At 40.9% G+C, this 72,089-nt stretch overlaps 2 protein-coding genes and 1 pseudogene across 2 annotated transcripts; all 3 read left to right on the forward strand.

Annotated features, from left to right (window-relative positions):
- The first annotated feature begins 6,624 nt into the window (after positions 1-6,624).
- Positions 6,625-13,605, forward strand: LOC148509653 (nicotinamide N-methyltransferase-like). Its single transcript, XM_088442931.1, has 4 exons — positions 6,625-6,772; positions 7,172-7,379; positions 8,687-9,101; positions 13,426-13,605. The coding sequence occupies exons 1-4, from the start codon at positions 6,625-6,627 to the stop codon at positions 13,603-13,605; spliced, it is 951 nt and encodes a 316-aa protein (XP_088299057.1).
- Positions 13,606-14,246: 641 nt separating this feature from the next.
- On the forward strand, positions 14,247-28,305 carry LOC148509654 (uncharacterized; annotated as a pseudogene).
- Positions 28,306-29,411: 1,106 nt separating this feature from the next.
- LOC148509655 (nicotinamide N-methyltransferase-like) lies at positions 29,412-50,118 on the forward strand. Its single transcript, XM_088442932.1, has 5 exons — positions 29,412-29,470; positions 32,795-32,934; positions 35,761-35,968; positions 36,362-36,618; positions 49,937-50,118. The coding sequence occupies exons 1-5, from the start codon at positions 29,412-29,414 to the stop codon at positions 50,116-50,118; spliced, it is 846 nt and encodes a 281-aa protein (XP_088299058.1).
- The last annotated feature ends 21,971 nt before the right edge of the window (positions 50,119-72,089 follow it).

The following is a 72,089-nucleotide window of genomic DNA, read 5'->3' on the forward strand; positions in this document are numbered from 1 at the left end:
GTTATGAAATCACTATTCTGTGGTGCTAAATTGTAGGGCACCGTCACTTTTGAATATTCAGTACAGGCACATTCATAGCGGCACACTAGTTGTCCTAGCAGACGGGGGATGGTGTCTTTTGGCAATGGTGACAATTTGTAGCATTTTTCAGGACACTAGGGCAGAGCTGACTGCTTACAGTAAATGGATTAACAAAGCTTCCTTTATTATGGTAATGTGAGGCTCTTGGCTTGCTCTGGGGGAAGGGACCTGATGCACTGTGTATGACTCTGGGCCCACTGGGCATGCGCCAGAAATCCCATCGCAACCCTCCTACTGGGCATGCGCCCGCCAGAGATGGAAATGCAACAGAATACAATACTGTACTGACTGCAGTAATACAGCCAACTGCGCATGCTCAGTGATAGCATAGTGCTACATGGCGTATGGCTTGGCGCCACAGATCCCATTGTAACCCCCTCCATTTCAAATCCATTGCAGCCACCGTAGCGCCAACCGTGTAATACAGAGTGCTCTCTCTCCTACAGATCCCACTACTACCGTACTTAGTGTGCAAGGTTGGAGCAGCATCACCAATGTCATCAGTTTGGGATGCAACGCTGTTTTGAACACAGAGCGCTCTCTCACAGACGGAAAGCACTCTCAGACACAGTCCAAGGGACGTAGCCATAGTGCGCGAGGCTGAGACCGCATATGCGTTGTCACATGTTTGCGTTTTGCGGTTTCTGGGCGCACAGTTTGTGATGCAGAGGCCTGTCTCACATTCTAGCCAGTAGTTTCACTAACAGTTCCTGCAGTTATGAAATCACTATTCTGTGGTGCTAAATTGTAGGGCACCGTCACTTTTGAATATTCAGTACAGGCACATTCATAGCGGCACACTAGTTGTCCTAGCAGACGGGGGATGGTGTCTTTTGGCAATGGTGACAATTCGTAGCATTTTTCAGGACACTAGGGCAGAGCTGACTGCTTACAGTAAATGGATTAACAAAGCTTCCTTTATTATGGTAATGTGAGGCTCTTGGCTTGCTTTGGGGGAAGGGACCTGATGCACTGTGTATGACTCTGGGCCCACTGGGCTTGCGCCAGAAATCCCATCGCAACCCTCCTACTGGGCATGCGCCCGCCAGAGATGGAAATGCAACAGAATAATACTGTACCGACTGCAGTAATACAGCCAACTGCGCATGCTCAGTGATAGCATAGCGCTACATGGCGTATGGCTTGGTGCCACAGATCCCATTGTAACCCCCTCCATTTCTAAACCATAGCAGCCACCGTAGCGCCAACCGTGTAATACAGAGAGCTCTCTCTCCTACAGATCCCACTACTACCGTACTTAGTGTGCAAGGTTGGAGCAGCATCACCAATGTCATCAGTTTGGGATGCAATGCTGTTTTGAACACAGAGCGCTCTCTCACAGACGGAAAGCACTCTCAGACACAGTCCAAGGGACGCAGCCATAGTGCGCGAGGCTGAGACCGCATATGCGTTGTCGCATGTTTGTGTTTTGCGGTTTCTGGGCGCACAGTTTGTGATGCAGAGGCCTGTCTCACATTCTAGCCAGTAGTTTCACTAACAGTTCCTGCAGTTATGAAATCACTATTCTGTGGTGCTTAATTGTAGGGCACCGTCACTTTTGAATATTCAGTACAGGCACATTCATAGTGGCACACTAGTTGTCCTAGCAGACGGGGGATGGTGTCTTTTGGCAATGGTGACAATTCGTAGCATTTTTCAGGATACTAGGGCAGAGCTGACTGCTTACTGTAAATGGATTAACAAAGCTTCCTTTATTATGGTAATGTGAGGCTCTTGGCTTGCTTTGGGGGAAGGGACCTGATGCACTGTGTATGACTCTGGGCCCACTGGGCATGTGCCAGAAATCCCATCGCAACCCTCCTACTGGGCATGCGCCCGCCAGAGATGGAAATGCAACAGAATACAATACTGTACCGACTGCAGTAATACAGCCAACTGCGCATGCTCAGTGATAGCATAGCGCTACATGGCGTATGGCTTGGCGCCACAGATCCCATTGTAACCCCCTCCATTTCTAATCCATCGCAGCCACCGTAGCGCCAACCGTGTAATACAGAGAGCTCTCTCTCCTACAGATCCCACTACTACCGTACTTAGTGTGCAAAGTTGGAGCAGCATCACCAATGTCATCAGTTTGGGATGTAACGCTATTTTGCGCATCAAACGCACAGTCAGCTTTGAACACAGAGCGCTCTCTCACAGACGGAAAGCACTCTCAGACACAGTCCAAGGGACGTAGCCATAGTGCGCGAGGCTGAGACCGCATATGCGTTGTCGCAATTTTGCGTTTTGCGGTTTCTGGGCGCACCATAGCCACAGTATGAAATCACTATTCAGTGAAATACAGTACAGTACAGAGCCCTCTCTGGGTACTACAGTGTCCAGAGCAGACAGTGACAAAAAAAAAATATACAGTACGGTACAGTATATTCTTTTCCAGGGATCGAACCCCGGACCATAATTCTACCAAAGATATCACCTAACCACTAGCCCACACGACAGCTACAGTACAGTGAACCACAGAGAGTGGCCTCATCCTTGTGCACTCCTCCCGCTGCTGTTTTTAATTAAAAAAAAAAAAAAAATTTTATGCATCCCATATCAGTGAAAACTGTGCATGCATCTAATTATTCTACAGTATCGGTTATACCGTGACAACAACTCCGGCAACTTCTCTACTATTCAGTTACTGCACCGTACCGTATGTACAATACAGTATGTGCAGTGATTTGTACAGTATATTATGCGACATTAAAAATACAGTATGGGTTGTGCGTTCATGCAAATGCTGTGAATATGATAGACATTCAGTACAGTGGAGCACTCACCACCCAGCGGTTAAGCACTATATTACATGTCATCAGTTTGGGATGCAACGCTGTTTTGAACACAGAGCGCTCTCTCACAGACGGAAAGCACTCTCAGACACAGTCCAAGGGACGTAGCCATAGTGCGCGAGGCTGAGACCGCATATGCGTTGTCACATGTTTGCGTTTTGCGGTTTCTGGGCGCACAGTTTGTGATGCAGAGGCCTGTCTCACATTCTAGCCAGTAGTTTCACTAACAGTTCCTGCAGTTATGAAATCACTATTCTGTGGTGCTAAATTGTAGGGCACCGTCACTTTTGAATATTCAGTACAGGCACATTCATAGCGGCACACTAGTTGTCCTAGCAGACGGGGGATGGTGTCTTTTGGCAATGGTGACAATTCGTAGCATTTTTCAGGACACTAGGGCAGAGCTGACTGCTTACAGTAAATGGATTAACAAAGCTTCCTTTATTATGGTAATGTGAGGCTCTTGGCTTGCTTTGGGGGAAGGGACCTGATGCACTGTGTATGACTCTGGGCCCACTGGGCTTGCGCCAGAAATCCCATCGCAACCCTCCTACTGGGCATGCGCCCGCCAGAGATGGAAATGCAACAGAATAATACTGTACCGACTGCAGTAATACAGCCAACTGCGCATGCTCAGTGATAGCATAGCGCTACATGGCGTATGGCTTGGTGCCACAGATCCCATTGTAACCCCCTCCATTTCTAAACCATCGCAGCCACCGTAGCGCCAACCGTGTAATACAGAGAGCTCTCTCTCCTACAGATCCCACTACTACCGTACTTAGTGTGCAAGGTTGGAGCAGCATCACCAATGTCATCAGTTTGGGATGCAATGCTGTTTTGAACACAGAGCGCTCTCTCACAGACGGAAAGCCCTCTCAGACACAGTCCAAGGGACGCAGCCATAGTGCGCGAGGCTGAGACCGCATATGCGTTGTCGCATGTTTGTGTTTTGCGGTTTCTGGGCGCACAGTTTGTGATGCAGAGGCCTGTCTCACATTCTAGCCAGTAGTTTCACTAACAGTTCCTGCAGTTATGAAATCACTATTCTGTGGTGCTTAATTGTAGGGCACCGTCACTTTTGAATATTCAGTACAGGCACATTCATAGTGGCACACTAGTTGTCCTAGCAGACGGGGGATGGTGTCTTTTGGCAATGGTGACAATTCGTAGCATTTTTCAGGATACTAGGGCAGAGCTGACTGCTTACTGTAAATGGATTAACAAAGCTTCCTTTATTATGGTAATGTGAGGCTCTTGGCTTGCTTTGGGGGAAGGGACCTGATGCACTGTGTATGACTCTGGGCCCACTGGGCATGTGCCAGAAATCCCATCACAACCCTCCTACTGGGCATGCGCCCACCAGAGATGGAAATGCAACAGAATACAATACTGTACCGACTGCAGTAATACAGCCAACTGCGCATGCTCAGTGATAGCATAGCGCTACATGGCGTATGGCTTGGCACCACAGATCCCATTGTAACCCCCTCCATTTCTAATCCATCGCAGCCACCGTAGCGCCAACCGTGTAATACAGAGAGCTCTCTCTCCTACAGATCCCACTACTACCGTACTTAGTGTGCAAAGTTGGAGCAGCATCACCAATGTCATCAGTTTGGGATGTAACGCTATTTTGCGCATCAAACGCACAGTCAGCTTTGAACACAGAGCGCTCTCTCACAGACGGAAAGCACTCTCAGACACAGTCCAAGGGACGTAGCCATAGTGCGCGAGGCTGAGACCGCATATGCGTTGTCGCAATTTTGCGTTTTGCGGTTTGTGGGCGCACCATAGCCACAGTATGAAATCACTATTCAGTGAAATACAGTACAGTACAGAGCCCTCTCTGGGTACTACAGTGTCCAGAGCAGACAGTGACAAAAAAAAAATATACAGTACGGTACAGTATATTCTTTTCCAGGGATCGAACCCCGGACCATAATTCTACCAAAGATATCACCTAACCACTAGCCCACACGACAGCTACAGTACAGTGAACCACAGAGAGTGGCCTCATCCTTGTGCACTCCTCCCGCTGCTGTTTTTAATTAAAAAAAAAAAAAAAATTTAATGCATCCCATATCAGTGAAAACTGTGCATGCATCTAATTATTCTACAGTATCGGTTATACCGTGACAACAACTCCGGCAACTTCTCTACTATTCAGTTACTGCACCGTACCGTATGTACAATACAGTATGTGCAGTGATTTGTACAGTATATTATGCGACATTAAAAATACAGTATGGGTTGTGCGTTCATGCAAATGCTGTGAATATGATAGACATTCAGTACAGTGGAGCACTCACCACCCAGCGGTTAAGCACTATATTACATGCAATTACAAAAGTGGAGCACTCGCCACCCAGCGGTTAAGCACTGTATTACATGCCGTACCATATCCTTCGTTGAGGAATACCACGGTATTCCACAAGTCCATGGCACGACTCAGATGCCTGCACGCCACGCCACAAGTCCGTGGCGTGACTCACGCCACGCCATGAGCAACAAAATAGCTAGGCAGATCTGTACATTCACGACCATAACACCCAGATAAGCAACAATGCAAAGCAATCAAGTGTTAGGTGCCCTGGTAGAGAGTAAGAAGTAGATGAAGGTATAGTAAAGAGATGCACTAGAGGGTAGAGGGCCCTGCTCATAGGAGCTTACATTCTAAGGGTCTAAAATGACCTGACCACTAGCCGTGATAATACAATTCTATTAAACTCTATATAGACATAGAACACTACACCTCCAACATGACCTGACCACTGTACATGATCATAATACACTTCTATTACACCATATATAAACATATATAAACATAGGACACTACACCCCCAACACTGGACATGACCATAATACAATTATATTACAATCTATACATACATAGGACACAATACTCCCAACACGTCCTGACCACTGGATAGAATCACTTTTATACTCTTTCATGACATAAGCCACTGCATCACAAAACATGACCTGATATTAAAATGATCATACAGTCATTCTATTCTAATACAATCTCTACAGATATAGAACATTAAACCATTAAACCATGCACTTTCCAGAATGAGGCCAGAAGTATATGCTGATGACTGTGAAAATAATTACACTTGTTCTCCCTTTACTTTTATTGCAGGAAACATCCCGGTCAGATCAGAACACATTGCAGTATCTGGAAGATGAATACATTAAATGCTGCTTCTTCTATTTTTAGTCCATCATTAGTTTAATAAATATACGGTAAATGCCACTTCATAAAACTGGTTCTCAGGCACTGGGCAAACTTTGTGATGTCATATAAATAAAATATAATAATAATAATAATAATAATAATCATAATAAATGGAAAAAAGGTGCTATAACCGGTAGTATCCACTCAGATTATGTTTATTTTTATTTAAAGACAAATAGCTAATGGATCTGCATAAGCTTACTAAGAGTGTAGAGGGTTAAACATATATAGAATCAAATCAAAATATTGATGATTCATATCACATTGTAGCAGTGTGACATTATCACCTGGTTAGGTCAAATATTTAATCATCATTAATAATTGTCCGATAAGATCTCTGCACGTAGTGATACATTTAAAGTCAACTATGTATAAGAATATTCCAATGAGAGTAAATAACTTTATTATTCTACTGTATATAAAGAGAACAGCCATACATATTACTATACGGCTATAGATACAGATCAGAGACTCATCCCGTCCTGTGTGACAGAAGACAAGAGAATGGAAGCCAGACCCAAGTTTAAGCTTTATCATGTGCATGGGATGGATTCAAGGGACCACCTTCAAAGTTACTTTGAGGCAGAAAGTGCATTCAGAGATGAGACAGTGGTATTTGTAATGGAGAAGCTTCATAGTGCATTAGTAACAGGTGTGTATTCAGGATAAATTGTTGCCCCAGATATATAACATGGTTATTCTAAATTAAAAAATGGGTGACTTTAAATTGTACAGGGATAACGACATTTTTCCTTTGCTGTGCATAATGGGAACAGGTGAAACAGGTGAAACTGCTCACAGAGAGATATTAGCTATAGACATTTCCATGTACACAGCATAGAAATGGCAGCAGGCTTGGGAACCATAGCAATTGGCAGCAATTATTTCATTGGCATAGATGAAGGCACCCAGTATTATGCCATGACACATAAATCATGAAATCCATTCCACTATGTGACCAATGCTGGGAAACACATTATCTTTCTTTACTGTTAACACACTGTAACTATATAGAATGTTACATTTCTTCTTATCTGAATCTTCCCTGCAGGTCGTATAAAAGGAGAAACTATGATTGACATCAGTGTCGGATCCATCGTTCATCAACTTTTTGTTATCAGTGAATATTTTAAAGAGATCACTATACTAAAATTAAGAGAGTCCTGTATTATGGAACTCAACAAATGGGTGAACACCCGCACTGGGGCTTTTGATTGGAGCCATGCATCTCAGATTGTTACCGGGCTGGAAGGCATCAGGTAAAATATAATTTTAACCACTTTACTGGGTAATATATTTACAAAAATGTCACCAAAATTATAGATTTTTTTATTATCAAATTATGTCAATAATAATAGCTGCTTAAACTTGATTCAATATATATGTATTTTTTAACAAAAATACAAAAAGTTTATAGTAAATAGCTATTATTTACATGATGTGATAGAAACAAAATCAAACATTTTGGGGAAATTTTTTGAAAAAATAATATTATAGTTTCAAAAAACTACTGTATTAGCTTTAACATATTTTACACACATCATATTGATTATATATATATATATATATATATATATATATATATATCAGAATGTCTGTCCCATCTCCTCAGTGTGCACACAGTAGAAGAGAGATGGGATAGACCTAGAAGAAGATGATCAGTTGCCATGAATAAGGTAAGTATGGAAGCCAGGGAGGAGGGATGGAGAAGCAGAGGGGGATGAAGCTGCAATGACTGAGCTATGGCAGAGCAGCTGGGGGTTCAGACAGAGTGGAAGGTAGGGGAAGGAGTGGATTGTGGGGCAGAAACAGAGTTGTCAACTATATTCTAACAACATATATATATATATATATATATATATATTGCATATTTTGGGTCCAATATAAGTACCTCCCATGGTGTTTTGGTGTAGTTTGTCTCAAGACAGCCTGAGGGGAGGGAGATTAGGTTAGTTAGGGGTCTATTTACTAAGCAGTGTTAGGAGAAGTGAAGAGTGAAAATTGATAAGGTGCCAGCCAATTAGCTCCCAACTGTCATTTTTCAAACACAGCCTGTGAGATGGCAGTTAGGAGCTGATTGGCTGGCACCTTATCACTTTTCACTCTTCACTTTTCACTTCTAACACTGCTTAGTAAATAGACCCCATAGTCAGAAGGATGCGACCACACCAGGAAAGTGGTAAAACATATAAGAACATAGAGGATGAGTCAAATGAATATTAATCATAACAAAAACACAACTTAAAGGAAAACTCTTTTTTAGTATTGAATGAAGATCAAAAAGTTAGATAATAGTGATTTTTTCCTAGTTGGTGGCTGGTATTTTCCATATTCAACAGTTCCAATTGCAATCCATGGAAGAAAACATTAATTAAGATTCCTTACACATAAAGACACTTAAACAGGTAGAGAATTCATACAAAATGTATTGATATTTACAATAAAAGTATTTATGCTCTTTGAGATGATTTGTTTTTGTGGATGAGGTATAAACAACTGAAGTGAAACATAATTCTGCAATGTTAGTTAAATATATTATTATATAATATAATGGTTTGTTTTTTAGTGTCAAAGAACAGGAAAAGGAAGAAAAGTTAAAGGAAACCATTAAATGCATTGTGAAAATTGAGTTCAGCAAAGAAAACCTCACGGATCCGATGCTGTTACCACAAGCCGACTGTCTGCTCACAGCGTGGGTGCTGGATGTTGTTAGTCAGGACCAACAAGAATACATCAGAAACCTGAGGAAGATGTCAAAGCTGCTTAAACCTGGGGGACATCTTATTGTCTTTGGGGGCTTAAATACCACATATTACACTGTTGGTAATGAAAGGCTGCATTTTCTTGATTATGATGAAAGTTTTGTAAGAAAGACCCTCACCGATGAAGGATTTGTAATTGGTTCCTGTGAGTTACTTGATACAAAAGTTGAGAGTAGTCTCACAGATTATAAGCAATTGATGGTTCTTACTGCTGTCAAAGTGAATTTTTTTTAGGAGCAGCTGCCGTTGGCTGGAAGATTCCTTCAAAAGCTTTTAATATCCAACAATATAATTGAGATATCCTTACCTTCTATAGCACTCAGGCATTATTTAATCATGCAGACAGCTCATATAATGCAAAATAGGTAAAGTGTATATAAATCAAAGTACTCTACATTATATGATGACTATTTGTTCTCATCTTTCTTGAAATATAATCCAAAATTCTAATATATAAATTGTTGAAATGTTTTCATTTTGTATGTTTTTTTTATTGGTGCTAATACTATGAAAAAAGCTATTAGTACTCACCGAAACTGCTGCAGATCATGTGGCCAGGTTAGTGTCTCCTAGGTCTATGAAATATTTGGAATGGAATTGTCTGGTGATACAAAGTCCTCGTAGGACAGTTACACTATACCAGTGATTAAGGTAGAAGAACATCCTGTTTCTAGAGGGAAAAGGTGCCGATATTTAGTACAGTCAAATATTAAGTGAAAGATATTTGCATTTGTATAACTTAACCTATTCTAATCACTATATTTTCAAATGGGATTGCCCCCGGTCACAATCCACACTGCAGAATGGCGGCAAAGGATTTATGATAGGCATAAAAATACAGACGCCTATCATAATTTTGATGCTGCAATTCAGGATGATGCATGCCCGAATGAGGTACAATAATTCCAGGGCACCCATCCTCTTTGCAGCAGGGGGGGAGGGTTAGATTTAGGGCAGGAAGTGGGGTTAGTGTTAGGTTTTGGTATGGGAGGTTAGGGTTAGGCACCCCCAGGGAGAGGTTAGGGTAAGGCACCCCCACGGGAGGGTTAGGTTTAGGGAGCAGTAAGTGTGGTTAGTGTTTGGCATCCCCAGGGGCTGGTTAGGGTTAGGCACCCCTAAAGATGGGTTTGGTTTAGGGGGGGAGAGGGGAGGGTTAGATCACTTACCTGCCGCTGTTGGGAATTCCTGCTTTCAGGATCATGACACATGTCAGAATATTTTTGGTGTGTAAAAGGAAACCAGAAAACCTGGAAGAAATCCATGCAAGCACACAGAGAATATACAAACTCCATACAAATAGAGCCATTGCTAGAGTTGAACCCATGACCTTAGTGCAGTGAGGCAGTAATGCTAACCATTATACCAGCTGTGCTGCCCTGGTAATGGAGAAGAGCTTAAGCAAAGTTGGATTGTATATAGCTCAAAAGCCATTTAGTGTAAGCTATAAATTGGTAGCAGTGCAGGGATGCTGAACAGCTTTATATCACGTAAAAGCCATGTCTCAAGTAGAATAGACTCACCCCATGTCACTCTCACACAGTAAAATCAAGATGGCCCCTGCACATATTCAGTAGTTAGCTTGCTGGCCATCTTGGGTCAAAGCATGAAGCCTCCCTGGAGAACAGGAAGACTGGAGTCTGAACAGTAATGCACTACTCTTTTAATACATATTTGGATACCTGTTTTCAGACTTAATAAGTTTATTTACTGAGCACATGTATCATATAATGAAGCCTTTCTGCTATTGGAATCCATAATTTATTATTAAAGAGTATAAACTTTAGTATCCAGTGACAGATAGCATTGATTACATCCCTATGCCAGATCTATCCATCATTATTATTCTGGTTTTACTATCCTATATAACTCCAAAATACCTAATTTATTCTCAAAGTGTCTGAAGAAGCAGACAGTGTCCAGTAAAACATTTTGTCCTTAGAGGGGATACTTACCCCCATCCTTACCTATTTTCAGACTTACCATAAAATCCCTTTAATCTAGAACACATATGAATTACACAGGTTCTGTGGCTGAATTCAGGCATTCAGGCCTGGCTTTAATCAGCCACAAAACCTATGTACAGTATATCATAGGTGTGCCAGATTAAAGGGATAGAATGGCAAGCCTATATATATTTAATATATTGTATTATTTTAACTAAATTGTTATTTTAAATTAATTGTAGCTTTGAGTAAAGATGGCTAGTTCTACTTTGGCTCAGATTTTCCCGCCAAGTTCTCATCTCAGAATGAGGCAAATTTCAACTTTCATGGACAATGCAGTGTCTGAAGGTGAGATCATAAAGATGATCCGCCTCAACCATAACAACTTAATAAACCTGTATGACCTTGTGAAAACTCAGTTTGAGCCAAACACTGCCTGGTATGGTATTAGGTCTGCAAAAGCTGCTTGTTATTTTGCACTTTTTTGCCACTGGGAACTTTCAGTCTGTCACAGCTAGGGTAGTTGGAATCTAACAAGTAATCTTCTATTATCTGACACAGTTCATGGCAGCCCTGAAGACCCACTCCTACACCTGTTTCTGCTTCCCTAGCCAGGATCAAGGTAGCTTTTATAGGCTTACACGTATGCATAATGTTCATGGAGCTATAGACTGCATACACATTGGCCTAAGGCCACCTAAGAATAGGGAGGAGATATATCTAAATAGGCACTATGTCTATTCTACAAATGTATAGGTGGTGTGTTATGCAAAAACAAATCTAATTAGTGTTGTAATAGGCTATCCTAGGTCCTGCCACAATGCCCCCATCCTCAAACATTCATCCTTCTATGATAAGTTTGCTAGAGGGATGGCCTCTGGGTATGTACACATTAATGTGTTCCCTTACAGACAAAACAGCTTTAAATATTATTGTTGGTATATCATTCAACTGCTATTGTTTTGTGGCCTTACATGTGATTTTGGCTATGACTTTTGCTCCTGGCTTCTTACTCCATTGTTGCTTCTGGATACTGCTACTGAGCATAAGTGTAATGATGCACACAAAACCACTAGATCATTGATATGACACACTTTTGGCCTTTTACAAAGTTGGTTCAGGTGTCTTAACAATTCTGGTGTGATTTTGCTATATTCACCATTCAAAGTGGCCAATATTGTACTCTGCTGCTGTCTACTGAATAATTTGGAATTACATCTGCCTTCTCCTACAGAATATACAATATACAGTGAGCAGGTAGGGGTATTCTTACCATGGTTCTTTAAAATAACATGAAAAAAGCCCACAGGAAAATTACACTCAGAAATAACCCCATTGTCATAAATGCGCACAACAAAAATGCGTACATGGAAAAATCCCCACATGGAAAATTACCCACACAGAAAATTCCTCACACAGAAAAATGCCCACATGGAATAATGCTCACAAACAAACATATTAACATGGAACATTGCCCACACAGAAAATTGCTCACACAGAAAAAAAGGTCCACACAAGGTAAGTATATTTAGTAAATTAGTAGTATAAATGTATATATTTTTACTGTATCTCTACATTTGGAATATGTAGTTTGTGTTATAGTGAAATATGTAGTATGTGTAGTTTATTTGGAAATACTGTGTTCAATGTATAGTGTAATTGGTAATAGGAGTCATTATAGGCCAATGGCTTCTTTGTTTAAATGTTTTTTTATATGTTTAAAGTAGCCTATTGTAAGCAGTCCCCTATCCTAGTTTTAATAGGATAACTAGTCAACAGGTTATCTCTGAGCTGCATGTAATCTGATCACACATCCCATTGTTTATAGGAACCCAGACACCATTGTCCCTTCTATGGGAATGATTCCTGGACTGCACACCCTGAATATATATATAATGGGAGATGCTACCTGATGAGACTAATTGCAGGCACAGAAACAGACAAATCTCATGTGCACAACTCCAAATTACTGATAATATATAACTGCAATAAATAAAATTTTGCAATCAATAGAGGTTTTTAGCATAATCATGGCCAAGATTATGGGCCTACTTAACATATCCAGGTAACCTCTTTAGGGTAGGTCCCTATCATACTAGGACTCAAATCCAGAGCACAGGATACCCCCAAAATAGCCCAACTAAGCCAACCCAGGGCACTGCCATAGTAAGAAAAGTGCAGTGTAAAGAGATAGTTAAGAGCAGCCACCCCCTCCCCATGGATGCTGCTGCATGTGTTTGGGTGGTCTGCAGATCGCCTGTACACACTTGCTGATGGTCAGATATGTCTGCAGATATGTCTGTCCATCGGCTGAGCAGCACAGCCAATGCCATATGTCAGCGAATAACGTAGTTCACAGACATATCGTTGGTACACACTGGCTAACGGGCACAAGATATACTGGCCAATCAATACATTGGCCAATATATCTGTAAGTGTGTACCCAGCTTAAGGGGGAAACATGAGCTAGGATTAGGAGAGGGATAATAAGGTCTACCGTGGAGGGTCAAGTTAGTCAGTCACAGTCCCTAAGCTAAGAGGTGAAGCTCTGCTAGAGAAACTTTATGATACCCATTTGAGTGGAATCATTTGAACTTTAGCTTGTGCCATCTATTGTGGAACCTGCTGCAGCAGTGAAGTGTTGCTACATTCCTGTTTCACCCTACATTGACTCATCGTCAGTCTATGCCTCGCCACTGGACTTTATTGGACTGATTGAAGTTCTTGTTGATATTTACTATTGTGTTACATACCATGCTGTGTACAAACCTGCTGGATAAATAAAACTTTTTGACTTTTTAAAATAACACTATGTCTGAGTGATCAACGAACACTATGGCCCTCATTCAGAGCCGTACGCTCTGAGCAGAGCGCACGGTCTGAATGAGGGCCGGGCTCCATTTTCATGGAGCGTCCTCCTGGACGCTCGTATAGCTGTGGGTCACCACCCACAGGCTATACGAGCGTGCATTGTGATGGTCGCGATGGTCGAGACCATCGCGACCATCGAATTTGCGAGCCGGAGCCTGCGGTTGAGGTTTTCAACCGCAAGCTCCGGAGTGATTTTGGCTCTATCAGAGCCAAAATCACTCCCACTGACATCACTAGTGATGTCAGTGGGCCGGCTTCTGACGGGAGGCGTTCCCGTGGGAACGCCCCCATCAGGGAGGCACGCCCCCGGCACGCCCACCAAAGGGAGCATGCTGTCAATCAACATTGACAGCACGCCCCCTTTGATCGGACACAACGAGCGAAGGACTTTCCTTCGCTCGTCGCGTCTGGTGCATGCGCACGACGGAGCTCCCTCCGTCGTGCGCATGCTCAGTCCATAACATCGACCCACTTGCGAGCGGACAGCCGCTCGCGAGTGGGTCTGAATCAGGCCCAATATCCCCACATGGGCTCTTTTGTTGCACAAACAATGAAGTTTTCAAGAAGCCTGAAGAAATACAAAGTTATGATTTACTTGCGGTTTTAGTATCTAGCTTTCAATGGAGTGGTGACTTTGAGATGAAGACAGAATCACTCTATAAAGTGCAATGCAATTATAAATACAAAAGATGGCAACATAGTTCATAAACCAACAGAACACTGTCATGACTCCTGTCCTCAAAAAGCAGCAGCAAATGTTGCCAAAAGCAAAATGAGGCAAGACATGAGAGCAGTAAGTGCTACTCCTCATAATGTGATGGAAAATTTGTTGTCAGGGTCAAACAATGATATATTGGCCCATATGCCCAGATAATTTTCTCTCGCAAGTAGTCTCTATCTCAGAACAAACAGTAATTTGCCTAATCTAAAAACCATCACATTTGACATGCCTGAACAGTATAGTCCAGTGGTTCCCAAACTGTGCACCACGCACCCTGGGGTGCCACAAGACACATGCAGGGGTGCCTCAGGTTGGTGGTCTAGCACCAAATCAAATTCTTTATGCTCAATGTAATGTAAATATGTGCACAAACAGAAGCACAAACCTGTCCACCACTATATAACCAATCCTAAGGATGACAGGTAAGCACAATTTACTTCACTTTACTATTTCACTGCATTTTTTTCTGAATTACTCAATGCCAAACTTTTGGCTTAGGGGTGCCGTGAAAATGATTCTGATGCACTAGGGTGCCGTGATTAAAAGCAGATTGGGAACCACTGATATAGTCAATTGATTCTTCACAAATCAGGTGTTGATAATCCAGATAAAATTCCTGTTTTAGGTGACAGAGATCCAATGCTTAAATTGAACAAATATACCATCTATGGAGATGGCACCTTTGATAAAGTGCCAAATATGTTTAACCAACTGTACAATGTCAAGGTGGGGAACTAAGGTTGGGTACGGGATGTCGGCACTTGGGATCATGTCAGTCAGAAACCCAATGCTAGCATCCCAACTGGATTAGGATACTGACACCTGTTGGTAGGTATCCGAACCCTTGTTACTAAACCTAACTCCCCTACAGCCTAAACCTACTTCACCCTAGTGTCTAACCCCCCCAGTGCCTATTGGCAACCCTTGCCCTAGTGCCTAAACCTAACCTAAACTACCAGTGCTTTCCACCAGCAGTCAGGATGCCAGTGCCAGAATTTTGACTGGTGTCAGGATTCTGGTGCTGGCATTTTGAGTCCCGGCATCCTGCACAACAGGATTATGACTTAACGAAACTGGATCAGAACCTTTATATACCCCTGCCTATACCTTCTAAATATCCTTCCTATAAACCTCTAAGAATAACGCTAATTTGTGTACGCAGTCTGACAGCAAATAAAGACAGTAGTGGAATCTGTGGTTCCAACACACATGAAACATGCAATTGATACATACACAATTTAGGTGTGAATGGAAATATTACAGACCCAAGTACAGTATACTTACGCTGCGCCTCCGGACCCAGAGATAGACCTCAGACTAGAGACCCTGAGTTCATACAACCTTCAGCATAGACTCCCTAACCAGTATTCGGACACATGTATTTATCCCCCACAGACTAAAATAGGACAAAGGAGAAATTTCCTGCTGATGTCATTGGTTCCCAGAGGAGAAGTATATGTTACCGCACATTTAACAGGCTGGTTCAAATAGACTCCCCCTGCCTCTAACAGCAGGGGAATCTCTCTAATAACGCCTCCTGTAACATTCCAACAGCGAAACATTTTGTTGCTTGTAAGTTCTGCGATCCGTAACTTGAGTTTGCATGATGCGATCTCTCCACTGATAACACCGGGATGCTGTAAAAAACGTACGTATCAGAACAAGACCAAACACACCTTGCTTATCATGTATAATACCTTAGTTATCAAAAACCTTTATTTCTCAGCATTTAAACTAACTAAACCAACTTGAATCATATATTTTGATGCTTTTGGAACCTTATGTGTAAATATGAAATGTGTGGGTATTCAGGGTTTGATATAAGGATGCTAGTTAATGTGTGTATGATGATGAGTGCATTTGTCTCTAACATTTTAGCATGCTGAGCCAGATAGTTCTGCATGTCCTGTCAGCAGGCCCTCCCACCTTTCCTGTGTCATTGCAGGAAGCTTGCTTATTTATTCTAGCCAGACCACCCATTGTGGGCAAACACTATGCAGGAAGCTTATCTACACAAGCCAGTTGTCACCTGGCCACTTGCTTAATGTAATACTGCAAAGCCATTTCTGGAATATATCCCTTATAATACGTAAAGTAATGAAATAGGCTTTTAGTGAATCGCTGTAACCTATGGTAATGGTCACAGATGCATTCACATGGTTCTAATGGTATTATCGCCACATGTACTAAAATGTGAGTTTATCTAAAATGGCGCTTAGGTAGCCATTTCACAAAATGGTGTCGCTGCAATTCAATTTTAAACTGATCTTGTCTCAGCCAGTAATCCAGCTTCGACAGTCCACCCTTTGATAGCGAACAACATGCTATCACACTCTGCTATTAAAATTTAATTTAGGCTTACATTTACATATATTTAGTGTTATTATGGGATGGCACAAGGTGGTTCTTAATTCATCAATAATGTGTCTCTAGGTGGGGACATAAAACTAGTATTATATGCACACCGCGGATCTTGGAAGATCATGTGACAGGTGTGGGAATGCACGAGACTTATAACAGCAGTCTTGATGGGGAATTTGAGACTTTACATTGTCTGAGGTGTTCAATCCTATCTCAGGCTCTTCCATCTGGTATATGCAAGTTTCTGGTTGTATTATTTTAGCACAATGACCATCTGGTACTTTACCAATCATTTCTTTGGTGGAACTCAATGTATACCAGTACCTAAAATGTTTCTTACTGGATTTAATTGAGCGTAACAGATCATAGTTATGGACTCATTATCAGCTCTTTGTGAGAAGGTCATCGTCTGATTATTCCCCATCATTTCCCAACCTCCGGGTTTATTGGGGTTGGTTATGTTTAAACACAAAAGTGATCTATCTACTTGGATTGATAGAGTTTGAAATAAGGTGGTTTGGATGAGAGGAATTTTCCATCCAATGTTTTCCCTTTTTGTAATTCTAAAATTTCCGTGATATTCAGCGGAAATGGCATCAACCCTACATTATGCTGTCCCTGTGGCACATGTGAACACACCCAGCAATCAGTTTGATTTAACACTTTGCCTACCATGCTATGATAATCCTCTAGAGGATACCCACCCCAGTACGAATTATATTTAGGTTGCCACCGGTAGATACAGTTCTCATCAACTAGGGACCCACAAAGCTCACAAATACAGGAATCCTCAGACGATAACCCTCCACACCTTCCCCGAGTATCCGGAATGACAGCTCCTTTAACAATAACAGTACTAAGATTGGAAAGACACTCCCCTGATTGTCATTGCACTCCTCCTTTCTCCACTCCATCAGCACCGCCATCAGTTCCCGTTTCCTCAATCGGTCCCCCATCACTGAAACTGGATATTCCCGAACCGACCAGGATGGTGAACACTCTAAAAGAGAATATGAGAATGAACACAGCAGGCTTGTCCATATTAACAACAAGTCTTGCAAAAATTTCTCTCGGTTCAGGTATCTCACTATGACCTTTTCAATCCTCCCGGAACAAGCTCGCGAGCGACAGGTCCACACTATCAGCCTTGTCCCAACCTTGTTTCTCCACTGGTTGATTGACCTTTTTGCAGTGAGTGGAATGGACCCAGGTATCTCTCTCAGCCACCTTCAAAGATGTAGTACTCATCAGCAGCACCTGGTATGGACCTTCCTACCTTTCAGTCAAACAACCTGAATGCAAGAAATTTCTGATCATTACATATTCTCCTGGTTCAACATCATGACAGTTAGTTTCAGGCATATCATGGGACAACAATTTCAGTTTCTGTTGCTGTTGCTTTAACTGCCTACTCATTGATATAAGATTCTTTACAGTTACCTCGTTGTTACCCTTCAAGTCTTCCTGGGGACTTATAATCAAATGAGGTTGTCTGCCGAATAGTATTTTAAATGGGGACAGATTCAGAGGAGGTCTAGGAGTGGTCCTTATGCTATGTAGGACCAAAGATAATGCTTCTGGCCATCCTAGTCCAGTTTCTGCCATAATTTTACTTAATTTATTTTTAATAGTCCCGTTCATTCTCTCCACCTTGGCACTGGCTTGCGGTCGGTAGGGGGTATGAAGTTGGCTATTAATACCCATCAGCTTACACATATTTTGAAAAACATCACCTTTGAAATGGGTATCCCTATCACTCTCGATGATTCTAGGGATACCGTACCTGCATACAAATTCCTGAACTATTTTCTTGGCAGCAAACGCAGCAGTATTAGTGGTCACTGGGTAGGCCTCAACCCAATTGGAAAATACATCTGTGCACACTAATACATACTTAAGGTTCCTGCAGGGTGGTAATTGGATGAAATCAATTTGTATCACCTGGAAAGGTCCATCAGTCGGTGGAATGTGGGACGGTTCGGTAGGGATCACTTTCCCTATGTTCTTTCTCAAGCAGGTCAGACAGGACATTGCTATCTTCTCTGCTTGTGAAGAAAAACCTGGTGCGCACCAGTATGCCCTCACCAACTTGCACATACCCTGTTTACCTAGGTGAGTTAGGCCGTGTGCTGCCTCAGCCAGGCTGGGGTAATATGCCTTGGGGGCTACTGGCTTACATTGTCCATCCCTCCAGAGCCCGGAGGACTCTTGCCCACACCCCTTGGACTTCCAAATGGATTTTTCCTGAATTGAACACAAATTTTGCATCTCAATTAATTTCAGAATATCAATGGTTTGGAATCACATAATTGTTTCAATTGGGGAAGACATTTTTAACCCTGCTGCCCATTTTGCAGCTTCATCGGCTCTGTTGTTGCCCAGTGACACCGGGTCATCCTCACATGTGTGGGCTTTGCATTTAATTACTGCCACTGCTTTGCGCAGTTGGATTGCTTCTAAGAGATGTTTTATGTGTCGGGAATGTGCAACTGGTGTGCCTGCTGCTGTCATAAAATTTCTCAGTCGCCATAGAGCCCCAAAATCGTGCACCACCCCGAACGCGTACCTCGAGTCAGTGTAAATGTTAGCAGATTTGCCTGCTGCCAGTTCACATGCTCTAGTCAGTGCTACTAACTCTACCACCTGGGCTGAGTGAGGAGGACCGAGAGGTTTAGCTTCCATGATGTCTGTGTCATTTACAACAGCATAACCTGTACATAATTCACCTGCGTCTGTTTGTCTATGATAACTCCCATCCATATAGAAAGTTTCATCCAAATTCTCTAAAGGTGTGTTATGTATGTCAGGCCTAGCAGTAAAGGTCTGATTCAGATATGTCATACAATCATGAGTATCATCATGTCTGCCGAACTCACCTCCCACCAGCAACTCTTCTCCTTCCACCCTTTGTACATCATGTTGCACATATGGTAGGTATGTTGCTGAATTCAGCGTACTGCAATGTTTGACAGTAATATTTGCAGGAGCGATTAGAGCTAGTTCCCATTTGGTGAACCTAGCCGAGGAGACGTGTCTGGTTTGAGCTGAGTTCAACAGAGCAGATACAGCATGGGGAGTGTAGACTATCATATCATGGCCCAATACTACATCCTCACTTTTACTCACCAATAAAGCGGTGGCTGCTACACTTCTCAAACAGGTGGGGAGTGATCTTGCTACCGTGTCTAATTGGGCACTGTAGTATGCTACGGGCCTACTGGCATCACCATGTTTTTGTGTAAGGACACCTGCAGCACAACCATCGGCTTCCATACAATATAAATCAAAATGTTTTTCATAATCGGGTATTCCCAATGCAGGAGCTTTTGTCAGACTATCCTTAAGATTAAGAAAAGCCTGTTCTGATTCCTCAGTGTGTATGACGCGATTGAGCTTTGAGGAAGAGACTAGTTCCTGTAAAGCCAAGGCCAAAATAGATAAACCTGGGATCCACATTCGGCAATATCCACACATTCCCAAGAAGGTACGAATTTGCTGTTGATTCTGCGGCAGTGTCATGTTTTGTATGGCCTGGATTCTATCATTTGTGAGATGTTGTAACCCCTGGGTTAGGCAGTGTCCCAAATATTTTACTCTGGGCTGGCACGGCTGTAACTTGTCCTTAGTCACTTTGTGTCCTGTATGTGAGAGATGAAGTAACAAAAGTTTAGTATCATTCACACATGACATAAAAGAGTCAGAAAATAGCAATAAATCGTCCACATATTGAATTAGAACTGATCCATTGGCAGGTTGAAAAGCTTGTAAACAGTCATGCAATGCCTGGTAGAAAATACTGGGGCTGTCTATGAAACATTGGGGCAATCGTGTCCATGTATATTGCACACCTCTGTATGTGAATGCGAATAGATACTGACAGTCAGGGTGGAGAGGCACAGAGAAGAAAGCAGAACAGAGGTCAATGACAGTGAAATGGGTTGCATTTGGTGGGATCTGCATCAGGATGACAGCTGGATTTGGCACTACAGGGAATTGGCTATCTACTACCTTATTAACACCTCTAAGGTCTTGCACAAGCCTATAACCCCTCCCACCACTCTTCTTTACTGGAAAGATGGGACTGTTGGCTACACTAGCTGTACGAACTAAAATTCCCTGTTGCAATAATCGCTCAATTATTGGAAACACCCCTAGTTCTACTTCCTGTTTTAGTGGGCACTGGGGAATTTTTGGAGCTTGCCTGCCGCCTTTTAAGTTTACCATTACTGGGCTTACGTTTGCCATTAATCCAGTGTCCTGTCCATCTTTTGTCCAAAGGGAATCTGGATTTTGGGACAACATTTCATCTACTTTTGATGGATTTTCTTTTAAAACGGTAGAGTGATACATTATCCTTTGAGGTGTGTCTAACATATCCCGCACCTCGTATACCATTCTCTCTGGGATATCTAAAAATACACCATCAGGGGTGCAATATATGACACATCCCATTTTACATAACAAGTCTCTGCCCAGCAGGTTAGTAGGAGTTGCGGCAGCCAGGAGAAAAGAATGTCTGGTATGCAATGGCCCAATACTAACCTCTGCAGACTTTGTTAAAGGATAACGTTCCACTTTACCTGTCACACCCATTGTTGGTATTGTCTCGTTGGTCACCTGTAAATTAACGGGAGATTTCATCACTGACTTGATCGCCCCTGTGTATACAAGAAAAGGATATTCAGTACCAGCTACATCAACCATCAAGACCGGTTCTTCCCTAGTACTTCCCGGTAACCTGACTATCTGTAGACTACAGGTATGATCTGACCCCTAGCGTTGGCTACCATTCTCCAATAAAGCATTTACGGCTACAATTGGAGCTGCTGCTTGCTGAACATTTGCTGGCCTCTGTACATAACCCTTATGGGGATATCTAGGTTTGCCCTGATGTGGGGTCCATACTCTTATTACTGTACAGTTTCTACTTAAGTGTCCTGTTTGTTTGCAATTAAAACATGTCCGTGATTCAGGTGAAAGCATGTGTTGTTGTGAAGTTTGAGCAGAGGGTAAAGGTGTTGGATATGGGTAAGGATAGGGAGGGTAAGGGTATTGTGGGGGATAAGAAGCAGGTGGATATCCTGGGACCTGTGGTTGCATTGGCTTTGTGGGATAGAGTTGTGTTTGTTGTTGAGTGGGGTTAGTGAGAGCAACTTGTTCTGACATGAGTGTGTGTGCAAGTGCAAGCGTGTCTGTTGGCTGTGATGTTACCGTCATTCCCTCCAATGCTTGTATACTGACAGCCATTAATTTTTTGCTCTGGGTCTCCCTCTTTTTAGAGATGTTTTTGTCATGTTCTATGGCAGACTCTATTAGGTTATCTATTGTAAGCCCCCTCCAGCCAGGCTGTGAGGTCTGAACCCGAGTTTTTAAATTCTCTTTTAAACCATCCATCAATATCGTGACTATCATTCCCCTGTGCTGAATGCTATCTTTAATATCTTCTATCCCAGTGTACTGGGCGATAGCCTGCAGAGCCCTGTCGCAATAGTCTTCTGCAGTTTCACTCTCCTTTTGTTTGATTGTGAAGATTTTGTTCCAGTTAACTACTACTGGAAAATATATACCCAATTGAGTCACAATGCGGGAAATGTTACCTTGGTTTACTTGGTCTGTTAAGGGAATGTCGCCATCCAATACACAATCCGTGATAAATTTTGTCACGTCGGTATTGCGTGGTAGACAGGTCCTTAACACCACACGCCAATCTTTATTAGTGGGCTCATGAGAACTACCCAAATTTCTCAAAAATCTTTGACATTTGTCTAGTTCCTTTTTTGGATCAGGGAAATCATTTATGATGGAATTTAGGCCCTCATTCAGAGCCGTACGCTCTGAGCAGAGCACACGCTCTGAATGAGGGCCGCCCTCCATAATTATAGAGCGTCCTCCTGGACGCTCGTATAGCTGTGTGTCACCACCCACAGCCTATACGAGTGTGTAGTTTGATGGCCGCAATGGTCGTGACCATCGCGACCATCTCCACTGCGAGCCGGAGCCTGCAGTTGAGGTTTTCAACCGCAAGGCCTGGAGTGATTTTGGCTCTATCAGAGCCAAAATCACTCCCACTGACATCACTAGTGATGTCAGTGGGCCGGTTTCTGACGGTAGGCGTTCCCTTGGGAACGCCCCCGTCAGGTAGGCACGCCCACCAAAGGGGGCGTGCTATCAATCAACATCGACAGCACGCCCCCTTTGATCAGACACAACGAGCGAAGGAAAGTCCTTCGCTCATCGCGTCAGGCGCATGCGCACGACGGAGCTCCCTCAATGCAGACCATCGACCCACTTGCGAGCGGACAGCCGCTCGCGAGTGGGTCTGAATCAGGCCCTTAGTTCTTCCCTTGTCCATGGACAATGCATTACTACTTCCCTCATGGGCACTACACCGTTTGCATCCGCATTTCCATTCGGAACAGTTATTGTCTGAATGGGATGCAGACCGGCAGCGTTGCTACCTCTGACCTGGTTACCTGGCTGGGGGTTTAATCTGCTGCTGCTACGTATGGTATTAACAACTTCCTCAATGGGTTCAGAGTGTATTAACACTTCCCTTGCTGTTACCGATGGAGATGGCGGTACCACACGTGATTGTGGTGATGCAGCATCTATCATTTGCACAGCATGGGAAATGGCAGACATTACAATAGTCTCATCATCTACATCATAAACATTTTCTTTATGGTTACTTAAGAGGAGGTACAAATTACTTGTTACATTTTTATGGGTATTTTTGGTAACTGTACTTGCACCTCCATCCCCATAAGGTGGGGGAGGTGAGCGTGAACTGCTGGCAATACTCTCCACGATGCTACCTTGCTGCATGTGCGCACCAATTTGTGGCTCGTCCGTATTGCAACTCAGCATCGCGGATGTATTTTCTGGCAATGCGCTCACAACGCTAGTTTGCGTCGTTTGCACATTCTTAAGCCAAGCATCCCCTTCATGCTGCCAGTTTTAAACATTCAAAATACTTAATCTTTTTCTCTCGGGATCGCACCATACTGATGTGATCCTGGACATTGTCTAACACACTTTTGTCAAAACTACCAATTCTGGGAAATGGTCTAACACTCTTGCTCGTCATATTAAACCATAAATCACAATACCCTATTGCATAAGTACTGTACTTAGTATGCATAATACAATGGGCTGATCCAATCGGAGCCTCCATTAGCAGTACAACATTGCCTAACATCTCTACTGTTTGCGTGGCTCCCATTCTGAGACAACTCCTACGCTTTTCAATAAAAATGTAAACTGGTGAAAGACAATCAAGACACTTTCACTTACCTGTGGACGATTTTAAGTTGGCGGCGCCCACACACCTGGAAAAGATTTAGTAAGGCAACTTCCACACCTGGATAAGATTTGAAACAGGCAACTTCCACACCCGGATAAGCTTTAGTAAGGTAACTTCCAGACCTATGAGAGTTTATATGTCGGCCACTCTCACGCACCTCTATACAACAAAGACAACATGTACACCTGCTACTGTGTATAGAACGGTAAAGCTGCTTACCGAGCAGCTAGGCTAACCCTTGCACTTAGCCCTTAAGGATCATACAATACCCTTAACTTTGTTCAACAAGTATTCACTGTTACACACTTTTTTCCTGCGCAGAAAAATACACATTTAACCCAGATATTGATAATAAAAAAAAATGTAAACCTCAATGGCTTTGTTCAAACACATGGCAACAGAACAGGAAGTGCGTATACGCTATTGTGCGACCATCCGCATACACATTAATGCGACTACCACACAACCGTATAATGACTTTTTAACTGCATATGCAAAAATGCATTTTAACCGCGTACGCAATACTGTGGCACCCCTCTAAACGCAAGGTTCTATCAACAGAGGAAAACAAACTTTTTCCTATCTTGTCCCTGGATTCTTGTCAGCTTCCTTAATTCACACGGAGACGGATAGTGATCTTTCAGCACAAAGTGGTTCCAGGCAAATCCTGCATGTGGCAACTCCACCCTTTGCTGAAATATCGATTACCGTATATACCGTGTGAGCAGGTAAGTGACTTCATTACGAGCCCCCAACTAACGAAACTGAATCAGAGCCTTTATATACCCCTGCCTATACCTTCTAAATATCCTTCCTATAAACCTCTAAGAATAGCGCTAATTTGTGTACGCAGTCTGACCGCAAATAAAGACAGGAGTGGAATCTGTGGTTCCAATGCACAAGTATTATTCAGGTAAAAGTACAGTCAGTTACACGCCATTGATACATACACAATTTAGGCATAAAAGGAAATATTACAGACCCAAGTACAGTATACATACGCTGCGCCTCCGGACCCAGAGATAGACCTCAGACTAGAGACCCTGAGTTCATACAACCTTCAGCATGGACTCCCTAACCAGTATTCGGACACATGCATTTATCCCCCCCAGACTAAAACAGGACAAAGGAGAAATTTCCTGCTGATGTCATTGGTTCCCAGAGGAGAAGCATATGTTACCGCACATTTAACAGGCTGGTTCAAATAGACTCCCCCTGCCTCTAACAGCAGGGGAATCTTTCTAATAATGCCTCCTGTAACATTCCAACAGCTAAACATTTTGTTGCTTGTAAATTCTGCGATCCGTAACTTGAGTTTGCATGATGCAATCTCTCCACCGATAACACCGGGATGCTGTAAAAAACGTACGCATCAGAACAAGACCAAACACACCTTGCTTATCATGTATAATACCTTAGTTATCAAAAACATTTATTTCTCAGCATTTAAACTAACTAAACCAACTTGAATCATACATTTTGATTCTTATGGAACCTTATGTGTAAATATGAAATATATGGTATTCAGGGTTTGATATAAGGATGCTAGTTAATGTGTGTATGATGATGAGTGCATTTGTCTCTAACATTTTAGCATGCTGGGCCAGATAGTTCTACATGTCCTGTCAGCAGGCCCTCCCACCTTTCCTGTGTCATTGCAGGAAGCTTGCTTATTTATTCTAGCTAGACCACCCGTTGTGGGCAAACACTATGCAGGAAGCTTATCTACACAAGCCAGTTGTCACCTGGCCATTTGCTTAATGTAATACTGCAAAGCCATTTCTGGAATATATCCCTTATAATACGTAAAGTAATGAAATAGGCTTTTAGTGAATCGCTTTAACCTATGGTAATGGTCACAGATGCATTCACATGGTTCTAATGGTATTATCGCCACATGTACTAAAATGTGAGTTTATCTAAAATGGTGCTTAGGCGGCCATTTTGCAAAATGGTGTCGCTGCGATTCAATTTTAAACTGATCTTGTCTCAGCCAGTAATCCAGCTTCGACAGACTACACCCCATGTAATTCATATCTGCAATGTATTTACATTTTAATACACAAAAAATATATGGACGCCTATAAAAGATTCAATGAAATAATTAAGCCATTGATTCCAAATCTGGCACCTTAATAGGTTTTAGTAAATTTTGGGAAGGCTTGTATGAATGCAATTAGGATTGCCTTTTCACATACTGAGTTCAAAGTGTTTTATTTTATCTGTGTCAGAGTCTCATTAAAAAAATGGCTTGAAGACTGAATATAATACTAATATGAACATAAAAATGACACTGAGGTCTCATGCTGCATTAGCCTTTGCCCAATTTATGATGTGAGATGTGTTTTTGAAAACCTTGCCATTACATTTCTAGATAAGAACAGCTATAATGTGGTGCTCAGATACTTCTTTTCCACATATACAGCCAGATGTGGATTATTTTTTTCCAGGGGGGACGAACTGCCACAGGAGGAGATGATTTTAAAATCAATTGATGCCAGCAATGTATTTATTTGGCAGGCTGCATTTGTGTGAAAGAGGTATGTGTGTTAGTGTGTGTATCTGTGTCAGTGTGTGTGTTAGTGTGTGTGACTGTGTCAGTGTGTGTGTGTATCTGTGTCAGTGTGTGTATCTGTGTCAGTGTGTGTGTCAGTGTGTATGTGTATCTGTGTCAGTATGTGTGTTTAGTATGTGTATCTGTGTCAGTGTGTGTATATCAGTGTGTGTCTATCTGTAACGGTGTGCTGAGAATTGACAAAGGGGGAGGCGATGATGTGGCAGAGAGAAGATGCAGGGGGAGATGATGGTGTGCTGAGAGATGATGCAGGGGTAATATTCCTACATCAAACAGGCATATTCTGGATGATGTGACCTACACGAATAGTGAATGCTGACTGAATACACCATCATCCCAGGGAGGATACATTTCTTCAGAGGTTACACATTGTGAGAAACCACCATATAGGTAAGGTGCTTATGGAATGGAAAGTAATTTTCCCAGAGTAATGAGAAATGGGTGGCATGTCATGTTGGCATGCTCCATTTTCAATGGCCATGCCCCTTTGATATGTGACTTCTCCCATTTTTTTTGCAAATATATTTTAGTATGTGTTTGTGTGTATGTGTGTGAGGGGAGGGAAAGAGGGGGGCACCTTTCTTCAACTTGCCCTGAACTCCAAAGACCCTAGCTACGCCACTGCCCCCATTTAATCCTGGGGTCCCCATTCATTCTGGGTTAGTTTTCAAAAGCTAGGAGAATTAAATATGGATAATTACCAGTTTGATGTAGTTAATTAATCTCTGCAGGGCTCCTCTCTCATTATTGGTAAACAAAATTATTAATAAATATTTGTTGTTTCTATTATTGTCTTTCCTTCTGAATAAAGTGTGTTGATAAAAATAACTAAAGAAAAAGTTGTGAAAAACACTAGACACTGTCTAGGGCCAACCCCTGTGTGTTTTGTACACAATACTCAAAAAATAATTTTATATTAAACCAACATATAAAATATATACACGCATAAATAGAAGTAATGCTGTATACCCTGGGTAGTCTCCCAGGAAAGATAACAAGAGAAACAAACCTAAAAGCAATTTTCTAGAAAATACGGTGCATAAATGCAATATTAATAAACCAAAAATAAGAAAAAACAACATATATAAATGTATCAATTAGTAATAAAGAAATACATAATTAAATACTGTGTGAGCGACCTAAACGCATATATAAAAAACAAGTTTAATAAACATATTATGCAATCCAAATATTATAACAAGCACAAACATGTGGTTATAATATAGTAGTAAGAAGAAATTAGGTAAAATGAGTATTTTAAAACACCAGAGATATGGACCTATCCCTTTTTTGCAAAAACATTGTGAATAGTCAATGGGTGCTCCAAATATAATTACTGGGTGCCTGCTCAGTCCCATAGGGTGCAGTAGTAAAGATCCAGCAGGGTTGGAATAGCCTGCAGTTTGTGCAGTCCCTTGGCTGTAAGATGCACCCAAATAATAAGATTCCAGGGAGGCTTTAACTTGTGATCACCCTGTTTTTGATGTTAATACCCATCAGATTTCAAGCTTCTGTTCTGCAGAAGATCCAATGGCAGTCCTGCCATCACCGTGATGCTTAGGGGAAGCTCTGCACAGATCACTATGTTCAGCGCAGACTTCATTGAATTAAAATGTTTATACATGGTTAAAACTATGCAAGGGGTCTAAGAGCCTAGGTTGCTAATGTAAAATGAGAGAAAAAATGTAGTGCTGGTAATTTTCCAATAACCAGCACCAAGCTGAACCAGCGGAGGCATGATACTGTACTATAGCAGGGGAACACACAGCTTGGCATGATGGCACTTGTCAAACCATAAATGCCAGCATGCTTGGATATTAATAGCCTGCTGACACCTGTAGTCCACCTGTAAAAAAAATTGAGCAAAAGACAGGCCACAGAACCAAATGTTGAATTTTGCAGCTGTTTCTATGCTCTGACCAATCAGCTTGTCAAAATTTATTCCTATGGAAAGTGAGGAGCAGAAGCACCATTTTTTTTGCCAAGAGTCTAGATGCTACATGGAAAGAAAAAGATGTGACCCCTTCATATATTATTAAATTGGTGAATGAGGGTTCAACATTCGGTGCCTGCATTCTATGTTTTGTTTACATTTTCTCTTAAAGATGGACTTCAGGTGCCAGTAGGCCCTGAATGTCTGGGAATGATGGCACTTGTAGCTTTACAATGCCAGGACAGGCTTGCTGGAATCTTTTAGGCAACCTGTAAAAAACTAAATTTTATAACTTATTACTATTAATTTCTGCACTTAAAGTCCAAGGGCTGTGAAGAAGACCGTAAGACTGGTTGTCCTTGGGGAGGAGGGGGGCACTATTTTTTGAATTGAGGTCCCCAATTCCCTAATGATTCTAGCCTTGGGTTAACCAGTTTTTGGCTGGTTGAACTTTATGGCAGGGGTCCCAACATAGTATGCTGCAGTCATATCTCTGCCTCAGGAGTTGTCAACTGCACCTGTGTCCTTCTTCATGCTGCCAGCTCCCTTCAAAGTGGCAGCTCTTTACTAGTGTTTTGCCTCCATTTCTTTCACAGCTTATCTGATTTGCTTGTACTGTACCACTCCCTGGCCTTCTGCATTGGCCTTCTGCTCCACCTCAGGAGTCTGATCTTTAGTCTCTTACACCCCCTCTCCACCAGCTGCTGACTAAAACTTGATCTTCTCCCCCTTGACTTTAGTAAAAATGGGTCAGGCTTCTCACTGAGATTAGTTTCACTTTCCTCTCGTCACTGGAGCATACTGCTAGGATCAGTTACGGTCATGTCGCTGCACCTTGTCTCTGCACCACCTCACACAGTAATGATCTCAGTTTACATCAGGTACGCTGATGCTCACAGTCTGCTACAGTACCTCAGGCAGCTCCCTCCTTGACTGCCTTTGGCCCCTCTTATATCCTCACTCCTAAACAAGAAAGGCTCTCTCACCTTCAAAACCTTTCTGAGAGTCTGGGCCCAAAGGTTCCATCCCAACTGTCAGTCTTGGATTGTGGGCTTCCAGAAAGTCTACAGTATGACAGCTGCACTTTTCAATTCAAACTGCTTTCCACTATAAGTCTTCAACCAGTTTAAACATACATTTCTATAAATATTAATATAATATTTATATTAATATATTTAAGTTTAATATATATCAATTGTGTGTATGCATATATATATATATATATATATATATATATATAATTAATCTTTACTAAACATAAAAAGTATTTTTTTTCAAAATGGTGCTATGGCCTGTAGTAATGCCCCAGATTCAGTTTTTTTATTTATTTAGAGAAATGTGTAATGGGTCTTCACAAGCTTACTAAGATGGAATGTAGAGGGTTAAACAGAAACAAAATACTGATGATACATAACACATTGTATAATTGTGACATTATCACCTAGTTAGATCAAATATTTAATCATCATTAATAATTGTCATAAGATCTCTGCACATAGTGATACATTTACAGTCAGCTGTGTATGAGAACATTCTAGTGAAAGTAAATAACTATAGGATTCTGCGGTATATAAATAGACCAGTCATACCTATTACTATAAGGCTACAGATACAGATCAGAGACTCAGCCTGTCCTGAAGACAAGAGAATGGAAGCCAGATCCAATATGAAGCTTTACCATGTGCATGGGATGGATTCCAGGGACTTCCTAAAATGTTACTTTAATTCAGAAAGTGCATTCAGAGATGAGTTAATGGTATTTATTATGCAGTAGCTGCACAGCGCATTAGTAACAGGTTTGTATTCAGGATAAATTGTTGCTTTATATATGTAATATGGTTATTCTGAGTACCAGAAATTAAATGGGAGACTATGGGGTCTATGTACTAAGCAGTGATAAGTGACAGAGTGAAAAGTGATGTCTGTGATAAGTGCCAGCCAATCAGCTCCCAACTGTAATTTTTCAAACACAGCCTGTGAGATGACAGTTGGGAGCTGATTGGCTGGCACTTATCACAGACTTATCACTTTTCACTCTGTCACTTATCACTGCTTAGTACATAGACCCCTTTATAATGTACAGGCAGGTGTGCAGTGTAGGTGGAACCAGTGGAGCTTTTGCTCTGGGTCCGGCTGGGAGCACTAAGGCATTAGATTGGCAGCATTTTTTTTTAAACATTTTAAATATAGACCACTATGATTTCCAAGTCCACTGGTCCCAAACAGAACTGCAGATATGCAGAAATAACACATGTACTGTGCACAGTCATGGAACCACACACTTAGCCGCTGGTCCAACAATGCATCACTGGAAGAGTGCAGTTTCCAGCCATTCAGATGCAGATGTGTGTGTGTGGTGTGTGTGTGTGTGTGCTTGGTGTGTGTGTGTGTGTGCATGTGCATTGTGTGTGTGTGTTGGAAGGGGATGACAGCACTGCAATGCTACCAGAGCATTAATGCGTATGCAGTCGGGAAGCCAGCGGACCTAATTCTGACAGCCGGCTTCCTCACTGCCTAATCCCAGTGAGAGTTAAATGACCGGCATCTACATATAGACGCCTGTCATTTTACTGATGCCGGGAGACCGGCGCCCGGCATCCCGATCGAAGTGATGCCGGGCAACGCTGCGGACAGCCGCAGGGGGAGGTTTAGGGCTCCCGGGGGGACTTAGGGTTAGGCACCCCCCCGGAAGGTTAGGGTTAGGCTAGGGGGAGCGAGGGTTTGGGATAGGCACTCCCGGGGGGACTTAGGGTTAGGCACTCACCCGTGGGACTTAGGTTTAGGCTGCGGGGAAGGGGTGGTTAGGTTTAGGCACTTAGAGGGGGGATTAGGGTTAGGCACTGGGGGGGAAAGTTAGGGTTAGGCACCCTAAAGGAGGGTTAAGGTTAGGATGGGGGAATAGGTTAGTGAATACTTACCTGGGGATGATCTAGATTTTCATCCTGTTTGGGCAGCCGCTGTCAGAATTTGAACCGCCGGACAGGGGTCCGGTGGTAAATTATACCGATTCCCATTAATAATCTTCCTTCCATTTGTGTAAAGATCCATGAAGGCCGTGCTCAGGTCCATGTTATTGATGTGACTTGGGGGTATATTTACTAAAGTTTTTGACACAAGCATAAGCTGCACTAATGCTGTAGGAATAATGGCTAATCCAGGATATGCAATGCTGGCAACTATCCTGTGGTATACAAATTACCTCCTGACCAAGAAAGCCCAGTAGCTTAAAGTAGAGGAATAACAGTAGGATATTGATGTACCACAGAGCCTATGAAAGCCTAGGTTCCCTCATGAACAAATACATCTCAAAGCCATGTCTGCTGGTGAATTAATACAGATGTTTTGCCTCAAACATTCCAACCTTATGATACTGTATGACCTTGTCAAGACTCAGCCTGAGCCAGATACTGCAAAGTCACGGTCAGTTACAGGCCTGCACAAACTGCTGTGTGCTTTGCATTTTTTTGCTACTGGTTCCTTTCAGTCAGTGTCTGGGTTAGTGTAGGATATTTATCAGCCTACCTTTAGCAATCACCTCTCACATGATATGGCTGCACTGATCTCCCTCTGCAACATCTACATCCGCTTTCTCAGCCAGAAGTCACAGTGCCATGAAGTTAGTGTAGCTTTCTATAGTCTTTTAGACATATCCTGGGAGCTGCAGTATAATTTGTACACACATTAAGGTGGCCATACATGGCACAATATACGTGCCGATTCGACGGATCAGGATGATATAGGTGCTATATTGTGCCGTGTATGGGCACGATATCATACCTGATATCGTGCTGCGCGCTCCCGCGGGGTCATACATCGCATTCCTGCAAAACCATCTGACCTGGGATGCGATGTACGATCCCATTCAAATGGTGGAGGGGGGAGCCGGTATATCGTGCTGTCTGTGGGGATCGCACGAATGCCGGCAGTGACAGCACGATCTGTCTGCTGACTGATCGGCAGTTGCACTTCATGGTGCATCGCACCGTGTATGGCCAGCATTAGGTTGAGACCACCCAGGAATACTGCACACCTCTACATCATACTTTCAGCGGGGGCATGTCCTGTCATTGATGTCACATCGGGGGTGGAGCCAGGGTGGGGCCACATGATCACATCATGATGCCCCCCCCTCTTCACAATGCCATTATTTTCGAGCCAGCCTGCTCTACATTAATTATCATTATGCATATACTATCAATGTGCAGGTGGTCTGTAATGCAAAACAAAAAGAATATCAGTGTTGTAACTGGCTATCCTGGTCCCTGTGACAATGCCTACATCCTCAGTAATTCCTCCCTTTTCACAAAGTTTGAGGCAGGACAAATGCCGGAGAGATGCTTGCTGGGTAAGTCACCTGTACTGTGTATATTAAGTAACCAGCTAATTGCACTTGTTAATATATGTTACAATTGTGTTTTTCTTTTTGTTTTGCCCAGCTGTGGCTCTTTCACAAATTCAGATTCCTGGCCCCTGCCTCCTTCTGAACACTTTCAGCAAATGCTTGTTTCCTCTCATCTACTCCACTTCCCTCTCCTCTCTTAGCCAAGTCCTATCAGCCTCCATAACAAAGTTTCACAGTTTCCAAAATAATACTCAACCTAGACTGACAAACTCTTTTCACTCTAAATTAATTACCTCTCTGCTGTAAAAACTCTGCTTCATCCACAAAACTCCCTTTCACTTTTACTTTGCAAAGGTGTCTGTCAGGGTTTTTAGTAACCATTTCTTGCTATTTACAGTATATTGCTTTTGGCATATGTGTACCAATAGCAATACAGGAGGAAGTCTGGAATTTGATATTGTTTGGATATTCAAAACAGAACAAGAAACCTCTAGTAAAAATTGGCCAACATTGAGTTATATTTTGAAATCAATTTCAAAATTGAATCTTTGTAAATGTGGGATTTTGACAGAGAAAATGAATGTCGATTTGATTTGATTTTAGCAGAATTAAGTCGAACATAAAATTGAATGCAAAATTGAACTTTAGTAAATATACCCCATGGTCTCAGTTTGCCTAACACCCCAGTTCCAGCGCTTTAAGAGCAATTTTTTTCATATAGAGCCTGTAGTAGCCATCTGTCTTACAGAGCCATGCTGTCATCTCATAACCTCTCTACCTTAGCTCATTGCCATAAAGTGCATCACCAGGTGCAACCATCTCTCCTTCTCACCTGTCCCTAATACCTCACCATAGGTATGTACAGGGAAAGGGGTGTTTGAACAAACCCCCCCTGTGTCACAGGCTAACCCTCGCTACCCCATGAAACTACCTAAAATAACAACACCCCAGCAACATATACTACCTACTCTACCCCCTGGCTCAGGTGACATACACTCCCAGCCATACCTTCTGGCCCCAGTGACATACACTACCCACCCTACCCTCTGGCCCAAGTTACCAACACTAATTGCCCTACCTTCTGGCCCCAGTGACATACACAACCTGCCTTACCCTCCAGCCCTATGGACATATGCTACACACCCTACCACTCTGGCCCCAGAGAGATACACTACCCACCAAACCCCTTTGCCCCAGAAAAACAGTACTCCCCCACAGTCCAGCCACATATATGACACACCCTATCCCCAGGCTCCGAAACAATTATAGAACACCTTCCCCAGCCCAAAATGATACACTACTCATTCTATCCGCCCAACACTGGTATATACACTACCCATCAGTTCAAGGGACATACACTCCCCTGTCATACTCTCGGCCACAGGGGCATAAACTTTCCATCCTTTCTCACTGGTACCAGAGATCTACACAACCCATCCTGTCCCTCCAGCCCCTGGACACTTAAAGCCAATCAGTGAACACTAACTCTAATAGCAGCCTCTGATTGGCTGACAGCCCAGCAAGTGTAGGAAACCTAGTGGTTTTCATCACTTGCCGGGAAGAGCTGTATGTGGAAACACATATAGCTCTTCTGTTCAAAATGTATTGGGACACTCTTTTTGTTTTAATGACCGGGACTCTACTGGAGAAGAGGACAGACCTGTGCCAATAGGTAGGTGAGTAATTTTTAATGGAAAAATGTGGATGCTACTGGAGAAGAGGAACGGATGCTGGAAACAAGTATAGTGTGTGTGTGTGTGTGTGTGTGTGTGTGTGTGTGTGTGTGTGTGTGTGTGTGTGTGTGTGTGTGTGTGTGTTGGTGTAATAAACTTTTTCTGTGCATGGTGTATGTGTACTGTAGTTCTTTTAATATTTTTTTTTTACAGTGGAGGTACTACAGCCAGCTACCTGCTGGTACTTGTAGTTCTACAAGTGCCAAAAGGCAGGAATGCAGGGACCTGTAGTCCCACTGTAAAAAACAATATTATACATTTATTATGACTATTATCCCTGCACACACTGACTAGGGATGCAGGGAAAAACCCTGGGCTTCAGCTCAGGCCTAGGGTGTTCAGGAGAGGGGGTCCCCTGGGATCCCCAGCCTGGGCTGACTAGTTCAGGCTGTTAATGCTTTAGATGGTGTGGCATTACACTCCAACTAGCCTGAGCCCGGTAATGGTTTTAAAAATACAGGGAACCCCAAACCATTTTGCATGGTATTTTTAAGACCAAGAGAGGCTCACAGAGCCCAGTAATGGTTCATAAAATATGCAGGACCCCTACACATTTTGTCCCCCACATTTTTTTAACCAGGACTGGCTCACAGAGCATGGGGCTAGTTATGCTTTTGGGAAGAGACTCTTTTTTTAAAACCACTACACACATGCAGCTTGCACGTATCACATTCATATGTGCAGGTTGCATGTTAGGGTGTGTTTGGCTATGGTCAGACAATGGGAACACGGGGAGAAACACAAATACATACACCATTGAAAAACACAATTCAGCAAAACATGATTCTTGGTAAATTTGTGTGTTTCAACTGTCAAAAATATCCCATGTTTCAGAGATGCTGTGAGTGTTTAAACTCAGACCAGACACAATTCTTAATAAGTTTATACTCATGTGTCCATTAAGTAATTCACACAGCTGTGAGTAATACATTAATTCTCAGATTGCCAGTAATTTATTTAATTGCCAGTATTATACCAGGAAACATACAGTATGAAATCTGACCAATGCTATGACTCCCATTATCTTTCTTTGCCAATAACTCACTAAAATTATATAGAATGTTGATTTTCTTCTTATCTGAATCTTTCCCTGCAGATCATATAAAAGGAGAAACTTTGTTTGACATCAGTGCTGGATCCATTGTTCATCATCTTTTTGTTATCAGTGATTTTTTTAATGAGATCATTATACTAAAATTAAGAGAGTCGTGTATTAGGGAACTCAACAAATGGGTGAACACCCGCACTGGGGCTTTTAATTGGACTCATGCATCACAGATTGTTACCATGCTGGGAGGCATCAGGTAAAAAGTGACTCTAACATAAAAGAACTTAAAAGAATGAGTCAATTTAAAAAATAATAACAAAAATGTAACTTAAAGAGTAAATGTTTTAGTTTTGAATGGAGATCAGAGAGTTAGATGATAATAGTGAATATTTCATAGTTGGTGGTGACATTCTTCCCAACTGAACAGTTCCATTTGTGCAGGTAGAAATCCAGGGAAAACAAATAATTAAGATACTTTACACATAAAGAGCACATAGAGAGTTACAAGTAAATTGTTTATGTTCTTTGATAAGATAATATTTTGTTTGTTTTTTTGTGGTTGAGGTAAAAAGAAACTGAAGTGAAACACATTTCAGCACTGTCATTTGAACCTGCTGTATTATATAATGTAATGGCTCAATTATATTAGTGACCAAAAACAAGACAAGGAAGAAAAGATGAAGGAAACCATTAAACACATTGTGAAGATTGACTTCAGCAAAGAAAACCTTACAGATCCGGTGGTGTTACAACAAGCCGATTGTCTACTTACAGCGTGGGTGCTAGATGTGGTTAATCAGGACCTGCACGATTACATCAGAAACCTGAGGAAGATGTCAACGCTGCTTAAACCTGGGGGTTGCTTGATTGTAATTGGTTACTTAAATACCACATATTTTACTGTTGGTAATGATAGGCTGCATATATTTTGTACAAAAGACCCTTACTTATGAAGGATTTATAATTGTTTCCTTTGAGTTACTTGATAGTAAAGTAGAGAGTAACCTCACAGATTATAAGCAAGTGATGGTGCTTACTGCTGTCAAAAGGAAAACATAGAATGTCTGAGTAGTGGCCATTGGCTGGGTGGATGATCCCTTCAAAAGCTTCTTAAAAACTACTGTTATTCTTAACTTCTAAATATCTCAGTCATTTACTAAATGTGACATATTGTACAACTCATATCATGTGATTTAGATAACGTTTCTATTAAAAAAATAATTTTCATTAAATGTCAATTATTTTTATCTTCTTGTTTCTAATAAACCAAAATAAAGAAAAAAATGCTAAAATGGTTTTCCTTTGTGTTTTTTATTCACAGCAAGGTAATGAAAGGTAGAGGTTCTAATTCTATGGAAAAGAGTGCCGGCACTCATCTAACCTGCTGAAGGTCCTTTGGACAGGTGATTGTCTCCCTTTATGTAGCTGTTAAAATGGACTAGTTGGGTGATACATATTCCAGGTAAGACTGTTAATCTATCCCAGGATTATGATAGACAAACTACCTGTTTCTGAAAAAAAAATGTTGGTACTTAATACCACTAAGTACCCTCAGAAAAATAACACTAATGAAAAACATATTGAGTTGTACATGGATGGCCAAATGATAAAGCAGACCAGTAGATAGAGAACACATTTTTGTCAAACTTAATTTGACAGGTACCATGCCCCCAGACCCTCCCATAACACCTCCCCCTGGCACTCCCACTTTTCCTTCCGTTTTGATATCGCTTCATATAAAATTTATATGGCTTAATATAAATTTTATGTGGAGCAATATCTTTTTGATAGGGTTTTGATAGAAAAATTGAAATCAAATGTATATAAATGCAATAGGCCTTGATATAAAATGTTATATCTTTTTGATAGGTTTATATAAAATGAGTTTAATGTTTAATCAGACAGTATTGTTGTTAACCCTTCGTGATAGCTATAAAAGTAAATACATCTTTATCTGGCAGGCAGACATGCCTACAAACAAAAAAAAACGGTGAGTCACACCGCACCGCTAATCGAAAAAAGCAGATGAAAAAGGCGTATTACACGGTATTGAACCCCAGCAGTTATAGCGGCTTTGATAAGTATTATAGGGCCAATAAAGACACGTTTAAAAGAATGTAAATTAAAAAATGGATGCAAAAACAAGATGCATATACGTTACATAATCCAGCTAGGAAAAACTATAAATGGAACATGATCTGCGTGTCGGATATAAATCAGCAATGGCAATGCGACTTGGTATCACTCATAGACCTTGCGGAGTACAATGATAGTTTTAAGTATATATTAACTATTATCGATATATTCAGTAAGAGAGCCTGGGCTGTAAGCCTAAAGTCTAAGAGTGGCGCAACCATCGCTAGTGCTTTTGAAAAAATATTTCAACAGGGCTGCCTGCCATAGAAGCTGCAAACTGACAGCGGTAAAGAGTTTCTAAACAAAATGCTAAAAAAAAACTGATAACACGGCGATAGCCCAAGGGGCTCGGGTCACCCTTATTAGTTACCCCATAGCAACATTATTCAGCTAAGTGGATGTTACTTTGGGCGACAGACTCATATCACAATCCAACAATCTTTATGCCTACCGCGCATACATTGAGACTATATTGAATTATAGCTCCGAAGCTTTGTCAACAAAGCACACCACAGGATTATTTTATAAAGATGTGGCTGGGGAACATAACAACAAGGTGCTGGACGGCCTTAATACTGGCTTCAGAAAACGCGCAGGAGCGACCACGCAGAGTCACTAGTTTGAATTGCTAGGACCGCTTCACTGCGACCATTTCCACGAGCATAAACTAATTTTAAATGCCGTTGACTGAAGATTAAACTCACCAGAAACAAAGACTCATTCTGCTTGATGGCAGCTGAAGCGGATGCCTTTAAAATACTGATCGTCGCAGCGTCCCTGTTTGTGAAAACAGTACAGGTCTCACCAGCATGCGCATTTGGCACGCGCATGCCATGCTAAACAACAACGCAAAATACATGATTGACCAAGTTGGAATGAAAACCTACAGCGTACCCGCAGGCAGTAGAATGTATAGTCTAGAAAATCTATTTTTAGGTCAAGTGCCGAAAATGGTCATAGTTGGGTTTGTGAACAACGAAGCATTTTCAGGAGCCCTTGATCAGAACTCCCTTTGTTTTGAACATAAAAATGTGAACTTTGCATCCCTTTATCTGGATGGAATGCCGCACCCGGCAAAACCATTTCAACCAGACTTTGAACACAGTAATGCTGTAAGAGAGTATATGTCGCTCATACAGATCACAAATAAGCAGCAATCTGACGCTGGAATACTGGTTGACTGTGAAGAGTACCTCAACGGCTACACGCTATTTGCTTTTGATCTGTCACCGGAGCAGGAGTGCGGAGAGCACCTTTCCCTGATAAGAACGGGCAGTCTATGTGCCAAATTCTGCTTCACAGAAGTGTTGGATCGTACGGTCAATGTGATAATTTCCGCTATATTTGATAATATGATAATATCATTGAGATTAATCAAAGGCACGATGTGCTGTATGATTACCTATAAGTGAAAAAAGCTATTTCAATATTTTATTGAACCTTTTAACGATTATCATTACGTGATAAAAAAAAAAGAGAAAATGAACACACTACAGATAAATTGTGTTCTCTACATGGAACCAAGCACGCACCGTCATTTTAAAGGAATCTACGTGTGTAATATTTTGCCTACCAATAAACTGTCGCACTACCCCTTCACGTTTGTAATCAACACGCATAGTAACGGACAGCCCGGCGAACACTGGTTGGCCGTTTATTTTAATGAAGCTGGAGTTTGTTATTTCTTTGATTCTTACATACTCGCACCAGACAGCGTTTTTTTCCAAAAGAATATCATAAAGTTTTTACATTTTAATTCAAAAAGCATTTGTCACCAAAACCACCGGTTACAAGGCTTTTCAAGCGCTGTATGCGGGCAATATTGTATTTACTTCATATTTTTAATGTGTAAAAACTACAAATATGAGTAAGTTCTGTTCCTATTTAGGCCCGTATTTAATTTGAGCTGAGCCGGGTTAACTTAACGTGGCCCGGACTTAACGCTGGCTTCGCCTGTTTTCCAGGCGTGCCCACGTATCCACATATTCAATTTGAAAGTAGGTGAAAACGGGACCCGGCGATACTTGGATCGCCGGTAAAAATAGGGATTTTCGGGAAATAATCCTAAAACCTCCCTAAAGATGTCCAGACCTCGGGGATTACTATGGGTACCCCCGTTTTTGCCTGCAGAAGAAAGTCGGGGTTTTTAATGAGCCGCGGCTGGTGTTTTTTTTTCCGACATTGCAGAAGTGATGCAGAAGAGCATTTATTTATTTTTTTCAATTTTAAAAGTGGTCCCATCAAATTTGGGGTACATGAAAATGGGTGCTAGCATATTTTTAACCACTTAACTGACGAATTCTTTTTCCAAAAACCGCTCCAAAATTGTCGGTTTCTTTTATGATTGAATTAGGTCACGAACATAATTTTAAACTTATCCATCACTATTTTATTTGAAAAAAATATTTTTTTAAAAACACAGTATACCATAAAAATAACAATTTTTATATTATACTGTAGTGATGGCCATTGACGGCTGTACCATCGATGGTTCAACCATCGTTAGAAGCCATCAATTGTTTTGCGATTGGTCGAGGAGATCTGTGTACACCACAACTGCCGATGTTTCCTAAACATCGATTGAGGTTTGCCATCGATGGTGCAACATTGATGGCCACCAGTGATGACAAACCACTTGTTTTCAGCCAGACCATCGATGGTTTTCAAACCATCGATGGTCAGTTGCCATCCCTAATCAGAGGCTCTGCGATATCCATAGATCGATATATATATATCGATCACACATTATATATATATATATATATATACACACACACAGTATATATATATATATATATATATATATACACACATATACATATATACAAAAAAGGGTGAAGGAGCGGCGCCTTCAGTGTAACAACTTTTATATTAGGACCAAGTCCATAAGGTCCAAACACACAGTTTATCCTTGTAGTGTCTTCGTGTAAATCCCACGATGTAAATCTCAAAGAAAACAGAAAAATAAAACAAACATAGTGTAGTCTGAAATGATATAATATATATATATATATATATATATATACGTTCAAAAAGTGCTGTCGTGCAAAAGTGGTGACATATAAACAATAGCCGTGTGTTAGAAACACTCCACTCGTGTGGATACAACAAAGCTTCAACACCCCGAGTATATATAAGAAATAGCCTTGTACCAGCTGTTTACTTGTCTCATGTCAAGGTAACAGGTATCTTTCTTTTGGTCCTTTTCTAGGTCCAGGAACTAGTTCCAAATGCATATGCAAACATAGAGAAAGAAAGGAGGGCCTCCAATAGTGTAATAAGTTTAACACATATACTTTAATGGAGACAACAACAAAAAAGACTCGTACAATATAGCAAGATTAAAAGGGCTTATCTGTCCAACAATGTGGAGGTGTAGCATGAGGTCCTACTAAGTACTGCTCAATGCGTTTCGTCCCTCTGTGGTCTCTGGGGACTTCCTCAGGAGTGGATACAGCAATAGGGATACTCTATCTTAAACACATATATTTATACCCATACTAATAGTAATCACCTGGATTACATTTAACGAGCGTCCTGGGCCGCCTCTATGCACATGCGCGAGAGTTCCAGGCTCTCGCGCAGCCTGTAGATTGAGGTCAACAGTCCATGTCGCATCATCAATGCAGATGCCGCTATAGATGCCCAGAGTGAGTCTCTGTGCTTATCAAACACCCTTACTCAGTACAAGCGGGGTGGGGTGACACTTTTGGCTCTATCGATTCCCATAACTATATACTTGCGGCGCCCATTTTCCCATAGACTTAGGCGGTCGCCGTTTTGGGTATGTCTTGGGAAATTATGTAGTTGCTAAGCAACCCGGCTCCCCAAAATGTCTCACTTTTATATCTATGATAAACTGATATATATATATATATATATATATATATATATCAAGTCAGTTAGTAATGGACAACTTAAAAGTGCATTAAATAGGTAAACTATATACAGGAATTATAAAAATAAATAAATACTTAAATAGACAGATATAATGGACATGTACAGTGTATAACATGTTTAAAATCATACTGCATATAGAATTATACACTGTAAAATATAAAATATACAAGGTATAAAATATATATATAAAACAATATATAAAACAACTAAGAACCTAAGAGGATTGTGTCAGTAAGTATAGAAGGCTTAAAATATACTAAATATTTTATAATAATAAATAAATAAAGACGAACTTAAAAAGGGGAATAAAAATAATATAACAATAAGAATTCTCGAAGCTATGAAGCAAGGCTATGTACATATTATATATTTAAGAAATGAATAGATTGATTTTAACGTTACAGGAAGGGGGCAATTTCATACCCCTCATTCATACCATTGGAGGTAAGCATATCCAACATATATATCCAATACATTTCTCGTTTTGCAAGTATGTTATCAAGATCTCCGCCTCTCTTCCCCAATGTAACGTGTTCAATTCCTTTAAAGCAAAAATTATCTAAGTTGGAATTATGGACTCTATTGAAGTGCCTAGGAATTGAGTGAGATTCAAGCTTGTTTCGAATGCCTCTTACATGTTCCTGAATTCTAAAGGCCCCCATACATCAGAGATTGATTGCAGCAATCGTGCAATTTGCAATCGATTGTGTATAAAAATCTTTCCCTTTTTCAATCGATTGCATATTGGAGAGATGCCACAATCGATTGAAAAAGGGAAAGATTTTTATACACAATCGATTGCAAATTGCATGATTGCTGCAATCAATCTCTGATGTATGGGGGCCTTTATTCTCAGGGGCCTTTTAGTCTTCCCTATATATTTATAGCCACATGTGCATTCAATCATATAAATTACGTGTGTGGTAGAGCAGTTAATCATTTCTTTGATTTTAAAATCTTTGCCTTTTTGGTTCGAGAAGCTTTTTGTTTCTTTACTTGCAAATTTACAGATGCAGCAGTGGTTGCACTTATGGAACCCTTTCGATTTTGCTAGCCAACCCGTATTGGTTGTACTGGGATCAGTATCAAGCATACTAGGGGCAAGAATTTCTTTAAGGTTCCTGGCTTTTCTAAATATTATCTCAGGTTTTGGTGGGAGTATCGTATTAAGAACTTGGTCCATTTTGAGGATATTCCAGTGTTTGTGGAATGAGGCTTTTATTCGCTTCTCTTCCTCATTATAGGTAGTTATAAAACTGAGATTATCCAACTTAGTGTCTTTGTTATTATATGATAATAATTCTGATCTATTGGTAGACTCAGTTTTCACTATAGCTTTATTAACCAAATCTTGTTGGTAACCTCTTTCAATAAATCTCGATGCATATATATCCAGTTGTTCTTTACAAGAATCTTCATTACTGCAGTTTCTTTTTATTCTGCAGAACTGTGAGTAAGGAATATTCACTTTCCAACCTTTTTGATGACCACTCTTATAATGTAGATAACTATTTTTATCGACCTTTTTAATATAATTCTTAGTTTCTACTGAGTAATGCTGGGCTACTACTACTACTACTAGATCCAGATACTCTATCTCTATCTTATCATATTTACAGGTGAAGGCAAGATTATACAGATTATTACTGATATGTTTGATAAAATTCTTCTTAGTAAAGGGTTATCCTTTGCTCCAGCCAATAAGCCGAATGAGTTTCAATTATATATAGACCTTAATAAATATGTAAGAAAATTGACCCTTAAAAGACACTTTTTAAAATCTGAAACAGGTGTAATTAAAAATTATGAGTCTATTGTTAACAAATCAGGTCTCAAACAACCCTCTAAATTTTACCCTCTAGAATCAAAAAGCAGTCAGATTGATATGTTTTATGAGCTAGTTAAGAAGGATCTCTGTACAAATTCAGTAGAAACTAAGAATTATATTAAAAAGGTTGATAAAAATAGTTATCTACATTATAGTTATCTCCTTAAATAGGGAGTGTGTTTGACATAATTTTACATAATTTATGTGGTTTATTCTTCACTATTTCTTTTGACTATATCACATGTATTGTTTATGAGCTTTAGTGCGCCACTTATACCATTTCATATCATATATATATATATATATATATACATATATATTTACACATACATATATATATATATATACATATATATATAGAGCCGGAGCCACAGCGGGATTGTCTCCCGCTGGCGGCACGGATACAGAGCAGCGGCGGCGGCTACCAGAGTCACCGCCGCTGCTCCTTCACACACACAGTGATCACTATGTGATCACTGTAGTTCCGGAGCCACAGCGGGAGGGTGTCCCGCTGGCGGCCTGGATAGATAGCAGCAGCGGCGGCTGCCAGAGCCGCCGCTACTGTCATTTACTGAAGGCGGAGGATGGCTGCCCGATCACTGCTGGCCACAGTGATCGGGTCACAGCAGCAGCACTGCTGCTTCTATGGGAGGGGGGCTGCCGGCAGTTCCTGATCACTGTGGCCAGCAGTGATCAGGACACGCTGGAGAGGCAGCCATTCTTGCAGAGGGACCAGAAGGTCCCTCTGATGTAGGAGGCTGCGGGAAGATTAGCTTCCCACAGCCACCTAGTGGGCATTTCTGACTGGTCGTATCAGATACGACCAAGTCAGGGAAAGCCCAGCCTGGTGTGGTAGTATCTGATATGACCGTGCCAGGCAAGTCATTAAGTCCCTAAAGGTATTTTTTTCAATTCTGCAAAAATACTCCTGCTGCTACTCTGCGCAATAAAAAAAACACCTGCCACATACTTGGGGACCCCACCAGTATTAATTTCGTTAGTTTGGCTTTTTGTTTGACTTTTTTTTTTTGTCACCCCAAGTTTTTAATTTTTTTTAGGGTTGTCCCAAATTTTTTTTTGCTTCATTATTTTTTGTAACATTTTGTTTTAAGGTGGCATTCCCAAAAGTACAGGCTATTTTTTATAAGCCTGTACCCCTAAACCCCAAATCTAAACTTTATTTTACTTGCTATAGTTGATTAAAAAATATCCCTGTTTTTTAAAAGTGACCTTTGACCCCATTTATGAAAAAACGAGAATTTCAAGAAATATGCCTGGGACCCCCCTAAATATGTCCAGACATGGTGGATCACTATGGGTACCCCTATTTTTACCTGCAAAATAAAGTCGGGTTTTAAATAGCTTTTTTCTTGCCATGGCTATTAGAAATCCCGACTTCCTTCAGGAGATAAAAATTGGGGAACCCATAGTGATCCCCCATGTCTACACATCTTTATGGGGGTCCCTAGAATATTTCCTAAAAAATTCCCTTTTTTTTAACCTGTAAAAAAAATTTGTAAAAATGTACAAAAAAAAGACATAAGGTCCCCCCTCAAAAGCCAAACCAGCCCCAGGCTTGCCAACCAGTGGTGGTTTTTAAAAATATGGGGAACAAAATGTGTAGGGTTCCACCGTATTTTAGAAACCAAGACCAGGCTGCAGGGACTAGTGCTGGTTTTAAATTTAGGGGGCAAAAAAGACATGGGGTACCCCCTATATTTAAGACCAGCACCAGACCCAACTAACTGGGGTGTAATGCCACAGCCCGGAGACCCAATCACTGGGGCTCCAGGTCCAATGCATTACACCCCAAGTCGGTCAGCGCAAGCCGATGATCTTGGGGGAGTTGGAGACCCCCCAATAAAGTGTCCCCCCTCTCCTGAGCACCACAGGCTTATGCTGAAGCCTGGGGCTCATCCCCATAGCCATGGAGCAGTGGGTATGGGGGTAATATCGAGGCCAAATAATGTAACACTATTGTACTTTACAGTGGTACTACAAGTGCCAGCATGCCTGCCATTTTGCACTTGTGGAACTACAAGTGCCAAAAGACATGCAGCACCTGTAATTTCACTGTAAAATAAATAGTTTAAAAAAATACAAAACACACACACCGTGACAGTATAACTTTATTACACACACCTACCCATTCACACATACTTACCTATACCAGATGTTCGGTCCCCTTCTCCATGTAGAATATCTAAAAACATGGCCATGCAAATAAGAAATCATACTCACCTATATCCTGGCGCTGGTCTCCGCAGTAATCCACGTACTTGGAATAAAAAAAAAAAATACTACATGACTCACGAACAAACTATGAGTATGTGTGTTGCCACATATACTCATTGCTCCCGAATTCCAGCAGATGGCGCATCCACGGAGCTGGCAGTCCTGAGAGCCAATCAGCGGCAGCACTGTCTATAGAGCGGCCGCTGATTGGCTTTGGCTACTGACAGTTCCCACGTGGGCGAGTCACGCCATGTATTTGACCTTTTAGCATATTGAGCGCAATCTTACAAATGGCCGTCACCAAATTGTTTGAAGCCGTGGATAAAATAGCGTTTCTTTTAGTTGGTGTCGCCTTTATTAACGCTTTTAAAATCGTCCAATTACGACGTAAGCGCCAATTATGACGTAAGCATGCCGACATGCTCGCTGATGGTGCCGCTATGGCGAATGACTAAAAGTTGAAGAATTACAGCATTTTAGAAGTATACTTTTTAAAGATGTACGCTACCAGTGTATCCGACGGGAATAACCTGCTTCGTAAATGGTACTCATCAAGCGAGTTGTTTCTTAAATCAACCAGTAAATACCCATAAGGCGCTCTGGTCACATCTTCAAAAGCCTCTAAAAAGAACAGCGATTTACCGGGATACATCTGCCTAGCCAGCATCGTCACTTGCAATTTATCCCTAGGGTTTTTGAAAAGAACCATATATTTTGTATTTAAATGTATAGTTCTGCTCTTTTTACCCTGACAAAAGACATTTTGCACAAGGTACATGATACTGAGATTTCTCTGGTGTACATACTTTGTGAAAGCTTTCTCAATCTCCGTATTATTACTAGCCGACTCCATCAGATCATCAACCACTACTAAATTAACCTTATTGGGTGGGAAAAGTTGTTCGTCATTAAAAGTCTCATATAGCCCCTCTATAAAATGCATACCAGGATTGCACCTTGACTGCCAGCAAGAGTAAAACCAAACAAAATTATCAGGAACGTGTGAGAGGTGTGTAGCGAATTATGCAGCAGCATTTTCACAAAATAACTTTTACCCGAATTGGAGGGGCCTGCTACAATACATGAAAATTGATATTGCAGCCTGATATCCATCTTAAAACCCAAACGGAAGCATTGTGAAGTTATCTTTAACCTTCCGTTTAGTGTAAACGCACTTTTGCGTTTTCTGCAGTACTCACGTTTCAATCTGCCAATACTTTTTAAAACGCACTATACCAGCCTGGCGACCAGGTCTTTCAGGCTGTCAAAGTTGACATGTTGCGCATTATCAACATTAAGCATGATTCCTTTAACTTTTAATCTGGTCTTTCCATTATTTAAACAATATCCGTATGACTTGGGCCATGCTGAGACAAACTCTGTTATATGCGCACCAGCCGGGATTTCGCTATTTAGTTCGCCTAGATAATCACCCAATGGCGGATTCCAATCACCGGGCCTACTGACAAAAATGACAGAGTCTGTATCATGGTAAAGACAACGCTCTTGCAACCTATCCAGCAGTTTGTACAGTTCAATACGGGCATACGCCGTTGTAATTGCGGCTATTAAAATATTACAAATACGCAAGCTGGTGTAATGAACTTTGGCATATTTCCAATTCACCACCACCACGTCGTCATCTATGAAGTCTAAGAAGACACCCAATAGTGGGGCAAAAACGCATATTCAAAAAGTTTGTCGGGATCGGACACGATTGCCATGTTGGCCAAGTTGTACCGCTTTGCAAATTTACCCCAAAGGCTATTAAGGTAGAGTTTTAAAAGTTGGTGCTTAGCTGGATTAATATGAATATTATCCGGTCGTAAAGACACCCCTTCATTTTTTTGATAGGCGTCTATATACGCCTGGCGCTTCTTAGAGTCTGTACACCATTCGGGATACCCGGACGCCTCTTGTTTGTCCCTGAGATGTAATTTAATGTACACTGAAAACAAATCATCGGCTTGGTTATCAAAATGTCATATCTCATAGATTTTACACGCTTTGTAAACCTTGTCAACGGCTAAATTTAACTCTATGGTACACCACGTACCGACAAGGACTCGTTCCTCGTCGTCATGTTCACACAACTCTGCTTGCCCAGATTCGCAGCATGTTCAACATAATGGAAACTTTAGTTTACCAAGCATTTTAACCGGTAGAACAGGAAAGAATGGTCCATGCGGCGGGTACACTTTTACTTTGGCGATGCCAAAATATGTTGTGATATCGCCAAAATTTTTATAAATGATCCTGGGATGTTTTACAGGATATGATTTGGTTTTGTTGACAAACGGGTACAGACTGTTAAAATCATAGTAGTGTATGCGCTCGTCCTGTTGTGTTTGGTGATACAGCTTTATGGCATTTGTACGTCCACCGTAAAGTACAGCGCGCGGGTCCAAGGGTTCAGGCAAATCTATGCCCTTAAGAAACACCTGTAAACACGTATCCTCTTATAAAAAAAATTTCCACTCGCACTCCCAAATAACACGCACGTGAAACCCGCACAGTTTAAGAAAGTTCATTCTCACCTGCATCCTGTGACTTAACTGGCCGTAGGTCATTTGAGTCACTTTGTTTTCATCATCGGGGTTGTAACAAACGCTACATCCGTGATAGAACAACCTTGGAACTCAAACTCCATTTGTACACCATCAATAACGGCGTATCCATCCAGGTTTTAGCTACCAACTTTCTTTTCACCCCTTTGTAATGCGTGTCTTATGTCTACGCCCTCTATATGCGCTATGTACATTAACCACTGTATGGCCGGTGTTGAGTAACGCTTCTGAGTCTTATGATAGTTATCGCCCGGTACAAGCACCAATGTTTTTTCCTTTAAAATTCTACATCGGTACATGGTCATACATACCGACGCTAATGTGGTAAGTTGAAACGGGACAACGTGCCTCTTAACAATGACGGGCCCCTTTTTTATATACAATAACATCCTCTTCAGTCATTGCTAAAATGGCATCTTGGAAGGTCTTACAAGCCCTCTGTAATATTTCCACATCCTCCTTGCAATAGTGTTTAAGTTCATCCTGGAAGTTAAATGGCTTAAGCTTGTATTTCTCATACCACTCTTTGAATTCATCTAACACCGATTCCATCATATATTGTATGCCGAAATGCTGAGTATCCGGCATGACACCTATATAATTTTGGTTAGCGGCGGTCTTAAAAAAAATGCGGGAAATGGCCTTTTGAGCCCTCAAATCCCATCGCTTTGGGTAAACGACTGAGTCACATGGGCAAAAAATGTAAAGAGTAGATAAATGGTATCTTTAAATCAAGAGCCGTAATGCACATCAGTTTACAGCCTTGCACCAGCACATCAATTTAAAATTTCTCATTAATCAGCTGCCATATTACAAAGTACCCATCATAACAACCGGCATTATGGGCTATGAATGTGTACCCCTCAAATTTTGGGCTCATGAATGTTTTTACAGAGTCTTCAATACAAGCAACACCCTGAATCTCCCAGGATTGTTCATCCGCTTGTGTTTGAAACATCCAGGATTGTTCAACCGCTAGTGTTAATGCATAACAGTAATTTGGTATGTGTACACCCATCTCCTGCATACATTCAAAATCATAAAAAAAATATTTTTTGTAGGATCCACAGGTTTAATGTTTTGGATATAACCCAAATAACCTGCAAAACTGCCAACGCACACCTTGCAAACGGGACATGTCATTCCCCGACACTAGTGATCGGGGGTGGTGTACAAACCACAGCAGTCGCAATACAAATGTTTCAAGACATGGTGTTTTGGAAGACAACGCTAGAGCCTTGTGCTCTTCTAAACAGTCGGTTGTCCTGCAAAACACCCTACACACAGGGCATCTTAGCACCACTTTTCCTGTATCAACACAGACCTGTCTGAGACAGGCCTTACAAAAGAAGAGACAATCGTGATTATTTTTGTGGTGGTATGCTGTGTGGCAAAACTTGAAGAAGAATCGGGCACCCACAAATGCTTTTATGTCTAATATACCGTAGTAATGGTCATCGTGCCATAAGATAAACAGCATGTTGTCTTTGTATTGACTGTCAGTATAATAATAATACAGACTGTACTGTAGTACAGTATCTTAATTGTTGCTTTTAAGTGATTTTCAAAACAAGCAATGTCGCTAAAGCTGATCGGCTTATCAAAGAACAGATTCAAAACTGTATGAAGCTCAAGAGCATGATCATGTATAACGATATCCGTGGCATTATCATTGTCAAGAAGATTGCAGAGTCTAGCCGCCAGACACAAATTATTACCGCTGTTATTGAAAACGTATAACAAACACCTGCATTTCTCAATAATAACACTGTGTGTTATTCTCCGCAGGCGTCGGCCAATCAGGGCACCGCCTACGCGATTCTTGAAAACAGAGATCAGAAATTTCAACTCTGTATCAATTAAAACTTCAGAATTACTTTGCAGCATGTTTGTTATCTGATTCAAAAAACTTACGGCATGTAATGTATCGTGCGGCCTGCGATGTGAATAAATGGCATTGCATAAACTACTGCCCTTCAACCTTAGCTGCACACGTCATTAGGGTCAACATTAACCATGTAGCTGTCGAGCATGGTCTGTATCGCGTTGTGTACTGCCCTCATAGCATCTACAAATGATGTAACCCTGTCCAAATTGACAAATCGGAAATGGTGGATTTCAGACGCCCTGAATTTGGGGTGGCTTCGCTCATATCTGTCAATGGATTCTAACAACACAGGGTGCGTCTTCTCGTTATTACTGGGCATTTCTGGACCGACAGATATGGGTGATGCTATGGCATGGTCCCTCTGTGATGATTGTCTATCTATGTGGCGTGACACTGCGTTGTCATTCTGTCCGCTAAAACTAAACATGCCATGCCGTCCTAGTCTAAGCTGTTTCTGTCTTGCGTTTATTGAAGACTGAATAGCGTGCTTTACTTTTAAACATCTGAATGTATTTTTACAGTGCTGTGCTCTATGCACTGCATGGCAGTTCAATCCACGACCTGTCATAATTAGTAATTTCTTTTTTTTACCGAATGCATGGGCCTGTATGAATGCATTTGTTTCCATACATAGTCTGCAATGTTCTGTTATGCCATCCATATAACGGTTAATAAAATCATATAGCACGCACTGGTCGCATTGTCCGCTGTGCATTATTTCTGCGTGTCGTGTTAAAACCCTACGCTATGTGTTTTACGCATGTGAGCTCTCTAAAAATCATGCCTAACAAAGCGTGATATTTTAATTTTGATAGTTTACTCACACCTTCTGCCCTCGCTGGTGTACTTGTAGTGAGTTATCGACCAACACCTGCACCTGTCGATCCTATGGCCGATGGCCCTGTGACAACTTTGTCCAGCATGTTCTGTGGCACTTAATGACATCTACCACTGATGCCTGATGGCCCTGCAACAGCATCAACCAGCGCAGCAGAAGGCAGCTCATTCACAGACACACCGACCCCGATGCTCGGGGCACCTGAAACAACACTTCCTCATGTGCGTCTCTCAATTCTACATCTGACGCCCATAACACCTGGGCATCTTGATAAGAATCAACATCATCCCGTATCAAAATGGGCTCTGCCTGTGTGTCTGGGATGATAATTGTTTCAGATTGGGTGTCTGATATTATAATAGGACTGACCCATGCAGATGGAAATATTATAACATTATGTTCATTTGTATGCCTGCTCTTTCTTTTTGAGGTAAAATTGTTGACCTCTGTGGTAGTGTTAACACTGGTGCAGGGCACTTGTTCATCATGCCTGTTGACCCTCTTAAGCTTTGCACAATCTGCACCAGCGATTACACTAAGGTATGGTGATTGCTCATCGTCATCATCCTGACCTGGTAACTTCCTGTATTTCTTACCACCAACCTTACAGCTTTCTGGTACACTTTTCAATGGCGTCAATCGTCTTCTTTTAAGGGCTGATTCATCAGTATAACTCAGTCTCCTCTTTAATCATTTTTTATTTAATGGTTCATTAACCGAATGCGTTGTGTGTGGCAAACCTCTCACCCATCTGTTTGGTTTGTTTTTGATGTACAACTGGTTCATTATCAATGGTGTAGAACCAGCTAGATGATAATGGTGGTTCGGAGGTGCCGGTGTGCATTGGTTCTCTTTGTCAGCATTGGCCAATTACGGCATTGTTATTCTGTCAACTGTTGTATGGAGTTCTGGTTCTCAAGGCAATTCATCATCCGTTATTGCGCAGCAATAATCCACTGGATCCATATTATATAGTGCATCTACATCGAACGCTAAAATAAAAAAGGAAAAAGCAGTTAGATGTGCAGCAGTAATATACATTTTGGTCTGTGGAAAAATGATTATTTTAGATGCGTTTAATGAATGTATAGCATCGATTAATTAACTTACTCTCGATAGAATGCTCTTGGGGCAGTTTCCGATGCCAGCACCAGTGGTGAACACGCTGGTGCATCGCGTATAAAATTTTCAATGGCTGATTGTCCACACGGAATGGTAGGACAGTCTGTGAAATACAGATGCATAATTTAAAAACATATTGCATGATCTATTTACAGCCATTTTGTATTGTCATTAAAATACCCATGGATATAGCTGATTTGTGACTGCGGCGATGATGCATACCCCATGTAAGGATTCTGGAACATTGCAATATCATCCCCAAATGCGCATTCTGCACTGTATGTGTCGGCACTTCTCAGGTCTTGACCGGACAGACCTGCGTAAGATTAATTCTGATTAATTATGCACGAATAAACATTTGTAAAATAAATGTAAATTATAAGGCAGCCGTTGAAGGCATATTCACGAGCTTTAACATTTTATATAAATAAATAACTTTATGTAGGCATTGTTAAACAATATATGATCACTTACGGGTTAGAGGCCGATATACATGATCTTCCTCATCTTGCGAAAGGCATGTGATCATATCATCATCAGAAATCTCAAAGATGTTCTGGCTTGTTGACTGTTAAAACAAAATATTATATTAATATGCAAATTGTTTATATTTTTTACCATTAACGCATATTTTTACATGATAGAACTATGTTGTACATACCTCCATTATTATTTTTTCTAAGGGTGTGCCTCGGAATAAACGTTATGCTGAAAGACATATTAAAAATATGTATTTTATTACACATGTTTAACCAGCTGTCATTAATCATCATATTTACAAAACATACTTTAAAATTAATCACAGCATATGCAAAGCATGTTAACTTTTGGTAATGGTTGCAATACCAAAAAGCACCACTAGATGCCGCTCAAGCCATCTAACATAAAGGCGTTCCAAATTATAACTCATACATTTTAATCAAAACCACCATATACAAATATATATATTAGGGGTGTTGTCACAATATGATAATTTTATGTTTAAATTAATATTTCCTACTGTGGGCATAACATAACTTAATTACACACAAAACAGATACAATGGAGAATTTACTGCTATCAATTCCAACATGTACATATATATTACAATTAAAAACAAGAGCAAATATTTCTATCTAAAAAAAATAAAAAAAATATATACTTACATTTTCCTGTGTCCGTTAGCTCAACTTCAGATTTTTCAAAGTTGCGGTTCTCTGTCTCTTCAAAACAGCTGTGGATGTGTAGCAGCCCTAGACTGATGGCCACCCTTTTATTCCATGTCGGTTAATGATGCATACAAGGTACAGCCCCCCAGTAGGCATAGTTATAGAGACATGCGCTATTAGCAACTAAAAATGTATATTTTTTATTAAAAATTATATAATTTTTCTATGGATAATGATATACTAAAAATTTTTAGGTCTTTATAATGCCAGAAAATTAGCTATCAAATGAGTCTAAACAATCTATGGTTTTACAAGTTTGGCGCAAATTATGGTTAAATGTTTAATCGCCCTATATATATTTTCCTTGATTGATTTAAATGTGCTGTATTAGACATAGACGTGTCTACAATTTAAAAGCAATCACAAGATATTTTAACAAACAGGATTAAGTTATTTTATATATATATTTTATAACAAGCACAAATTGAAATTAAAGACAGCCTAGCAATGCGCTATTTCAACTTAATCATACCTGCTGTATAATACCTGCATTTAACAGCTGTCTGTTTTAAACTAATATAACACAGCTTATCATTTGAGGTTAAAGGCACCATAATGCTGATATTGAATCATGTTTGAGGTTCAGGACAGCCTAATGGTGATATTGAATCATGATACTTATTTGAATATGTATCTTACTAACAATTGAATACGTACTTATAATACAGCTATCATATTAATCTAAATTAAGAGATGTATCTATCAAAGGCTGATGTGAAATAAAATCAAATCTTGATGTGAGATAAATTGTGATTATTATGTATGCCACATCCTCAGGAATGCAGCATTCTATTTACCAGCTTTGGCAATTGTGAAGGCAGAACATGTGGATCACATATGCTGTTTCACGCTTCTCAATAGCCCATAGTTTTGTTCCGACAAGAACTGTAAAAACTTATACCATTCATCATATTTACCTAGCCAAACATCTGTATTCCAGAACAATAATAATAAATGTGACATGTCCTTACTTGTTCACAGCCATATCTTATGTAAGAATAACAGGAACAAGTAATCCCCCCTGCTGTTTATGCAGGATATAGACCTGTGGTAATTAGGCCTGCTGACATGTTCTCCTATTGATTAATGTCCTGGTATGCATGTGTACTTTGTAGGGAAAACTTATGCATGTGTTTTTTCATCCGTTCATAGTATACACCTTTTGTGCCCTGTTCCCCTGATATACCTATCCATAGTAGCATGATAGAAGTAAGATCATAACATTTAACTTGCATGCTTAATATATAATCCGACCAATCAAAAACTGTCTAACACCACATTATTCCAAGAGACAAGGCATCTTACTGATGTGCCTCATCTAAGGGTTAACAACAATGCTGTCTATGGGACAAAACATCTTACTGATCATGCTTCAGCTAACAGCAGTACTGTCTGATTAAACATTGCACTCAGTTTATATAAACCTATCAAAAAGATATAACATTTTATATCAAGGCCTATTGCATTTATATACATTTGATTTTGATTATTATATCAAAACCCTATCAAAAAGATATCGCTCCACATAAAATTTCTATAATCATATACATTTTATATGAAGCAATATCAAAAGGGGAGGAAAAGTGGGAGTGCCAGGGGGAGGAGTTATGGGAGGGGCTGGGGGCGTGGTACCAGTCAAATTAAGTTTGACGAAAAAGTGTTCTCTATCTACTCAGACCATCAAAAAGTATATCTGATGTTGTTAAAGGCAATGTACCACTGTAAAATGGTTTTAGGCTATAAAGTATTTATATGTGATTCCTGACTCAATGGGAATATTTTCTTTATAAATGTGCAAAACCCAAAGTCAAGCAGTGGTTTACTTTTATTATCTACATTTTCTTATATTAACTACTAGATTTTCAGATCTACAGTATGCAAGAAAAAGGTGGGATACATGAGACAAAAAGAGTATGAAACTAAATGAAAATAATAGAATAACTAAAGAGAGTAAGAAAAATATGATATGAGATAAAATAGATGAGAAGTTAGAGAAATCAAAGAAATGAAGAATAAGGTGAAGAGAAAAAAAGAGAGCGAGCACCTCCAAAATAACAATGCTTAAGTCTAAAGTTAGGAGCCATTATGGGTGGTGTTAGAAAGAGCAAAATCTGAGCAAGAAAGGGAGCAAGTGGCAGTAGATTGTAGATGATGTGGAAGTATGAGAAAGGTGAGCATTATAAGGTGTAGAGAACAGTGAAACCTAAATAAAGAGTTGTGTTTATAATAGTGGCTGGGCAATGCTCTATAGTAACAAAGTGGATGGGCTATACTCCATGGGAACAGAGTGGGTAGGTTATACTATATAGTAAATGAGTGGATGAACCATGGTGCACAGGTAGGTGAGCAGTGATTTTAGAAATATGCACAAGTAATAAATCAATAATAAGTACAACAATGGTAATTGCAGTGAAGGAATAAGTTAATATCTCAGCTGTTATATAATAATGGCATGCACCTGAACTGCAACAGCAACAGCAACACCCAAATTATCAAAGCTGCCATGTGTGGTGTGGGAGAGAGGTTCAGAACACAAAAGAAGCAGAGGACAGTCAGGGCCCTGGATGGTGATATTGTCCAGTGGTAGAGGTTGGATGTACACATAGGAAAATAAAATATGATGGTAGATAAGAACAACTTGGCCCATCAAGTCAGCCTTTGAGAGGTAGAGGCCCATGGTGTGCTGGTCAGATGTGAGCCATAAGCTCAGCTCATAAGAGAGTGCATTTGGCAAACTGGTTAAGAAAATTCAAGACTTACCAGACTCTTGGCTCTGTGCTAGCTGAGAAGATGCCCATGTGGTGGGGTTGAGAATTTCCTGACTCTGTGCAGCTATAGGATTAGCAGATGTGCAGGGAATAATAGTGACTAACTATGTTCAGTTTCCATAATAGGCAAAGGTGCATTGAAACCTATGGCAAACTCAGGCACCCTGGCTTATGCTCCTGCCAGTGCCCTCCATATCCAGCACCCAGGGCACATGCCCCCACTCACTCTCCTTTAGCTTTGTCAGCAGTGAGTCCATTTTATAATGGAAATGTTTTCAGTATCTCACTTGAAAGTATTTGATGTGTGAAAGTCTTGTGTGGGATCTGGAATCTTAAATCAAGGTAAAGTACAAAAGATATTTTTTTTCACATAGAGCCTGTATGTTGCATTTCCTTGGCTATGACAATGGTTAATAATTAAATCTGAGATTAATTTGGTAAAACATACTCTATCAAATAGACCCAAAAGATTGTTGGATTGCGCTTCAGAGTACATGTATAAAATAGTGTACCTTGGACTTAATCGGTCCTTGTATAAAATTATGTAAAATATGAAACCAGGTAACTTGAATATAAATCCTCACTAATGAAATGCAATTAGTCAGTCTCCTGTATAATTTACTGGTGTACATGTAGTGTGCAATGCCCAGCAAGTTGAAAAGCACAAATATTGAATGAAAGCATTTCCTCTGGATCCCATACACTCAAGCTAAAGGAATCCCAATTTGTACTTTTGAGCATTGCACACTATGGGCCTGATTCAGAGCCACTCGTAAGCGGCCGCTCATTCTCTCCGAACGATGTTTGACCAACTGCGCATGCGTACGGATCGTAATACGCATGCGTGAACCAGTCAGTGCGGCCGAAAATCGTGTGCTCGCAAAATAGCGAATGCCTGCTATTTTGAGTGACAGAATGAGGCGTTTGTGGGTGGTAGCAGGGGAAGGTGCTTGAAAACGGGGAGTGGAGATCCGAACGCAGGCGTGCTTAAATGTCAAAATGGGCGTTTTAAGGGTGTGCATAATTAATACAGCAGCGTCGTTCACCACGTCACTGGGTTATTTTATAGCCAGAACTGCTCGCAAATTTGTGGTAGCAAAAACCAACCACAAGAATAGCAAGCAGTTCATACCCTGGCCGATGTATTTGATTAATCTAATAAATAGCGGACATGACGTAGGATGCGAGCGGCCAGGGGGCATATTTTTTCAAAAAACGACCGCAAGTTTTATTCGCTCGTTCAGACATAGAGGCGTGAAAGACCGCAAAGAGCGAACGGTTGATTTGAATAGCCACCCCTATTTTCTGGACGAGCGAGCGCTAATTGCTTCCGGCTCTGAATCAGGCCCACTATGTACACAACTAAACTATAGAGACTGTGACTAATTGCATTTCATTAGTGAAGATTTATACTCAAGTAACCTGGTTTCATATTTTACATCGTTTTATAAAAGGACCGATTTAAGTCCAAGGGACACTATTTGATACATGTATGTTTTATGATGTGGTAGATTTGTAATATCTCATATGTGTCAAAATTGCTAATTTTGATTATGTATATTAAATTTGTTATATTTTACTAAGAGAAGCCTTGTCTAAATATTTTGTTTCAAAGTCAAGTGGTTATTACATTGTAGTAAATTTTATTAAGCTTCACTCTGAAGCGCGATCCAACAATCTTTTGTGTCTTTTTGGTTTTGAGAACTAACTAGCCAGCTGGTACTGGTTGTGAGTGGGAAAACTAAAATAGTTTATTTACACTAGTGCAAGAATTTCAGCGGTCGGGGAACCGTCACGCTGAAATATAAAACATACTCTATGGTTGACTAGAGGGGAATATCCTTTGCTCTATAAAGAGACTTTTAGGGAGTGATATAAGGTTCGCCTAAGGTCTTGTGGAAAAGGTTTAGTTATAGTATGCTAGTGCAATCCAGAATTTCTCTGTATGGAGAAATTACAAAATTTTTAAATGACCTAAGAGGTAAAATATTTCAACATTTAGAAACCATGGGCAAGATGTAATAGAGTGTGAGATTTTGTGTGAAATAAACTCAGACCTTTGCACACATTTTAAAGGTCCAAGTATGTCTCCAAATGTAATAGCTTCAAACTTTTGAGTTCAAGGCTATTACATTATGCTAGTCCATGTGAGTCCATGTGAGTTTTCTCCTATGAAAACTCGGATCTTTCAATGCAACTAGCATTAAAAGGTCTGAGATACTGTATAAAGAATCCTTTACCAATCAGTGAGAGCCATGAAGGCTTGTGTGTTTAAAGAAAATAGCAAACAGTAACAATTTGTAAAAAATTATGTGTGCTCCCCCCCATTTACAAGCATAACCAGCCATTGGGCTCTGTTGAGCCTGACCTGGTTTTTAAAATACTGAGGGAAAAATATGTAGTGGTCCCCTCTATTTTAAGAACCAGCACTGGGCTCTGTTGAGCCTGTCCTGGTTCTTAAAATACAGGGGAAAAAATGTGTAGCCTTCCACTGTATTTTATGAACCAGCACAAGGCTCTGTTGAGCCGGTCCTGGTTGTGGAGATACAGGGGACAAAATAAGTAGGGGTTCCTTGTATTTTCCATAACCAGACTCTAGTGGTGATATAATGCCACAGCCGGGGAACCCTTTCACCGGGTCCCCTGGCCAAAGCATTACACCTGACTGCTAGTCAGGCCATGCCCTTTTTATTGTTTTTAACCCAGTGGATGACACAACCCAGGCTTGAAACCACTACCGCTGGGTCATTTACTGCTCATGTGACTAGCCAGCTTGCTCCCTGAGCTTAGTTTGTACATCCTCTCTCATCCCTGTGAGATGCAGGCATCACTGTTTCAAGCCAGAGCTCACATCCAGCCAGACCCTGAGTACTGCTGCTCTGATTACCTGATTGCGGTACGGCCAATCACTTGCCAGCCTGAGCTACCTGTTATCATCTGACACTGCTCATCCAATCCTTGCTAACTCCAGGGTAAATATTCTAGCCTCTGGCTCTCAGTCATTGCCAGTACAATGTCTAGCTTAGTCCCTACTGAGTGAAGCTCAACTGTGCTCGATTTACATTAATTTGTTATCCTGCTGGTACAGTTCTGGTTAAATTTTCTGTACTAACTTGCTCTACCATTCTACTCTTGTGTACACAGCATCTCAAGTTGCACAGGTAATTCCAGCCTGCTCCAGTGTGCTGATTCTGTGCTGCACATGTGCAAAGCATACACCTGTCTGTTCAGGTAATATCTGCCATTCCTGCTTCCCTGGTTCTATTCCTGATTATTCTATAGCTACCATCTATTCCAGTGTTTGGTCTGTGTCAAGTCCTGTCATCATTGGAGTGCTCCCAGATTACAAAGAAAACACAGTTTGAGCCTGGTAAATTCTTCTGCCACTCAAGTGTCCTCGACTGACTATAGAACAAGTAAAGAAGAGTGCTTTTATTATTATCAAGTAAAAACCCAGTTCAGCCTGGTTAATCTACTGTTACACTCTTCTACGCTACATACTGTACATCATACCATCATCAACACCAATGTTCCTGGTGGTCTAATGGGTATGATCTGACATCTCTCTGTCAAGTGGTCTCCTCAGGCCTGCAAGCTTTGCTTACACACCTTCCACTTCTCAAACAGACATACAGTATATCCAATTCCAGAAACAAGCACAAGCATGACAGTGAAAGCCTATTTGGCCCAAAGAGAATGTGATCTACACAAGGAATAGGTGAGCATGGAATTATTTACAGGTGGCAAGGACTGTACTGGACAAGTGGACATGAATGGCTATAGGGGTTATAGGTGAGTATGCATGAGTGTGAATGTGAGTGTGCATTTATGCTCAGGGGCATATCTACACTTTGGCCAGGATGGCACTTGCCAGGGGCTCTGGCCAAGGGAGGGGTGCCACTCGGTGGTATCACCCACAGCCAGGGAACCTGCCAGCATCCTATTCATTGGGCCGAGTGTCCGCTGCCATGAGTGATGAGCAGAACGAGCCATCCATCTCCCCTATTAGGCTGGGAGAGAGCTGGGTGGGAGTGTCCCAGCCAGAGTGCTGGATGAGGGGGCAAACACAGGGGGCATGTTAGACTGGACCTTTTTCTCTCACCTGTCTTAAACCAAGGGCTAGGTAGTCCCAGTCTATGTCAATCGCTGGCAGCGGCAAGTGCAGATACCTTTTAAAGAAAGCAAAAAAACTATTCTAGTTTGCACTGGCCACGGCACTGAAAGAAGAGATGATGGACAGGACATACTACTTGTTCCCATAAAGGGAGATATACCAACCAGCACAGACACAGCTCTTCTGGTGGGCATCACATAACATGTGCATGCCACATCCCCTGACCTCTACCCTGCTGGCTAGCCGGGTGCTTCACTTCCAGGGCCAGAGGATAGAAGATGGCAATGAAAATTGAAAAGTTCCTTCCAGGAACCTGCTGCCTGCGAGTCAGCTAGCCATGCCCCCAGGGATTCATGTGGCTGCATGCTGCGAGGATCTTTGCAGCAGCTGCCTAACTTAGCACTTCCTGGACTTCTACTCCACCTCCTCCCAGTGCTGCTGTCATTGATTAGGTAGGTGTTGGTAGTATTAGTAAACCCCCTCTCCCAGTGTGTATTATTCTCACCCTCTGTCTCTGTCAACCCTGGGGTTTATGGGCATCTGTGCCCCTGTTTGTGTTCCTGTGTGCTATGTCCTAAATCCCCCCTCTGTTTCCACAACTGTCTTTGTCAACTCCCCTATTCCTGTATTTGTATCCTGGGAGGTTAATATATGTGCTTTAGGAAAATATATAATATATATACAGTGAATCCGGAAAGTATTCACAGCACATCACTTTTTCCACATTTTGTTATGTTACAGCCGTTTTCCAAAATGGAATAAATTCATTTTTCTCCTCAAAATTCTACACACAATGCCCCATAATGACAACATGTAAAAAGTTTTTTAGAGATTTTTGCAAATTTAATTAAAAAAAAACAACTAAGAAATCACATGTACATAAGTATTCACAGCCTTTGCTCAATACTTTGTTGTTGCACCTTTGGCAGCAATTACAGCTTGAAGTGTTTTTGAATATGATGCCACAAGCTTGGCACACCTATCTTTGGGCAGTTTCTCCCATTCCTCTTTACAGCACCTCTCAAGCTCCATCAGGTTGGATTGGAAGCGTCGGTGCATAGACATTTGCAGATCTCTCCAGAGATGTTCAATTGGATTCAAGTCTGGGCTCTGGCTAGGCCACTCAAGGACATTCATAGAGTTGTCCTGAAGCCACTCCTTTAATATCTTGGCTGTGTGCTTAGGGTCGATGCCCTGCTGAAAGATGAACTGTCGCCCCAGTCTGAGGTCAAGAGTGCTCTGGATCAGGTTTTCATCCAGGATGTCTCTGTACATTGCTGCATTCACCTTTACCTCTATCCTGACTAATCTACCAGTTTCTGCCACTGAAAAACATCCCCACAGCATGATGCTACCACCACCATGCTTCACTGTTGGGATGGTATTGGCCTGGTGATGAGTGGTGCCTAGTTTCCTCCAAACATACTGCCTGGCATTCATGCCAAAGAGTTCAATCTTTGTCTCATCAGACCAGAGAATTTTGTCAGGTGCATTTTGGCAAACTCCATGTGTGCTGCCATGTGCTTTTTACTAAAAAGTGGCTTCCATCTGGCCACTCTACTATACAGGCCTGATTGGTGGATTGCTACACAGATGGTTGTCCTTCTGGAAGGTTCTCCTCTCTCCACAGAGGAATGCTGTAGCTCTGACAGAGTGACCATCAGGTTCTTGGTCACCTCCCTGACTAGGGCCCTTCTCGCTCAGTTTAGATGGCCGGCCAACTTTAGGAAGATTCCTGGTGGTTCCAAACTTTTTCCATTTATGGATGATGGAGGCCACTGACTGTGCTCATTGGACCTTCAAAGGAGCAGATATTTTTCTGTACCCTTCCCCAGATTTGTGCCTTGAGACAATCCTGTCTCAGAGTTGTACAGACAATTCCTTGGACTTCATGCTTGATTTGTGCTCTGACATGCACTATCAAGTGTGGGACCTTGGTGTATGCCTTTCAAAATCATGTCCAATCAACTGAATTTACCACAGGTAGACTCCAATTAACTTGAAGGAACATCTCAAGGATGATCAGTGGAAACAGGATGCACCCGAGCTCAATTTTGAGCTTCATAGCAAAGGCTGTGAATACATATGCACATGTGATTTCTTAGTTTTTTTAGTTTTATAAAATTTGCAAAAATGTCAAAAAAACTTTTTACACATTGTCATTATGGAAAATTGTGTGTAGAATTTTGAGGACAAAAATTAATTTATTCCATTTTGGAATAAGGCTGTAACATAACAAAATGTGCAAAAAGTGATGCGCTGTGAATACTTTCCGGATGCACTGTATATGAGGAGATACAATTCTTAAAATATAACATACAGATTCCAGACACCTGGTGGAGGGGCTGTCTGTTCCCACCCAGGGGCTGACTACCAAGGACTGCACTTACTTTATTATAGTTCATAGGGGCCCCCTTGTCTTAAGTGCCCCGGGGCCCCTCGGAGCCTTAATCAGGCTCTGGTCCTGGCAGAAGTGGGGTGTGTAATGCACATTGCCTGAGGTGCTAATTGGCTGCAATTTGTTTCTGTAGGGGACGTTTCCAGTGAGTGAGAGTGTCTGTTTTTGGTCTTTTCTCTGCTAATACCCTCCCTAATACAGTGCATTCTCCACGCACACAGACACACTTTCAGTATAGTCTGCTGTATGTCTGTGTAGTTTAGCATTATGTGGCATCTGTATTCTGGCATAATAAACTACATCACTAAATAGGTGGATGCAATTCTATAAAAAAAAGTGAGGCAAACACTCTGCTCTGTGTAATACCTACTACCCTACCATGTTCTAGCTGCACCCATACATTGGCAGATAAATGGTTCTATAAGGGGTACTACTGTGTGGCATATGGTGAATAAAGGGCACTACTGTGTGTTGTAACATGATTAAGGGGACTACTGTATGGTAATTTGAATGAGGTTCACTACTGCGTGGCATAGTTTGAATTGGCACTAATTTGTGGCCACACCCCGTCCCCATGAGGCCACACACATTTATTTTTGCAATGCACCATTAATATATAGAATATAAGAGGGGGGGGCGCCAGTTTCTTATTTTTCTAGGGACGCACTGACCCCTAGATACACTCCTGTGTATGCTTTAATAAAATGTAACTTTCACAGTGTGTGTGTTTTGTGGCTATTTTAATATTTATTTTGCAGGTGAACTAGAGGTAACAGCGGTCTCTTAATGCCCTGCATGCTGGTACATAAGGTTCTTCATGTACCAGCAAATGGGGAGGCTTGCGGGGACATCTATTTCTCCAGTAAAAGATAATATTATTACTTATATTTTTTACACATTTAAACTATCAACACAGCACCCACTGGTCAGGGGTGCCAAGGATAACCCAAGGTTATCAGCCCATGCCTGGGCTGCCTTGGAGAAGAGGAACCCCTTTATCAGGGGTTGCTCACCTCCCCTGGCCTGGTCTAACTAGTAGTCAAGTGTAATGCTTTTTTTAAGAATCAAGACAGGTTTTTTAGAGTCACATTGGTTCATAAAATACAGAGAAACCCTACACATTTTTCCCCTGTATTTTATGAACCAGGACAAGCTTAGTAACTGTAACTAAGACCTGCTCAGGCTAGACTCACTATCCTGAAGCAGGTCTGGGTTTTTTTTTAGTTGATACACAGCAATAGTGTGCAAGTGAAACACCCGCACTCAATTCCATTGCTCGAATTATATGCTCACAATGTCAAAACATCTGGATGCGTGTTTTGCCATTGTGAGTTGTGGGGTGTGAGAAACATGTGAGTTTGTATCTTCTCACACCCTTTTACATGGTGAATTCTAAAAATATGCAGGTATAGCTATACACACACTCATTTTCCAAACTCACACCCTATTACATATCGCCCCACAAGTTTGTTCAAAATATTTTTTTTCACTAGCCACGGTTTCTAATTTTCCAAGTGAAGGATGTCATCTCATATTAAAGTTTGTGTAGGGTCTTGTAAGGAACCATATACAATATTGTCACAAGCAACTATGTATTGTTACTCACTTTCACATTCAATGACAATGACACTTACCTACATATATAATGTAAAGTGACAACAACACTGATACAGGTACAGTATCTTATAGTTTTGCTCATCTGTATTAAAGTACAGTACCAGACAACAAATGATTCATAGCCAGTCTAAAGTCAGAGTCTAACATCTTGATGGTATTCACCAGGGACCCCTGCAAGGAGGTTTTGACTTAATTGCACCTGATACACAGGTTCAGCCATCTGACTAGGTTCCTTAGTACTGATGTTGGTGTTCACTGGAATTTAGTAGTAAATACTGTATGTAGAAGGCATACAAGGCATATTCAACAAGCCAGGTCAGAACCAAATAGATGACATGGTACCAGGGATCAGACAGAAACATGGTCAATCCGGTATTACCAATCACAGCACCAGGGAGGAGATGGAATCAGGTCAGAAACAAAGCCAAGGTCAGAAACCGTGCAGTATGGATCACTAGTGATTAGGAACATTGGAGAATGATTTGAGAGCCTATACTCTGGCACTGTCTAGTGCGCAGATACTTCCTCTTATAGGGAGTTCTATTCTTGCACCAAACGTGATGTCACATTTGGCCTTGCCCTTTAAATTTCACACAGGTTGGCCCATGTGCTCCCGTGGAAGCCATGGCTGCCTGCACAGTGCCCCTGGGGTAGAAGCCAGAGCACACAGCAGCGGGCACTGTGGACTCCTTTCCACTGCCTTATATTAAATTATTTTTATTTTCATATTTTTCAAGGCGAACTGTCTTCAGACTTACTTGTAGTTAATGGACTATAGTAAATAGGGGGACTCATGGACAAGGGAGCTGCATTTCAACATCACATAGTTTCTTTTTCTATAGGTCATAAACCACATTAACAATATGTGGTTGTCCTTAGACTTTAACGGGTAATATTCATATTTTACTTTTAAACCTGACTTAGACTCATTATAATTGTTAATAATAGTATTTTTTTCTGAAATGTATTTTCAGTGTGATACTCCATATGAACTTGTTCAGGTCTATTAAGGTTTAAAATGTATTTAAATTCATAGTTGGTATGTATATTGAGTCCTTTACCAAGAAGTGAAATCCAGGTTGCGTTAGAACACGTGATAAAATGAAAATGTCTTTATATGCAGGGTTCATTATTGCAGGTTTTTTCTTTTGTAGCTTCTCCTTCCTACAGCTCAATGTTCCTCTTATTTTAATATCCTTCTCTTTTAACATCCTTCTTTTTAGCAGAGATGCAAACTTGGTAGTTTCTTTGAAGAAGGTTGGATTTTATAATCAGGGGTTCGTGCCTGGAGATAAAAAATTGTCTGTATCACTGTTAGACCCAGTTTTTATGTCAATAGCTCTATAATAAGGGGAGTCCATATATTCCTCATATGTGCATGCTTTGGCCTATTTTTTATAGGGTACCATCCTCCACTTTATCCCATCTCCATTATTTTGTTGGTTTTGATGAATTGGCACAGAAAATCTGCTCCAAATCTTAACTTTGTTCATCTCATTGTCTTGTTTGTACCAAAATAACTTTTTCTCCTTGCATCTAGCAACCTATTCCTGCAATCGTTTCAGTTTTTTTTTATTAATACACCTTCATTCATTTTTAAATCTTCATTATCCTTTAGTGCCTCCATATGTGTTTCCTTCACTTTTATTTTAGTTTACAGATTCAAAAGTATTTTCTTTTATAACCTGTATTTTTAGTTTCATAAGGATTATGGAGTAATTATGTAGGACCCTGTCTGACTCTTTCATAAACTCCAAATTATCCAACCCAAATGAGAGGTTTTTTAGAATGTATAAGCCTCTCTGTATTCTAGCTACTGAAATATAATGAAATATAATGTTCAAGGCCTTTGATGTCCCACCAGGCCTTGATTGCTTTTGTAAGCAGTATTTCGCATTAACAGTGGCATCCTGTTGTGTAGGTTTATTCTCATTGACAAACCTCTGTCATAAATCACCCATTTTGATGGTATGAGAAACATATTAAATGGACTTTAACGTTTAAGGATTACTTGACCATTTATATATATATATATATATATATATATATAGATAGATAGATAGATAGATAGATAGATAGATAGATAGATAGATATAAAATACAAATTTACCAGTAGCATTAGCATTTCTTTTTCTGATAAAAAATATAATTCTATTTTTTCTAGTCCTTTTATTAGTTTAATTAATCTAAAATACTGTGACTGATGTTGAAACAAAAATATGTTTTACCAAGATATGTTTATGTAATTAATGATATTAACCACTTATCTGACAAGGTCGCATGGGATGCGAACGCAGCCAACTATGCTTCAACTGACAAGGTGCAACTTTACCGCTCCACTGTGTTTTTGAAGAGGAAATCCATTCTACACATGTGCAGAATGGATCTCCTCTGATTCCCCAGACTCTCCTGCAGACAGTGGCATAACTAAGAGGGGTCGAGCAGGGAGTGTGCCCTGGGCGCCATAGGACTCAATAGCTCTGCCTTCCGGCTCATGCAGTGGGTAATTGTAGAGATGTCATGATGTCTCTCCCATAATGCTAAGTGCTGTAGCCCAGGAGGACTGACATGCGGTGGCGGGAGGAATGGTGTCTGGAGCCGGAGCGTGGATTCAGGTAAGTGTTTACTTTTTTTTTTTAAAACGTGTCTGCACTACTGGGGGCACAACGGGGAGAGGGTGGTTATTACTGGTGGCACCATTACGGCGGGGACCTCTACTGGGGGTGGGGCACTATTGGTGTCTACTACTGGGGGGGCTACTACTGGGGGCACTTCATTGGGAGAGGGAACCTCTACTGGGGACTACTAATGGAGGGGAAACTACTACTGGGGGCACTATATAAGGGGCTTACTACTAGGGGCACTGCACTGGGGGGACCACTACTGGGGGCAATAATAGTAAAGACCACTACAGGGGGCACTGTTTAAGGTGCACTGGATAGGGGGGATCACTACTGGGGGTCTGCATAAGGAGGACCACTACTGTGGGCACTGCATGGGGGCACTACTGCTGGGGGCACCACTATATAAGGGGCTTACTGCAAGGGGCATTGCACTGGGGGACCACTACAGGGGGCACTGTATAAGAGGCACTGGATAGGGGGGATCACTACTGTGGGCCTGCATAAGGGGAGGACTACTGCTGGGGGCACTATACAAAGGGCACTGCATAAGGGGGATACCACCACTACTGGAGGCACTGCATTGTGGGAACTGCTACTGGGGGCACTATATAAGGGGCACTGCATAAGGCGGAACACTACTGAGGGCACTTCATAGGGGGGACCACTACATGGGGCACTGCATTGAGGGGACAACTACTGGGGGCACTGAATAAGGGGAACTAGTGGGGGCCTGTATAAGGGGGACCACTACTGGGTGTACTGTGTAAGGGACAGTACTATGGGCCTGCATAAGAGGGACCACAACTGGGGACATTGCATACTGGGGGCACTGTTAAAGGGGCACTACTGGGGTTAAGGTGCATATGGATAGAATGTTCTGAGTGCCATGCCCCATGTTAAAGTGATCACGCCCATTTCTTGCCGTGCATGCCTTCAGCACATGCACAAGGGGGGGGCTCCATTTTCACATTTGCGCTGGGCTCCAAATACCCTAGTTACGCCACTGCCTGCGGACCCCGCAATTTCTGACCCATTTTGACAAAAAAATTAATTGGATAAGCGGTTAATTATGATTAACAAAAAAGTAATTATGCCAAAATGCTAATAAATAAATAGGCAATGAAAAAATATAGAAATAAAGGAATCAAGAGATTTAAAATGGCTGCTACAACATTTTACAGATGCATAAGCAGATCATTTTTATTAAACATACAAGAATAAATTACAACCTTCAAAGAGTAGCATATAATTGTGTTTACTATTTAAAATGTGACAGCATAATAATGAGAAAAATAGAATATAACACTTTTCATTAAAACAAGAAACATGTTAAATATTTATTATTTTTAGAAACTTTCACTAACCTTGGATTAGAATCAATATTATGATGGAGATAAGTCTGTAAAAAAATGTTTACAAATTTAATGCAGAATATCGATTTAGAAAGTTCAAGTTGTAATAACTAATATTGTTGTAGAAAAGTTTTATGTGTAATAACTAACAAATAAAAATAAAACAGTGAATCCTAAAATTGCTCCCATGCAATTGCTTATTTGTTCTAACATATTTTTCAGATAAGAAATACACATGTGGAGATTAAGATTACTTATGAATAGCATCCAAATATCCAAATGAGCTTGGATAATTAGCATCCAATGTAATTACTGACCAATGATGACTGCTAGGGGAAGCCAATGCCACCAAGATGAAGGATGCATCCAATCAAGTTCTGTATATTCCACTATAGTGGTTAATATTTAAAAGTAACATCATGTTTATGTTAATAGAAATAGAGAAAATTATGAAAATTTTGTTGAAAAGGCTGTTATAGGGGACTGGGGATTAAAGTTTTAGGATGTACATAACTATAAATATCATCTTTGTATTATCTTGTATTTGTATATTACGTATTTTCTGTTCAAGAATTGTTAAGTATAAGTCACATTTTTATTATTATCTCATTCTTGCCTGGACATTGAAAAATGTAAACAATATAAATTATTACTGTTTATTTAAAGACCTTCTTATTGCATATATGATTGAGTGGATGTGATTGGATCCGTATAATAAGGCTACCTTTATGGAGTTAGTTGCCTGGTAAGATTCTGAATTTAAGAATCACTTCGATTCAGTGGCATAAATTCATCCCAGACGCCCAGAGGCAAGTTATAATTTGGTGCCTCCCCTAAAAAAAGGGAAAATAAATATGGTGCATATCTCTCTCTCTCTCTCTCTCTCTCTCTCTCTCTCTCTCTCTCTCACATATGCACAAAAACACTAATATAGAATAGCCTTAAGTGTAGTGAATATATTGTGGGCAATGGAGGAGGTGGCCCTACAGTGCTGGCGCTCGGCACCTCCATTTTCTCCCATAGTTCTGCTCCTGTTTCGGCTAATGCTTAAAGGAGGAATAGATAGTTTCAAGTCCTAAGTGAAAACACATAATAACACTAAAAGGCCATAGAGAGCAGTGTATGAAACGTGTGGGAATAAGGTGGTTTACAGAATGTACATGTTTTAATTTTGACAGAGAAAAAAGTTCTTATCAAATAGGGTCCTTATCAATATAATAGAACTACCCTCACCAAATTGGATGTTAGCTCAATCCATAAGAGACTGCTTATGTAAACATGCAGACAATAGAATGGATGAGACTGCCTACTAGTGATGTTTTCAATAGATATTTAAAATGCTTAAAGAGTCCCTATTGTACATATGAATAAATCAATATACCACAAAAATTGCACTGCAAAGATAAACTGCACCAATATTCCTATAAGTAAAATGCATCATCCGTATATACAATTAAGAGTCAAAATTTATTAGTGGCAATAAAATACATAAAATAATTAATTTAGTAAAATATTAAAAAAACAAAAAAGAAAGTAAAACAAAATCTCATAAAAGTTTACTGCAAAAAGGTAATAAATGTAGCAATAGGCTTATCTCAGTTCAATTAAAGAGGTACATTTTTGGGCAAAAAGATACTTCTCAATGTGTTTCATCTGATCTCTCAAACTTCATCAAGGGGATATGGATATACAGTGGGTAAAATAAGTGTTGAACACGTCAACATTTTTATCAGTAAATATATTTGTAATGGGGCTATTGTAATGATATGTTCACCAAATGTAAGCAACAACCCATGCAATCCACACATGCAAAGAAATCAAATCATAGATGTCCATAAATTAAGTTATGTGTAATAATGTGAATTGACACAGGGTAAAAGTATTGAACACGCTTACTGAAATTTATTTAATACTTCATACAAAAGCCTTTGTTGGTAATGACAGCTTTGTGACCACTCCTGTATGGAGAAACTAGTCGCATGCATTACTCAGGTGTGATTTTGGCCCATCTTCCACACAAAATAGTCTCCAAATATTGATGGTTCCGTGGGCCTCTTTGATGAACTCTAATCTTTAGTTCTTTCCATAGATTTTCAATTGGATTCAATTAGGTGATTGGCTATGCCATTCTAGCAGCTTTATTTTCTTTCTCTGAAACCAATTGAGAGCGTCCTTGGCTGTGTGTTTGGGATTATTGTCTTGCTGAAATGTCCACCCTCATTTCATCTTTAGCATCCTGGTAGATGGCAGCAAATAACTATTTTGTTCACACCACATCCATCCTTCACATTCCCTGTTACTATATTTGGATGTATGGATAAATCTTTTCACTTCAGTGGACCCTCCTAAAGTGTTATATGTCAATATCAGTGGGGGGCCTAATAGTTATTTTTGGATATAAAGGGAGCTCCTTCAAGTTACCCTCAATCTTCTCAGGCCTAAAAACTCACACCCTAGTCCCATTGGGCCCTCAGAATCTTATATCTCAGAATGTGATGCCTCTAATGGAGAGAGCTTAGAGGGTATCCCTTGAGGTATCATTGGTATCTTCACCTTTGTTGCCTCCAACAGATAAATTGCGGCTAGGTGGCTCTCCTTCTTGGTTTGTGCTGTCAGCATCTGACAGCAAATTTATTTCTTCCACGCAAGGAGTGGCGCTATAATAACCACCACCTCCTTCTTAAATCTGGGAAACATCATTCTCCTCCAAATGACTTTTGTTTCAAACTTTATTATGAGGTCAAGCTCTATTTGAAAGATACATTGTTTCTAAGACCAGCTGGGGTTGTGAGGTAAATCTAAATTTCTGGCCTACATGAGGCAAGTGTTGCTTTTGGTACATTTTAATCAAATATGATGCTCACTCTGGTCTAATCTTATTGGAGGGGGTTCGTGGAAGCTGATCTACAATTACGTATGGGTCAGGCTTCCACCTATTACTCAATCTATTTCTGGATGAAGGCTCTAAATTTCAAACAAGGACACTATCTTCTGGGAGCAGTACATATTTGCATACTTTTGAATGATAATGTACTTTGTTTTCTTTCCCAGTCTTTCAGCAGCTCTTTGGGATAGTTGGTGTACATCCTTGCAATTTTTCTTTAATTGCTCCATGTACTTTGTGTGGGGTACTGTACATTGCTGGAATCTCCTGTTATTTCAAATCATACATCAATGGGAAGGTGAGCATCTCATCTAAACATTAAGAATAAAGGGGACTATCTCATGGCCTCATTTTTAGTACAGTAGCATGCATGTACCAATAGACTAATACTAACCCTAACCCTTAACTCCACTGTGACCTCCTACTAGGATCCAAGGTGCCCAGCATATTGAGGAGGGTACAATTGAAGCCCTTTAGTTGCAGGACCCATTGGAGATGGTAGGGAGTGGGTCTAGATTTTATGATACCACAGATTTCACACAGATCCCATATGAGCTGACATTCAAATTCTCGTCCTTGGTCAAAGTGTAGATGGACTGGCAAAGCAAAGTGGGTGAAAAACTTCTCCCACAAAGTTCTTGCCATGGTAATGGCAATTTAATCTCATGTTAGATAGGCCTGCGAGTAACAAGTGAAGTAATCAGTGCAATTTCTTCCCATCCTCAGATTCTATAGTCAGTAAGTCTAGACAAACTAAGTCCAGTGGACCATCCAAAGTGATTTGTTTTAGGGTTGCGTTTCAGCTGGGTAAGCCCATTCAAAGAACAGTTACCGTACCTTAAGTCTTACAATAGCAGGTCATATCCCTATCCATCTTAGGACAATAGAGCAAGTCCAC

This window comes from Taudactylus pleione, unplaced genomic scaffold, assembly GCF_031769625.1.
Source record: "Taudactylus pleione unplaced genomic scaffold, aTauple2 ptg000318l, whole genome shotgun sequence".
Lineage (NCBI taxonomy): Eukaryota > Metazoa > Chordata > Amphibia > Anura > Myobatrachidae > Taudactylus > Taudactylus pleione.

Excerpts from the sequence above, each read along its gene's own strand:
- LOC148509653 (XM_088442931.1), top strand. The coding sequence starts at position 6,625 with ATGGAAGCCAGACCCAAGTTTAAGCTTTATCATGTGCATGGGATGGAT. Across the intron at positions 7,380-8,686 it reads ACCGGGCTGGAAGGCATCAG|TGTCAAAGAACAGGAAAAGG; the intron begins GTAAAATATAAT and ends TTTGTTTTTTAG. Across the intron at positions 9,102-13,425 it reads TGGTTCTTACTGCTGTCAAA|CTTGTGCCATCTATTGTGGA; the intron begins GTGAATTTTTTT and ends TTTGAACTTTAG.
- LOC148509655 (XM_088442932.1), top strand. The coding sequence starts at position 29,412 with ATGTCGCTGCACCTTGTCTCTGCACCACCTCACACAGTAATGATCTCA. Across the intron at positions 32,935-35,760 it reads GCCGGAGAGATGCTTGCTGG|ATCATATAAAAGGAGAAACT; the intron begins GTAAGTCACCTG and ends CTTTCCCTGCAG. Across the intron at positions 36,619-49,936 it reads TACCACATATTTTACTGTTG|TGATTTTCAAAACAAGCAAT; the intron begins GTAATGATAGGC and ends GTTGCTTTTAAG.